Genomic DNA, 72,089 nt, shown 5'->3' with positions numbered 1-72,089 from the left:
CCAAAATAAAGTTTAAGAATTTTAGTTGATTCAAAACAACTTTTGCTTGATTTGAATTACATGAGGTTGTGGCTCGAATCATGTTTAAATTTTTATTCAAATCAGATCGTCCAAATCCAAATACCATCTTCCACACATCTCGTGATTCGAATCATGTTCATTTCTTAATTTGAATCAAATAACTGAAAACCCAGATTTAAGTGCTTTAACTTATAATTTAAGCTACACATGATGAATTGATAAGGTAGAAACTATATAGACTAAAAAAGACATACTTACCAGGGACAAATACTCTTAAATTGAGTAAGGATGGTTCTTATTGGTACAACAACACAATAGTCGAAGTAATTACAAATGAAGTACGAAATGAATATAGTACAAGCACATGATAATATAATCAAATTAAAAATATGCAACTACTGAGAGTATATATATCAAATTGACAAAAACATCAAAACACATAAATGATACAACACGATGTCATGACTGCACTTTCAATTACACCATTATAAACCAAATTTTTTCATAGAATTTTAGAGAAGGATGAATGAATATGGATGCTTATTACCTTAAAGTGTGGATATCCCCATAGTAATTTCTAACTTTTTTTGTCATGCAAAAAACAACAATGTCTCCATAGAAGATTGGAATTTGAGTACACCTTCGAATCAACGCTTCCAAAAACTCTTCCCTTTTTCTATGGATGAACAACGCCCATAACTCATTTTTTCCTTCAATTCAATAATGGATTTTATTGATTTAAGTTATGGCGATGACAGCTATGGAGGTTTGTACCCTAAATTAATCTAGGGTTCATATGTGAGCAGAAGTGAGCAAAAAACTCAGAGAAAGCGAAGATGGTGATGACAAGATGCTAACTGGGATGCCATACATGTAAAAAAAGTAGACTATGTTTGTGGGAAATAGACAGAAAGGAAATATATATATATGACATTGTTTGAGGAAATAAGGGATCAAATTGGTCTTTTTAAAAGTTAAGGAATAAAGATAGACCCCGAGGTAAAGATAATGGGAGAAGAGGGTATTTAGCCTAGGCTAAATAATAAGCCTTGCCATTTTATCTATAAGGTACTTGAGAGACCACTACGCCGACAAATACTTCTAATAGTTTACTAGTTGTTTTGCAACTTTGTTAGAGGTTTGGGATCAAGAGTTTTGATTCCTCCATAATTTGTTTAATTACAATTTGGTAAGCACTCAATACTTTAATATGTTCATGGTATGTGACTAGGGGTGGGAATAGGCTAGGCTAGGCTAGGCTTTATAAGGTCTGAGCCTGGCCTACGATAAACTTACAAGGCCTGAGCCTGGCCTATGGCCTACTATAGGCTCGTTTTTTCAGCCTGGCCTGGCCTTTTTAAAAGCCTAGCCTGACCTGAAAGCCTATTTAAAAGCCTATTTTTTATTAATGTTTTCAATTAATTTATATTACTTAAGAAGCCTTATAGGTCGCATATATATGAACATTTAGACCGACCTATTCAGCATTTTTCTAATATATATGCATATATAGACTAATCTATTTAACATTTTTTCTAATATATATGCATATATAGGCCAACCTATTTAGACTAATTTTAATATATATGAAAATATAGGCCGGCCTACAAGGCTTTATAGGCTTTTTTAATAGCCTGGGCCTGACCTATTTTATTAAATAGGCTTTTAAAAAAGCTCAAGCCTGGCCTTTTTATCAAATAGGCCTGGCCTGACCTTAAGTAGGCTAGGCTATAGGCCCCTGTAGGCCGGCCTGGCCTATTCCCACCCCTATATGTGACCATGCTCGTCAATATCCAAAGTCTCAGTATCATCATCTCATATTCGACTTGATACTTGAAAACTTGTAGTCTAGCCAGAATTTGAATATCCAAACTCTCCCTTTTGATTTAATGATGATTACAATACTTTAAATCCATTTTGAATTTATATATGTGTCATACCCCAAAATTTGCCTTACATAGTGCAGTCATAATTATTCAAAAGCTCAGGAGATTCATCAAATCATTCTCTTGAGCAAAGGTCCCTAAAAGCCAGGGTTTGAGATTCTCTTAGGAGAATCAAGAAGATAAGGTTCTTAATTAAGGGCATATGGTTCATAGTGACCTAATGCAACTCCATGGAAAAAGTCAAGGCACAATTCCAAAGGTTACCTGCTCAAACAATCCCAAGATCCATAGTCAACAGATTCAAACCTAAAAAAAAAAAAGTCAACTATAACCAGGCATGATCCAAACTTCAAACCATTGGTCACACAACAAGTATGGGGATGTATATCCATCATTTGATCAAAGCTTGATCATGATTCCATCAACAGAAACTCAGAGATGAACAAATACAAAAAGGTTCAAATTAGGGTTTCTTTAGGAGAAAGTCAACCCAACTTTGACTGGGCATAACTTTCACCTGGAACATCAAAAATTCCCCACTCAAAGCCTATTTGGAAGGAAATTGGATTCTCTACAACTTTGTCTCTCACAAGCTAGGGCTAGAAATGCTTCAATTGAGAGGTACAGTACAAAAGATTACAGGTCATTTTTCAGGCATTCTTCAAAAGCAGTTTTTTTCCAAAGAGGATATGCTCAAGATAAAAGCTCCAAATGAAAAATATGTTCGAAAGTGACTTGTAGAGGACACTTTGAGGTTTCCGAAAAGTATTAGAACTCCCTCATAGCTTACAAATTGAGTGAGATATGCTTGATCAAAGTCGGGTGATTTTGGAGGACCAAATGTGAAATAAGAAGGTTCAAATTGGATTTGTTGCAAATAGGCCCATACTTTTATGACTTAAACTTGGCCCACAAGTTATTCTAAACTTATGCCACAGATTATATCATTTTTATTTGATTTTACATAATTTTTATTTCATTTAAAATTGATTTTTAATGATTTAATTAAGTGAAAATCAAATATTTTGGTAGAAAATATGTTTTGATTGTTTTCAATCAACATTTATGACTAAATACAATCACATTTTCGTGCATAATTAAATAAGGAAAGATTGATATAAAATAGGCTAGATATGGTAACTTATGAATCAAGAATAAATCAAATTTCCAAGATTGGCAAAAGAGATTCTATGGATCCATGGGCCTCCAATTCGTGACCTAATGGGAGTCTATAAGTAAGTGAAGCTATGCACATGAATAGGGGTTGGTTTTTCTGGGCAGAGCAAAAGGATTCAAGAGACAAAAATTCTCTAAAAACTCAGAATCGGTTTGAGAGATCAAAGAGTTTTCAGAGGAGTCTAAGCATTGCAACGTGTTCGTGGGATCACTCTGAAGCTACCTGGATCATCACGCTTCATCAGCACCCCCAGAATTACCTCGTATTTGCCCAGGTAAGTCGTTCTGAAAATCCTTTCGATCTGAACAATATATGCATCCTCATTGAAATATACTTGTGTATTCTTGTTTAGTTCAATGCATTGATCGTTTATGGACTGTTTTGTGGAGTTTGCATACCTTAATCATGTTCTGCCATTGATGTCCGGTTGTAGCTTTAGGGTTTAATTTGGGGCTTTGCGATAGGAGTAAAATTAGGTCGAATTAAGGGTATAGGTGTGTTCGTAAGGTTGATACAAACATATCTGAAGAGGTGCGAAACATTTGAAGGATAGAAAAACACTTAGAAAGGGGGGGGGGGGGGTTTGAATAAGTGTAGCTTTAAATACTTGACAGATAAAAATAAATTGCACAGTTATTTTTATCCTGGTTCGTTGTTAACTAAACTACTTCAGTCCACCCCCGCAGAGATGATTTACCTCAACTGAGGATTTAATCCACTAATCGCACGGATTACAATGGTTCTCCACTTAGTCAGCAACTAAGTCTTCCAGAGTCTACTGATCACACACTGATCACTCCAGGAACAACTGCTTAGATACCCTCTAAGACTTTTCTAGAGTCTACTGATCCACACGATCACTCTAGTTACAACTGCTTAGTTCACTCCTAAGACTTCCTAGAGTATTCTGATCCACACGATCACTCTAGTTCCTTACAACTTAATGTAATTCTAAGAGTATTACAAATGCTTCTTAAAAGCGATAATCACAACTGTGATATTTCTCTTAATCGTTTAAGCTTAATCTCACTAATATATTACAACAGCAATGTAGTGAGCTTTGATGAAGATGAAGATTCTGAGTTTAGATTTGAACAGCGTTTCAGCAAGATTGATATAAGTTGTTTTGGTGCAGAATCGTTAACCTTGCTTCTCATCAGAACTTCATATTTATAGGCGTTGGAGAAGATGACCGTTGAATGCATTTAATGCTTTGTGTGTTCCGTACAGCATCGCATTTAATGTTATACGCTTTTGTCAACTACCTCGAGCCTTGTTCACGCTGTGTCTACTGACGTAGCCTTTAATAGCTTTTAACGTTCCTTTTGTCAGTCAGCGTAGCCTGCCACTTGTACTTCCTTCTGATCTGATGTTTGTGAATACAACGTTTGAATATCATCAGAGTCAAACAGCTTGGTGCATAGCATCTTCTGATCTTCTGACCTTGAAGTGCTTCTGAGCGTGATACCATCAGAACTTCAGTGCTTCTGTTCTCTAGTTCTTCTGATGCTTCCATAGACCCATGTTCTGATTCTGCTTCGACCATCTTCTGATGTCTTGCCAGACCATGTTCTGATGTTGCATGCTGAACCATTTGAGACAAAGCTTCTGAGCGCTGAATTATGCGTACTCTTTATATATTTCCTGAAAGGGAAATTGCATTGGATTAGAGTACCATATTATCTTAAGCAAAATTCATATTATTGTTATCATCAAAACTAAGATAATTGATCAGAACAAATCTTGTTCTAACAATCTCCCCCTTTTTGATGATGACAAAAACATATATAAATGATATGAATTTGCGATCAGAAAGAACAGACGGCAAAAGACAAATTACACAGCTATAGCATAAGCATATGATTATGTCTCCCCCTGAGATTAACAATCTCCCCCTGAGATAAATAATCTCCCCCTGAAATAAATACTCGAAGAACTTTAATAAAAGACTTCCCTGATTATTTCGGTAGAGACGATCATATAAGCTTCTGTCTTCAGAGAATTCATAGCTTCTGACTTCTGCTTCCATAGGACAGCTTCAGAACTAGAATTTCTTTAGATCCCTAGAACACTCACAGCTTCTGATTCCTGCTTCCATCTAGGACAGCTTCAGAACTTGAATTTCTTTGATCTTCTGAACATTCACAGCTTCTGATTTCTGCTTCCATTCAGGACAGCTTCAGAACTTGAGTTTTCTGGATCTTTAGAACATTCACAGCTTTGAATTTCTGCTTCCCTCGGATAGCTTCAGAGCTTTGAATTTCTACCAACATCACTTCATGCTAGATTTGTATCAGAACATTGTTGAATGTACCAGAGCATCATCTGAGCATCTCTACATCCTGAAATGTTACAGAACAAAAACTAAACGACAAAAGTCAGCATGAACGAGTTAGAACATAAAATATATGTTTGAACACATTATATGTATCAGAGCCATAACATTATATGTATCAGAGCAAATAATATATCAGAGCAAATAGAATTTTGTCAAATCAAGTAGACAAATATGGATCAAGTTCTATTATCAGTGCTTCTGATTCATTCTTCTTTCTTGCTTCTGATTTCTGAAGCTTGACAGCACTCAGCTTGCTTCAGTTTCCATGGTTTTGCTTCTTGTGTTTGCTTTGAAGATTCTCTTCACTTCTTTATACCTGCAAAACACTTAAACCATATAGAACTTGCAGTTCTTGTTAGTGAGAGCAACTGATTAAATCAAATCATTTATCATTTATCTTTCTCCCCCTTTTTGTCATATCATCAAAAAGCAAAAAAGATTCAGAGACAAACAAAACGAAACACACGGAGGAAGAAGTTGATTTCATTGAAGGTTCAAACAGCAGGTACAGAAGTACATGAAGATAAGAAAGATCAGATGCACAAAGACAGATGCAACGAAAAGAAAGAAACAACACAGACTCAATCTAAGATGGCCCTAGTCTTGACAAGATCTTGGTCAGCATCTCTTGAACCATATTGTTGTGTCCTTCTTGCCTCACCATGAAAGCACTATACTGATCATTGAGTGAGCTTTGCTCATCCTGTCTCTTCTGAATTTCTTCTAGAGTCCTTGCAAGACGAGAAGATTCATCAGAAGAAGCTTCACCGCTTTCAACCACAGGAATAGCATGTTGATCTGCAGCTTCCATAGATAGATCATTTGCAGGGATTTCCTCAACAGGAACAGTTTTAGCAACATGATCTTCAGCATCTGCTTCTTGCATAGAAGCATCTCCATATTCTGCAGCAGGAATTTCCGAGTCTCCATTCTCAAGTGCCTGAAGAATGGCAGCTAGATTCCTGGGAGCAGAAGGACCTTCAACTACTGGTGGGTCAACAACTTCTGGAATGACCAAGCTTGGGTCTTTTTCAGACGGGTTTTCCCTCAGATAGTCAAAGAGAGTCTTGAAATCTCCTAGCAGAACAGGATATTGAGGAATCCAGACCACAATCTCCCTGCAGGGATTGGCTTCCAATGCAGCAGCCAGTCTTAATACTTCCAATTCATCCACAAAGGGCTTCTCCTCAGCAGCAACACAATTTCTGAGAGGATGGTAGTATATACCATTATCTTCCTCCAGAAGGTAACCAGGGTAACCAGGGGCAGCAGCCACTAGTCTTTTCTGTACTCCCATTGCTTCTACTTGAAAGTCCTTGCGAAATCTTCTCCAGAGATTTCTTGTAGAAACATCATCCAGACCATTTAGGAATGCATCCTTCAGAAGGTCTAGACTGCTAATCACCTCATGTCTGAAAAGTTCCAGGAAGGTATAGGGTTCAGGTTCAGGCGGATTGAAGGTGAATTTGTAGTCAGGGTAGAGAAGACAGTAAGGTTTGGATTTTCTGGTAGGTAAGGGATGGGATATAGAAGGTGGAGGTACGGTGGATGAGGAAGAAGGGATATATGAGAGAATGATTGATGAGGATGGAATATCAGAAATGGTAGATTGAGACGAGGATGGAGTGTTTGTAAAGGGAATTGGTGAGAAAGATTTATCAGAAGGAGTTGGGGGAAGAATACTTAAAGGTGTGGGGTTTAGAATGGGAGAGGAGAAGGATGATGGAGAAGGATTTGGTAAGGTGAAGTTTACTTTTGGTTCAGATGGAGGTGATTGGAAAGATGGTTTAGGGACGGAAGGAGGTGGAGTAAAGACCTTTCTGGAGAATTGTACAGAAGAAGAAGAAGAACTGGTTCTGCGAAAGGAATCTCTGATCCTTTTATCTCTTCGTTCTTTAGAGTCCACCTTGTCAGGATCATAGGTGACCCTCAACTTCCTGGCTCTCTCAGCCTCATCTTCTTGTGCTTTTCTTTTTAGCCTTGCCTGTCGTTCCTTCTTATCCTTCTTCAGAATATCATCTTTGGATGGGAGTACTCTGCCACGGATCCAAGCAGGATCAACGTCTGATTGCTTCCTAACACAATCTTCCAAGTAAAGCTTGATAACATGATCAAGTTCTTTATGAAACAAGGAGATGAATCCTTCAACAGCAATTCTTCTTGACAGAATGTCAGGAAAGCTTGTGCACACGAAAGGTACATTCTTAATGAGTTCCAGTCTGAACAAATCAACACCATTGAAGATGGGACCTTGAATTACTCCAAGAGAATGCGATGCATTGCGATTTCTGATAGAGTCCACAACTTTGCTTTCAATCAGAATGTCTGAAATCATTCTTCCGAAAGGAATGGTTGTTCTTGGAATATGAGGGTACTTAGCCCTTTCATCTTCTCTTGATTCAAAGATAGATGTTTTCAGATTCTCAAACAGAATATGAGAGATGTTGATCTCTATCTTTTTGCCAATGCAGAAAAGAGTGTACTTGTGAGTCGGACTGATGTAGGAGGAGAAGAGCATCCTTTTTCTATGGTGAAGAGAACCCAGAATAATCTCAGCCCATACTTTATAGAAAGGCCTTAAGGTGCCTGTGTTATGAGAATCAATTCCAAAAACCGTAGAGATTAGTTTTTCAACTGGAGTCCAGTCAACTGTATTGGGTTGAAGACCAGACCAACCTTCTTCATCATCAAGATTGTACAGCTTCCTGATGAGCTTCTCAGTGATAACCACTTCATGCCCTAGCACAAATGAAATGATGGCAGTTGGTGTAACCGTTGCGTGTACCCAAAAATCCTTCACAAGTTCAGGATAAATTGGACCAACCAATCTATCAAGATAATTAGACCATCCTTGCTCAAAGATTCTTGCATCACACTGAAAGCCATTAGCTTTAAGGTTGTTGATGTCCACAGCAGTTTCACATAAAACCTCCAAGTCCTTCGTGGGTATCAAGCAAGTTTTCAAAGGAGCATCTTTATAACTTCGTAGACGGATTTGTGAAGAAGTAGGTCTCTCTTTTGAGGAAGATGAACAAGAGGAAGAGTTCATGATGATAATGCTTTGAGATCAAATCAGAGAACTAGGGTTTGAAGAGAGATGCAACGAATTGAATGCACAAAATAGAGAGAAAGAGAGAAAAAAGAGGGAATGAAGATGAAGCGGGTTATTTAAAAGATTTAAAAAAGAAATCATTATGCATTTAATAAGAAATGACATTAGGAGAGAGAACACAGTAAATGAAATGATTTAATACAGTTACCTAGGTCGGCGTCTTTTCAACTGCACGCTTTGTACTAACCGTACAGACACGTGTTCACCATCAGATAATAGATGACAGCTGTAAATTTCAGAATAGACTTTACGCCTTCAGATTCTGATCACTGCTTCTGATCTGATCAAGTTTCTCTTCTGGAAACACTCCTTCTGAAGTGTGCTGATATAAATCTGAATGATCTTCTGATCCATTACTTCTGATACACACAGCTTCTGGAGGTTCACTTCTTTGTTCTGCATCTTCTGATAAGACAAAACTGTTTCTGCGGAAATTCTTAAGCTCTTTGTTTCATCAGAAACAAGTTTATCATCAAACCAGATGTTTATTGATTCGTCCACAATCAATATTTCAATATTGTATATTCTGTACCATTTAGAGCATTCAGAATAAACAAGAACGAAACATCAATGCTTTAGAGACAAACAAAACAGATGGTTCCAAGACTGATAAGCTTCTTTTCTGAATTCCTATAAACATAGTTTCTCCAACAGATTTAAGAACCAGAACTTGGAAGACAATCTTTCTTCCCTTCAAGTGTTGAGATCAACTTGAGTCCAGGAGACATGTCATGTTGACTTTTATCTTCTTTGTCACCAAGAGAATCTGCAAAAGAAATAGTCTTTTTCTTTGGTACCCACATTTTCTTGGGTCCTTTCTTGTTAGTTCTCCTCAAGTTCTGATTGAACTTAGGTTTAACATTGTAAGTAATAGGAGGAACAGCATGATAATTCTTAATGTGAGTTTCATGATATTTCCTAGGTTGTGTCACATGCTTTTTGGTGTGTGTAATGCGAAAGCTTTGAGCATGTGAAGTGTGCCTAATATCATGAGAGTGGCCATACTTGAACTGATCATACAATGGCTTGTATGTGAGTTTCATTTCATCAACAGGTTCAAGTTTGTATGGGGTTTCACCCTCAAAACCAATGCCAACTCTTTTGTTTCCAGACACAGCATATATCATAGAAGCTAGCTGACTTCTGCCAATACTTCTAGATAAGAACTTCCTGAAACTTAAATCATATTCTTTCAGAATATGGTTTAGACTAGGAGTGGATTGTTCTGAATCAGAAGGAGATCCAACATTATTGGATAATTTTAAAAGTTTTTCTTTTAATTCAGAATTCTCCAACTCAAGCTTCTTTGTTTCAAATTCAAATAGCTTTTTCAGCTTTTTGTATTTGAGACTAATCTGAGACTTGAGTTCCAGAAGTTCAGTTAGACCGGAAACTAACTCATCTCTAGTAAGTTCAGAAAATACCTCTTCAGAATCTGATTCTGATGTAGATTCTGATCCGTCATCTTCTGTCGCCATCAGCGCACAGTTGGCCTGCTCATCTTCTGAATCATCTTCTGACTCATCCCAGGTTGCCATAAGACCTTTCTTCTTATGAAACTTTTTCTTGGGACTTTCCTTCTGAAGATTTGGACATTCGTTCTTGTAGTGTCCAGGCTCATTGCATTCATAGCACATGACCTTCTTCTTGTCAAATCTTCTGTCATCAGAAGATTCTCCACGTTCAAATTTCTTTGAACTTCTGAAGCTTCTGAACTTCCTTTGCTTGGTCTTCCAGAGTTGATTTAGCCTTCTGGAGATCAGGGACAGTTCATCTTCTTCTTCAGATTCTGATTCTTCAGGATCTTCTTCTCTAGCCTGAAAAGCGTTAGTGCATTTCTTGATATTGGATTTTAATGCAATAGACTTACCTTTCTTTTGAGGCTCATTTGCGTCCAGCTCTATTTCATGACTTCTCAAGGCACTGATAAGCTCTTCCAGAGAAACTTCATTCAGATTCTTTGCAATCTTGAATGCAGTCACCATAGGACCCCATCTTCTGGGTAAGCTTCTGATGATCTTCTTTACGTGATCAGCCTTGGTGTATCCCTTGTCAAGAACTCTCAATCCAGCAGTAAGAGTTTGAAATCTTGAAAACATCTTTTCAATGTCTTCATCATCCTCCATCTTGAAGGCTTCATACTTCTGGATTAAAGCTAGAGCTTTAGTCTCCTTGACTTGAGCATTTCCTTCATGAGTCATTTTCAAGGACTCATATATGTCATAGGCCGTTTCCCTGTTAGATATCTTCTCATACTCAGCATGAGAGATAGCATTCAGCAAAACAGTTCTGCATTTATGATGATTCCTGAAAAGCTTCTTCTGATCATCATTCATTTCTTGCCTTGTCAGCTTTACGCCACTGGCATTTACTGGATGTTTGTAACCATCCATCAGAAGATCCCATAGATCACCATCTAGACCAAGAAAGTAACTTTCCAGTTTATCTTTCCAGTATTCAAAGTTTTCACCATCAAATACCGGCGGTCTAGTATAACCATTGTTACCGTTGTATTGCTCAGCAGAGCCAGATGTAGATGCAGGTGTAGGTGTAGACTTTTCACTTTCATCAACCATCTTTTACTGAAGCGTTTTTCTCTTCCTGAATCTTTTCTAAACACGGTTAAGTGCTTGCATCTTAGAACCGGCGCTCTGATGCCAATTGAAGGATAGAAAAACACTTAGAAAGGGGGGGGGGGGGGGTTGAATAAGTGTAGCTTTAAATACTTGACAGATAAAAATAAATTGCACAGTTATTTTTATCCTGGTTCTTTGTTAACTAAACTACTCCAGTCCACCCCCGCAGAGATGATTTACCTCAACTGAGGATTTAATCCACTAATCACACGGATTACAATGGTTCTCCACTTAGTCAGCAACTAAGTCTTCCAGAGTCTACTGATCACACACTGATCACTCCAGGAACAACTGCTTAGATACCCTCTAAGACTTTTCTAGAGTCTACTGATCCACACGATCACTCTAGTTACAACTGCTTAGTCGACTCCTAAGACTTCCTAGAGTATTCTGATCCACACGATCACTCTAGTTCCTTACAACTTAATGTAATTCTAAGAGTATTACAAATGCTTCTTAAAAGCGATAATCACAACTGTGATATTTCTCTTAATCGTTTAAGCTTAATCTCACTAATATATTACAACAGCAATGTAGTGAGCTTTGATGAAGATGAAGATTCTGAGTTTAGATTTGAACAGCGTTTCAGCAAGATTGATATAAGTTGTTTTGGTGCAGAATCGTTAACCTTGCTTCTCATCAGAACTTCATATTTATAGGCGTTGGAGAAGATGACCGTTGAATGCATTTAATGCTTTGCGTGTTCCGTACAGCATCGCATTTAATGTTATACGCTTTTGTCAACTACCTTGAGCCTTGTTCACGCTGTGTCTACTGACGTAGCCTTTAATAGCTTTTAACGTTCCTTTTGTCAGTCAGCGTAGCCTGCCACTTGTACTTCCTTCTGATCTGATGTTTGTGAATACAACGTTTGAATATCATCAGAGTCAAACAGCTTGGTGCATAGCATCTTCTGATCTTCTGACCTTGAAGTGCTTCTGAGCGTGATACCATCAGAACTTCAGTGCTTCTGTTCTCTAGTTCTTCTGATGCTTCCATAGACCCATGTTCTGATTCTGCTTCGACCATCTTCTGATGTCTTGCCAGACCATGTTCTGATGTTGCATGCTGAACCATTTGAGACAAAGCTTCTGAGCGCTGAATTATGCGTACTCTTTATATATTTCCTGAAAGGGAAATTGCATTGGATTAGAGTACCATATTATCTTAAGCAAAATTCATATTATTGTTATCATCAAAACTAAGATAATTGATCAGAACAAATCTTGTTCTAACAACATTTATATTTGACAGGGGCCTAATCGCTGTTTTTAAAGTCTAATGGCTACGAATAGATCTGCAGCAAATTCGTAGCAAAATTCATTGGTTTTTTTGCAGGTCTGGGGTGGAAGACGATGGCGTGTCAACGCCTGGTTCGTCAATTTAAAATCGCGCGCGTTTTTTTCATTTAGGGTTACTTTTTTTATATATTGTTAGGGGTGCGCGTATATTTCAGATGGACTCTTTGGTTGAGTTGGTAACCAAAAGGCGTGATTGAGAGAAGGGACGAGGGTTCGATCCTTCGCTCCCATATTTTTTTATTTGAATTACTTGTTCAGGAATCCAGTGCGTGTACCTAGCATCAGACCACCATAGTCCCTCAAGATCTCACTATTGATTATTCATCCAGCCAGATCTAGCGCCCCAGATTTAATCCATATGACATGAACCCTAATAACAACCTCATTGAATCAAAACCCTAAATAACTAAATAAAATTTTAATTAACATACTTTTTTAATTAAACCTTTTAATATAATTAATTATGTATAGTAATTATTTTTCTAAATAAATTAATATATAATATTTGTATTAAATTATAATTTGTTGTTCGTTCCGATTAAATCGATTAATCGCTATGGTCAACAATAATTTTAATTAAAATGCTATTTAATTAAAATAAAACTAATTTCTATTTGGTTAAATGGTTGCAATTATTTTATTAGTTGTGATGATTAACCGTTCTTCCTCTCCCGCCTTAATTTGCTATTATTTTTAATCGAATCAATCGATTACGAGGGGTAACAATGCATATAAAAATTCTATAAAATTATTAAAAAAATACCTTAATTCATTATTAGTGATAATCGAATCAATCGATTAAAATTGGTAGTGATGCAATTTCAAATCTTTTAACTATGGTGATCAAATCTATTGATCATTGCGGTTAATAGTGCAAATTAAATCAGGGTTGTACGCCCACTCTTAAAACACTTCCCAAACTTTCCAAAACTTCCAGTATCAAATTACACATTATCATAGGCTATTTCAAAAGCCTTTGAGGCAAATTCCCAACCCTATCAAATTCAAATTCTAAGGGCGTACAACCCTTCCCCGAACTACGTAGACTCTGATCCTCCCTAAGGAGGTACGTAGGCACTTGGCAACAAGGCGAGTCCCCCCTCTTCCAAACTCTAATCATGTTCAAATAATTAGCCTTTAACTCTATTTACTGTCTGTCATCTTTCTTTATCTTTTGCCACAAACCTTCATCTTTGCAATGTTAACCTTTAGGAAAGGGTTTTGGGTGCCTAACACCTTCCCTTAACCCGAATATAGTATCTTACCCTAAATCTCTTAACTACGTAGGTTTCCTATTCGCCTTGGTAGAATAGGTGGCGACTCTAATCTTTAATTTTTAAGGCAGGTTGCTATAATATGTCAAAAATTAAGACTTGGGGCTTGATAGTGACATCAAGAGTTGGCTCGACTCTTGGTTTTTAAATTTCTACATAATTGTAATACCTTTAAAATTTTATAAAAGGTCATAATACTTTTACATAGTCTTTAAAAAAATTATTTAGAAATTCTATCAATTAGTTAATTGTGTGTATGTGTTATAAGAAGGGAGGGAGACATATATTATGGCATCACAATTAAGGGCATAACTTTGAAATAGTATGACATGGTGAAAAAAATTATGATAGGAGTAGATTAATCTTATAGATGTAACACTAACTCATATGAAAAACTAAAGCCAACATTTTTTTCCTATTTTCAGAAAATAAGGATAGAATAGGGAGATCAAGGTTTTGTTGTAAGTGTGGAATTTTTCCCATTAATCTAATTACGGGAAAAAAAAAACAGTTTCAGTATACTCACACTCATTAAAGTTATATATTACTTGAGAATCAACATTAATGGTCGCTTATATACAACATTCACACTCCATAACTCAATGAGACACCTTTTTCAAAAGTGAAACTTGTGACGAGCTTCCACACTCAAAGTAGACAATACCTTGTAGACACAGTGGTCAACTGACCAAAGGTCGGTCAGAACATTGACGCTAGAAATAATGGTCTAACCTACATGCTCGAAGTTCAGACTCTTAGCCTAAACTAAAGGGAAATTGTTCTTATTCTTATGTGAAATAGAAAATTAGTGATGTGTTGGTGAAGTTCATTGTGGAATTCCTCTGATGCGACATGGGAGTCTTTAATAAATAGAGGGTTATATTTATAAAGTCAGCACTCAAACGCTCATGTAAATGAAGACAGAGAGATACAACTTTGTAAGAGTATAATGAAGTGTACCTTAGTTTGGCATTAAAACACATTTATATATGGACAACAGTGAGAGCTTCACTCAGTGAATGCGGTGTCAAATATTAGAGAAAATGGTTGTGATGAATGTAATACATGAACATGACTCCAATGCACACATGTTTAGTTAGGGCCTATCAATTCATTAGACTAGGCCGCCAAAACTATAAATTAGACCTTCGAAGTAGACCAATCTTATTGAGTCGATACCTTTTCAAAAATATTTTTATTAGCATAAAAAATATGATTTTGTAGAGCACTTACCCATCTTTATGCAATTAGTATTAATATTGTAAAAATACATATCATTTGAGAAAAAGTTAAATGTTTAGACTATTAAAAAATTATTTTAATTCACACAAATCCCAATCTCATCGAATCAAATTTATTCAACTATTTTTTAATTATTTTAATTTCTCTTTTTAAGAAAAATAGAAATCGTACTACATCCTTAAAGACCAACCCAAGTCCCAAACAACTAACTTCCAATTACTCATTTCATACACACACATTAATAACTATAACCATTAACTAAAATCCAATAATTTCTACACCTAGATCCTAAACAATCCACCGGTATACACCATTAACTAACCCACAACCTAAACGTTCCACTTCCATTGGAAGCAACAAATCGAAACGCAATGGCTATCCAACCCTCCCTCCCCGTAATATTCGTCTTTCATCGGTTCATCACAACATAACCCCACCGGGTATCCAGGGTTTCCCGCGAAAATGTCCGGTTTCACTCCACTCTCAAATCAATAACTAACCAAATCTTCACTTGCGGTTATCATCATAATTCATAAATCATCGTAATCATAATCATAATCATAATCTAACTAACATTTTCGCAGCAATTTTAATTTTTAACACCTCGTTAAATTCATCAACCTTTTTTTCTCTCTTCTTTCTCTTCTATTCAAGAAATTCAATTTACTTGTAGCAGGTGTAAATTCAGATTTAAAAAAAATTAGGTACATATTTATTTGTCTTTTTCTACAATATTTTAGTGGATTTAATTTAATAATATTGAATGTGATTTTCATTTTCATTTTCGTTCATTATTAGGTCATGTGATTTTCATTTTCATTTGTCCTTTTCACCTCTCTCTCTTTCTCTTCCCATAAATATGTATTGTTTACATAACCAAATGTGTTAGATTCAAATAGTTGTTGTTATGTTTTGCAGAGGATGAGTTTGTTTTTGTTCATGCGAAAACTCGGAGGAATATTCTTCTGTGAATTTAAGAAAGAGTTGAAGCAAGAGATGTTTTGGGATTGAAGACAAGACAGAACAAAAAATGACAGTTGAAAAGAGGTTTGTTTTGGTTGGGATTAGAATTGATAGTCAAAGCAGACAGCTTTTAAATTGGGCTCTTGTTAAAGTTGCTGAGCCTGGTGATTGTGTTGTTGCTGTTCATGTAGTTAAAACCAAAAGTTCAGGTAATCGTATCGAGTTCGGACTTTTATCGATTAAATATTAGTAGTGGAACTGAAAGAAGTTGATTCTTCAATGCAGATGATGTTTTGAAAATCAAGAGTATCATAGATGGGTATTTAGAAGTTTATGAAGGCTTGTGTGATGTCAAGAAGGTAAATAAATAGATAATTGTTTTGTTTATGTCTTGTTGTTTTATTCGATTACGGGTTGTGAATGGGAAGTTTATGTTGTTTGTTTTGATTTCAGGTTGGTCTTTCGGCGAAAATCTTAACGGGAAGATCGATTCGAAACATTCTTGTTAGAGAAGCAAAAGACCATGGTGCTTTGGCTCTAGTGGTAGGGTATGTGTTTAGGTTTTTTGGTTTGTTTTTTTATAAGTTGGTTAGTTTAAAGGACTTAAACATGTTTAATTCAGGGGTAAGTCTGCCACGGCTAAGTATTGCGCCAAACAACTTCCACTAACCATCAATGTTCTGGCCGTCCAAGATTCAAGGATTGTCTTCGGGAGGTGTAACAATAAACTACCACGAGGTTCGTATTTGTTTCCTTAATTAGGCCAAGGTTATGTTTGGATAAACAACTTAATTATGCTTATCATATAAGTCTTTACATCAAAAGAGAAAATAAAGTTTAAGTGTTTTTGTATAAGTTTTAAGCTGCTTTGTTAAGTTATCCTGTAGAGCTTATGAAAATAAGCAGAAAACAACTTATGGCTGTGTCTGAAACTATTTTCATAAGCTTTTCCGAACATGTTGACAAGTGTTTATGCTAGTAGATCAATTCAAATAAGCTCCATGTATCGGTCTTTTAGAGAAATCAAATCACTAATGAGTCGGTGACAAAAAAAGTTTAGTAAGTTTTGTTTTCATTTGTGACAGGTAGTTTTATATTGGATCCAAGACCAAGCATAGATTACCCGGGTGACGGAATAATCCAATCTGAAAAGCACAAGTCACGGTCGATATCCATGTTTGCAGGTGATCCTTCTGAGCAAAAGCTTGGATGGCCTCTACTTTGCAGAACGCATTCAGAAATCTCACAAAGCTGTCATGAAAGGGACATGTCAGTAGTACAATGGGTAATGACTTTACCAGATCGTTCATCGGAAAATAGTCCTCAATCAACTTCCAGCGACGAAAATCCTTTCGAAAGGAGCACCAGCGACATTCTTGAGGATGAGAGCATAAAAAATTATTTATCTCCATCTGTTGTGCTACCAAAAGGCCTAGAGGAGATATTAAATGTAAATTCACTCAATTGCAAGTGGTTCTCCCTTGAGGCTCTTAAGTATTGCACTAGCCAATTCTCTTCAGGTTGGAACACTGCTTCTTATTATGATCTTCCTCAATTTTTAAATACTTACATATCCAGCTCGAGCTCAGCACAGGCAAGAAAAAACAAGCTGATAAGAAAAGTGTGTTTCGTTAATATTATAATATGGTATAATCTTGTATTCCCTTGCAGAAAATTTGATTGGGAAAGGCGGGAGCAACCGTGTGTACAAAGGAGTTCTCTCCGATGGAAAACCAATTGCAATTAAAGTATTGCGACAATCAAAAGAAGCCTGGAAAGATTTTGCCTTTGAGATGGAAATTATATCCCCGTTGAAGCACAAAAACATTTCTCAACTACTTGGAATTTGCATAGAGGATAATAATACGTTAATATCCGTTTATGATTATTACCCCAAAGGCAGCTTAGAGGAAAATCTACATGGTAAAGCTTAAATTGATTTTCTGTTTTCACATTTCCACCGTCATAAATTGCCTTAAATGGAAAGGATGCTCATATGAATTTATAAATGGATGTAGGAAAGAACAAAGATGGATCCATTTTGTCATGGGAAGTGAGGTTCAATGTAGCGGTTGGAATAGCTGAGGCCCTTGATTACCTACACACAGAAACCTTGAAGCCTGTTATACATAGAGATGTCAAGTCTTCAAACATTCTTCTTTCCCAAGACTTCGAACCACAAGTAATTAAACAGTTTGACATCTTTAGCATTGAAATGAGTATTTTTTAAAAAGAAATTATCATTGCAAAACCGTATTTAGCAACAAATTTTTAAGTGATTTATGCAGGTCATCTAGCAGTAATTACATTCAATAGATAGTTAATGGATATATTAGATGTGAAAACTCATCAACCACCAACACTTCGTTAACCAAATACTTGGACATTTAGGTGTTCGACTAGATGTAGATTTGAACACATACAAATTGCGGATAGCCACGTCCAAATTTGTGGTTAATGAGTTTTAACATCTGATATATCCATTAAGTATCAAACTGTAATTAACCACTCAAATTAACCACTTAAAAAGTTGTTGCGAAAATTGACTAAATTTGGTTGACACAACACATTATGAATGAAATTGATCGTGTCACTAATGAATCATGATCGTTGTTTTGTTGCAGTTGTCTGATTTTGGACTTGCAATATGGGGACCAACAAAAACACCTTTTTTGACACAAGAAGATGTAGTAGGAACATTTGGTTATCTTGCTCCTGAATACTTCATGTATGGAAAAGTCAGTGACAAGATAGATGTTTATGCTTTTGGTGTAGTACTACTTGAACTAATATCAGGTAGGGAACCAATCAGTTCTGAACCTTGCAAAGGACAAGAGAGCTTAGTAGTCTGGGTAAGAGCTAACTCCAAAATGAATAAATTTTAGCGTAAATATCAATGTTAAAAATAGGACTGCGATTTAAGAAATGGTTTCATTTTCAGGCAAAACCATTAATAGAGAATGGGGATGTTAAAGGTTTGCTGGACCCGAAATTAGAAGGGAAGTGTGATGAAACACAATTGCAAAGAATGGTTTTAGCGGCATCTTTATGCATCACACAAGCAGCTAGACTTCGTCCTAAATTTAATCAGGTAACAAATAATAAAATTTAATTGATATACACTTACAAATGACACACGAAGTTGTTAAATTCTCAAAATGAAGTCACATTCCTAAAGTTTATGATTCCTATGTACAGATACTGAAGATCCTAAAAGAGGGCGATGAAGTCGAACATTGCTTCAACGAGCAATCAGAAAATGAAGAAAACATCGATGACGAGGTGTATCCACATTCAAGTGCAGAGTTACACCTAACACTTGCATTACTTGGTGTTGATGAAGACAGTACATCATCATGTAGTAGTACAGACCACAGGTATAGTGAGAATTTGAAAGACCAATGGAGCAGGTCTTCAAGTTTTAACTAGTTTTGTTTTCAGTTCTAAAACCTGTTTAGTTTGTTGTGCATGTACAGTTACATTAAGAAAGGAAATAAAAAAGTGTTACACCCATTGATGAGGAGTTTTGTAGATTTATGCATTTAACATCTTTTGCAAGTGGGCTACTACACCAAAATGAAAAAGGTAATGAAGATTCTGCATTATATGCAGAAAATGATATCATGACAAGAAGCAGGTTATTCACCTTTTTGAATAAAGAAATAGTATCAGCAATCAATTTGTTGAGATCACTCAACAATTCATCACTTTATTCTCCACCTTCATTTCCAATACCATACCTCAGCCTTTCATTATCATATATAAAAAAACAAGTAGCTGATCATCCAATAAAAACCTCCTTTTCCATTTTCCCAGTTGACATTAATATAAAAAAGCTCAGGTTTAATTTTTTTTTATATAATTGCAGGGTATTAAAATATAATAAAGGATTATACAAAAATAAAAATAGAAGAGGGTAATAAAACCGCGTTGCATTTTTTTAATGATAAAATCGATTTTTTTTAAAAACTATATTTATTCATTGTTAGGCAACACAATAATGGTAGACATGAATATTGTACATGAGTTTATAAACTCTATTATTGTTGTGATGCTCGGAAACTAAACATGTTTCTCTCCTACCAAATTGTACAACTGAACATCTATTAACATAAGTGTCTATCTCCTTTCATGTAATGTTCTGATGCTCGGAAACTAAACATGTTTCTCTCCTACCAAATTGTACAACTGAACATCTATTAGCATAACTGTCTGTCTCCTTTCATGTAAGGCAGTCAAAAAATTCACATGCGCTTATTTTTCAGAAATACTTCGATCCGTTGAAATATATCAAATACGACATCTTACACAAAGTCGTGTCGATATTTGAAGCCTAAAAACTTCTTACAATAAATCGCGTGTTTTTCAAATGTATTCAGGCACGTCTTGCGACAAACAAGACAAATTTGATTAATAAGAAATAAGAGAATCATAAGGCAATATCTAAGAATAATATTATACTCTATCGATATACCGTTGATATGTATGGGCTTAACTCATCAATAAAAATAGTAAAGAGAAAATTTTGAACATGTGATGCTTGCAAATAAACAAAAAAACAAATAATTGAGAGGTTGTGAAACATGAATGGAGAAATAATTAAGAGCTTGTGTATCAGAAATGGAGAAATAATTTGGGTATAAATAATTGTGTATTAACAATTTGAGTATATTAATAGTATATTAAAAGAAAAATGATATGCTTACACTACTTTGTAACACCCACACCATATTTCTATACATAAAACATACAATTTTTATTTTTTAATAATTGATTTGCTTTGATTTGTGTGGAAGATAATTTTTCTTTGGTGGCAATTACTGTGTAGAAGTACGGTGTATATAAGAGAGATGTAAGCATTGTAAAGCTCATATTAAAAATGAATATAGAGGATTTTGAAATTGCGTAAAGAGATTGAAAAGAAAGTTGACACATAAGATTTTTTTGCCAATATAACAATCTTGTTGACATATAAAAAAAATTTGAAATCTATTTTAATATATATAATATTTTAATCTATATAATAGATTGTTTTCTATTTTATATCAAATTATATATTATATATAATGAACACTTTTATTAAAAAATAGCATAGGAAAAAGAAATACAAATATATTTTGTGGAAAGAAAAACTGTCTTTCTAATAAGGTGCTAGAATCATCCAAAACTTCTTAGAAACTAGAGTCTAAACGCTCAAAATTGAGCCACACAAAAGTAGGACGCAATCTCTAACAACTCAATTTTTTTAATAGAAGCAACTCAAGCTTTTTAGATCCAAGTCTTCAACTTTTCTAAAATAAACATCTCATCTAACCCAAGGTATTTTATTCCCATCGCCACACCCAGACCGAAGAATTCGAACAAAATAGATTCTTTCCGCTGTACACCCGTCAATTGTATATTTAAAAATACAGTAGCCCCATTATTTTTTATCATCTTAAAACACAAAGAAAAAGTTAAACAGTAAAGTTCTACATATTCAGAATCATTTCCCCTATATAAGATTCCTTCTGTTTTTCAGTGTTTAGTGTTGATATAAAATTGTTAGAGTGACGTTCATAACTATTTTATTTTTAGAACAATTGTTTTATCAATTTTATAAATTAATATTTTATTTAATTAAACTCACAAAAACCCAAAAATTAGTTTTATTTTACTCCGTACCTAAGCTTAGTCTTTCGGCGTGTAATGTGACTCTGGTGCCACGAGACTGGGACCCAAGAAAACTATCAAATGATAATATGATATATTAAATTTAAAATACGTATAAATTGGAAAAACGGTTGCGAGAGATAGCAAACAAAAAAAAATTGTGGAATCTCTGAATTATCGCTTGAACCTGGTACGTCCATTTTTTTCTCCTTTCTCAGTGTTACTCTCTTCTTTTTAGGGTTTCACCTTTCATTTTCAATTTTTTCTTTTTCAATTTTCCGTCAATTGTGTTCTACTTCTCAATTTCATCAATCGTAATAACAATTCCAATATCATCGGTTCTGTTTAATATTTTACTAGCTCCACTTCGAATTCGAATTCACCGATTTGGAATTCTCATTTGCATGATTATGTTTTTTTGAGCAGGTTTAGCGGTTGATTTTAGGGTTTGTTTGAAAATGGAGGACGGTGAACTCGATTTCTCGAATCAGGACGTTTTTCCGAATCCAACCATGCCTGAATTTCCGAGTAGTGGTTCGATGGACAGTTTCTTCGATGAACTGTTGAAAGACACACACGCTTGTACTCACACCCACACGTGTAATCCACCTGGTCCCGATTCTTCGCATACTCATACTTGTTATCATGTTCATACCCAAATTGTGCCTGCTTCTGAAGAGGATCAGGTTGGGACTGATGATACTGCTGAGTCGGCTGAGAAGAAGTCGAAGAAGCGTCCGGTGGGGAATAAAGAAGCTGTTCGGAAGTATCGTGAGAAGAAGAAGGCTAGGGCTGCGTCGTTGGAGGATGAGGTTACGAAATTGAGGGCTTTGAATCAGCATTTGATGAGGAAGTTGCAGGGACAGGCTGCTTTGGAGGCGGAAGTGGCGAGATTGAAGTGTTTGTTGGTTGATATTAGGGGGAGGATTGAGGGGGAAATTGGATCGTTTCCGTATCAGAAACCAACTAATGTTAACCCACCGATTCCGAATTTGCCTGGTTCTTATGTCATGAACCCTTGTAATGTGCAGTGTGATGATCGAGTATATTGTCATGGTACTGGAGCAGATGGGAGGTTTGCTGCAGAAGGAGTGTCACCAAATGAGGAAGGATTTGATGGTTGTGAGTTTGAAAGTCTTCAGTGTCTCGGAGGCCAGAATTTGGGGCTTAAAGATCTTCATGGTTGTGGAGTTGGACCGACAATGTCCAATGTTAATTCTCAGTCCTCCAATAAAAGAAAAGGTGATGCCTGACTATGCATACTCTCTAAAAGAAAGTGTTAAATATTTGAATTTCTTCGAAGTTAGTTTATACTTATAATTGACTTATTTAATTGCTGCTCCATGTTGTGGTTTTCCTATATATCTTGTCATTATTTGGGTTATAGTGATAATTGTTTGTTTTGTAAGCATGCAGTATAAAAGGCACAGAGAATCTTAGGAGAAAGAAAAAGAGTTTCAGAAATGAAGCATCGCTTTTAATGACACTTATTTGTTTTTGCATTATGTTTAATTACCATAATTGGTCCATGTAGCTAGCTCTTCCATATGAGGAAGATGAGCTTTTGTTGTTGTCGTTTGTATGTGTAACTGCTAAAAATACATAATTGTCCTTATCTCTAGTGAGAATAGATCCTCTACACTATCTATATTTGCAGAATGCTCTCAAATTGGTCCCATAGTGTATAAATATTTCAAAAAGTCCTTAACTCTATTAAAGTGTCAAGTGGTACTTGTATTTAACCAATTACTATCAATTAAGTTCTTATGTGGTAACTACTTACTATCAATCCGGTCCTTGTATTTAGCCAGTTACTATCAATTTAGTCCATAACATCAATATCAAAGGATTAATATGACAAATTCAATTTGGCGGAGTAGGAAAACTTTTTGAAATATTTATACACTCGGGGACCTATTTGAGAGCATCTTACAAAGCCAAGGACTAACTTGAAGGTTTACTCAAGAAAAAAAAAATTGAAGCGAGGGAATGAGAATTTTTGAGAGGTAGAGTGTAGAGGATCCTAATCTGTCTATGGTGCTTAAGTCTGATTGTTAGGTTTTGTACATGATGATTTTACACTCTAATAATGCCTGATTTTTTTAAAGTGTAGTAGTACTACTACTAGTACTTATTACTAGTTAGTAGTACTAGTATTGCAGGGTTCTTGTTGCTTTGTAAGAAACTAGATGCTCTATATTTGAATAAGTTAACAAATGCTGCCAAATTATGACAAGATCCTCCAGTAGATTTGAACATGAAATTTAAAAATGTTTGAATTACTTAAACAATTGTAGTGATCATTTTTTTCTACTGTACCAAAAAGTTTGAGACTATTTTCTTTATGAAAAACTTGTAATATAGTTTCTTGTCCCCATTTACAAAGCAATTGGGATAGACTCTTGTATTATGATTTTAGAGCATGGAAGTTGCATATTCTTGCTTCTCATCTTCTAAAATTATCTAAAAGATCTTTATTTTACAGGAGGATCTCGTGCGGCAAAAGCTGGATGAAGAATAAATAAGTTGGTGGTTTTCGACCTTTTGTTGTTGCCATGGTAATATATCCTGCCAAGAACTTGTTACCAGCTGCAGCATCAGTTATCTATCGAGTAACTGTTGAAGATCATTGTCTCTTTTTGACCCCTGCTGTGCACTATCTTGGTTTTGATGGCTATTCTACCATGGAATATAAGTAGTTGATAAATGTTTATTATGCAGAAACAGTAATCGACCTGTAGTCAGCATATCTTTTTTGCTGAGACACAGATTAATGCTTTCCTATGCAATAAGTTTCTCAATGTTTTTGTTGTGCGTGAACTAGTAAAACTGGCATGGTAAATGTTCTTATGCTAACTCAGTTTCAAATGTGCAAAACATCTGAATAGTTTTTTGCTTTGTTTAATGAGAAGATGTTAGTGGTGATTCAAGTATTCTATATTCGAAATTCTACATTTCTGTATTACAGAACTAGGGGAAGATGAGGGTGCGTTTTCATCTCTCAGTACTTTGTTCTTGTGAACAGGTGAGGCACCAATGTCATTTTGTATAATATATAAATTCATGAGTGAAAACAATAAAATTGTCCTGTGTGGTTGAAGGCGTTTTGTTTCATTTATTTTTATATAAGCTTTTCTGAGAAGTATTATAGGTTTACTTTTCTGTCTCTTTAGCATGTTGGTGGACAGAGATTGGCTAGTTTATTTCCAGAGGGGTTTGTTGTTCTCTAACTGAAGATTGTCCATAAGGGTTTTTGTCTTCATCTAGTTAAGACAAACAAGTGACTTGTTTTCTGTTTGAGAATACTAGTAATTGTTTTGGCTGACAATGGAACCTTGCCACAGTTAAAGTGAGATGTGGAGATGGGAAGCATATCTGCTTGTCTGCTCTTAGAGAAACAAACCAGAATGGTTTCGGTAACTAAAAAGCCTCTTGTTGAACTTTTGGAATGCCTTTCCCATTGTATATTGAGAAGATTCAGAAGAATAGCCAAGCGCTCACACATAATGGAGAAGTGGTTAACACAAGCAACGTATTTGTTAAGAAATGAATTTGTTTGATTTGAATAGTTGAAAGAGAAAGACTAGCTATATGTTTTCACCTGAATAGAGAATAAGACTGGCTTCATGACTCTAATCGCGGTCCTCGTCTACAAACGTAGTATTGCTTAACTAGTACTACACATCTACTTATCACCTGTATTAAAAAAAATCTCTTTTTTCCTGTTCGCCAACAAATAGAATATTTTAAAACGGATGGAACAAATAGAATGTTTTATGATGATATGAAATAAAATTGTTCTTTTGGACCAAATTAAAAAGTACAAAAAAAATAAATCGGTGGTTGAATGAGATTTAATATTCTATTTCATGATTTCATCCTCTTTTTATAAATTCATACCATTGAAACATAAATTTATTTTATCTCATTTTATTTTATTATTTTTATTTTTCTGTGACAATTTTAGTCTTTTTTTCTATTTACTAATTTTTTTGTGTTTTGTTTGATTTTTGAGTTAGTCTTAAAGTCTATTTGATAAGACTAAAATAAAAACACTTTTAATTTTTCAACTTACATTAAAGAAAAAATCTTTTAACTTTTCACTTATAAATTTTTTTACTAGCTTTTATTTTTTTTCTCAAAAGTTACTTCAAGTAGCTTTTGAGCTTATAGCTTCTAATTTGTGACTTTTTTTCTTAACACATACAATTTTGAGCTTTTAACTTGTGATTTTATCTTCTTAAAATGCACGCGCGGGTTTATACACACACACATACATATGAGGCCACAAAGAACAAGGTAAATTTTCATCAAACTTGCATATTGCAAGCTATTATCTGATATTGGAGTTAGTGTTGAGTGTGAACTCATTCATTTTACTTGGTTAGTTGATGTTAAGCTAATCAGTTATGATCGAAGAGCTTAAATCAATTTTAAAAGAATCACTTCGGAGAATTGGTTTATTTACCAAAAATAAAGAAAATCACTTATGTGAAGTGGATCTTTAAGGTTAACATGAATCTATATGGTACGATCTCAAAACATAAGACAATGTTAGTGGATAGAGGCTTTTGCGAAGATATGGCATCGACTATAATGAAGTGTCTGCTATTGTGGCAAGACTAGAGACGATGAGGCTAGTTGTGACTTCTAGTAGCAGAAACCGGACTCTCAATCTCTTAGATGTCAAATCTGCCTTCCTAAATGGTTCTTTTGAAGAAATAATGTTTGTCACCCAACCACTTAGATTTGAAGTGAAAGGAAAGAAGTACAAGGTGTACAAGTTGTAAAAAGCTTTATATGGATTAAAGAAAGTCCCTGGAGCATGGAACAATATAATCGGCCAATTTTTTTATCCAACTTGAATTCAAAAAATGCACAATTGAGTATGATGTCTATATGCAAAGTTCCAACAACTCAAGCATCATTATGATATGTTTGTATGCGGTTGATTTACTTATCATTTGTAGCCGTTTATCCGAGATTTAGAATCTAAAAGAAAAAAACAAGATTGGATTTGTATTGCAAGTGTTTGCGAAGAAGAAGAACAGTGCATAGCCATGTTGGCGGCAACAGAAAGTTTGAAATAGAAACTGAATGAATATTATTGGTGTGGGTTACAACTAAATGGGCTCTATATAAAGGAACATTGTAAGGTTCAATATACATCCTAAATCCCAATAAGCAGAGAAGTATAAAAGGCCCATATAACTCTAATACCCCTCCTTAAACTTGGGGTATATGGAGTATAAGCCAAGTTTAGAAACGTTTTCAGAAAAAAGCTTAAAGTCCAACGGTTTAGTGAATACATCAGCAAGTTATTGAGTCGAAGATATAGGAAGGAGACGGAACAGTTGTTGATGCAACTTTTCTCGGACGAGGTGGCACTCTAGATCAATGTGTTTAGTACGTTCGTGGAAGGATGAGTTATTTGCTATATGAATAGCAGATGCATTATCTCAATAGAGAATAGCGGGTTTGATGAAGGGTATGCGTAATTCGGTGAGAAGGTTGTTGAGCTATTGTAGTTCACATACGGTAGAGACAGTGGGTTATTTCTTGGATTTCCAGGAAATGAGAGAGTCACCTAAGTAAATGCAGTAGCCGGTCACAGATTTTCTTGTTTCAGGACATGTTGCCCAATCTGAGTCTGAAAAAGCTTTGAGTTGAAGGATGGATTTGTTGGGAAAGAACAGGCCTTGGGCAGGAGAAGTTTTAAGATAACGAAGAACACGCAGAGCCGCAGAGTGATGAAGATCAGTTGGAGAGTTCATATGTTGACTTAATTGTTGGACAGCATATGAAATGTCTGGTCTTGTGTTCAGAAGATAAATCAGTTGACCAATCAAGCGCCTATATGGTTTGGGGTCTTCTAATGGAGTGCCATCTGTGGATTTGAGTCTTGTGTCACGAGCCATAGGTGTGAAGGAAGGCTTACATCCTAGCAGACCAGCAATGTCCAGCAGATCCAAAGTATATTTTCTCTGACATATGTTGATGCCTTCATTGTTGCGAGCAAGCTCAAGTCACAGGAAATACTTCATATGTCCCAGGTCTTTTATATCTAGGAACTGCTCCTTTAATGAAGACATTTTCCCTTACGCACCTCACCCTAATAATTTTTGTAACACTACCTCACCTCTTGATAATCATACTTCCACCATTCCATTTCTGTTTGACCATATTTCTCAACAAACCCAACCTCCACTACTTCGTGACACTACACAAAGATCTTCTTCTGGTAATGCATCTCCTGAACCTAACCATTCACCCAACCCCACTGATACCATATTGCAAGTGTTTGCGAAGAAGAGGAAGAAGAATAGTGCAAAGCCATGTTGGCAGCAACAGAAAGTTTGAAACATAAACTGAATGAATATTATTGATGTGGGTTACAACTAAATGGGCTCTATATAAAGGAACAGTGTAAGGTCCAATATGCATCCTAAAGCCCAATAAGCGGAGAAGTACAAAGGCCCATATAACTCTAATAATTTGATATGACTAATTTAGTTAAGCTCTCACACTTTATCGGCATGAAATTTGTGAAAATTAAAAAAAGACAGAGTGACACATTAGCGACAGTATGCAATGGAGCTACTAGATAGACTTGAAATGACTTATTGCACCACAATCACATATCTATTAGAAACAACTGCAAAGTTTGATGAATGTTGTGTTGAGAAAAGAGTATAGATAATCATGTTCAAACAAATTGTAGGTTTGTTAAGATAATTATGCAATAGCATACATGACATCTACTTTAAACATAATAAGTAGATCCATGAATGAAAAAAAAACTCTCATTTGATAGTTGCAAAGAGGATACTCACACTCACGCATTTCAAAAAAAAACTATGAAGTTTGATTTGCTATTTCCAACCATGATAAAAGAGAAGAAAGTAAAGTTAATATTCCCTCCGTCTCACAAAGAGTTATTCAGTTGTTGACAATTTTCACATACTAAAAAAAGTGTATAAAAAAAAAAGAATAATATTTTTATTATAGTATTCCTTATCATGTATTGAAAATGATGAAATTTTTATTAATTAGAATATAAAATTGAAAAAAAAATGTATTCGAAATTAAAATAGATCATTCATTTTAAGACGCTTATTTTAAATGTGTCACTTATTATGGGACAAAAGAAATAGGATATTCAATTTTTGAATGGTGTGGAGTGACAATTGTTATAAGGAGCACTTCAGAGTAGAGCTGTCAATATGGGCTACCTGACCCTAAACGGGTCAGCCCTAGCGGGCCCTGGCCTTTTCAAGGCTGGGCCAAAAAGGCCTGTATAATATAGGCTCGAGATTTACTACCCGAGCCCGGCCCTATATGGGCTTCGGGCTACCCGACCCTAAATGGGCTTTTTTATTTAAAAAAATTAAAATAAAAACTTCATAATATTTATTATAAATAAAATTAAAATTTATGTTATTTTAAACATAATACATTTTTAAGTACTATATTATCTCTTATAAATACTATAATGTGTTTCTAAATACAATATATGTCTAAATTGTATAAAATAATACTTGAATATTTATTATACCAGAAAAACTAATATAATACGATGAAAAAATGTTGATTATATTAATGTATTAATTTAAAAGAGAAAGATTGAATAAAATAGAAATAAAATTTAATGAAGTGAGAAAAATCAATACTCTATTTTAGAGTAAGATAATATAAATATAAATATATATTTTTTAAATTTATAATTATACGGGCCTGATGGGCTACCCACGGCCCATATGGGCTAGCCCTAATCGGTAGCGAGCTTTTCAGGGCTAGGTTAAAAAGGCCCTGAAAAATATGAGCTCTAATTTTAAGACGCAAACCCTATGATTGTTCGGGCCTGGCGGGCCGGCCCATATGAACTACCCATTTTGACAGCTTTACTTCAGAGTATGTGTTAAAACATAATTATGGAGTCATCTCTTGGTGTACTAAGAAAAGTGTACTAAGAAGCAACCTGACAGTGTTTTGTGTTTGAGTAAAATCAAATACGAAGCCATTGAAGCTCGTCATTGACAATTGATCAGCCAAAAAACCAGTAACTTCATTTCATTAGGGAATAAGTCATGATTGAAATGCTTTTGAAGTTACCTATTATCCAATTAAAGTGCACTACAACTTGCAGTTGATTTTACAAAGGCATTAAAGATCAACAAATTCATATTTTAAGGGAACAATTGGGAATGATATATGCTGAGAGCTATGTATTAATCAGGATGTGTTAGTTAGTTAATCCATATGTTGTAACCTCTTTTGATAATCATTAACCATATCAGTTATAGCATCATCTTCCTATCATTTCTATACTAAATCCATTGTGTTCATTAGATTGTTTAGAGGCAAGTAAGTCAAGGCTGCACTACCATGTTGAATGTCTGCAAAGTTGGAAAATTATGAATTTTGTCAGCTGCAGGAAGCTGTAATTTGGTTGCTAGTTGGTTACTCCTTTACTGTATCAGGAGTTGTAGAGTTTGGGGAATGCAAGCTCATAAAGGAAATGCAAATTCAACAAAGTCTGTCAAAAAGGCTGCAACTTGACCAAAACCAGATCACCCTCTAAGTTAACATACTTGTCACAATACATTCTGATTATAAAAGCTTGTTGCCATGATACTATGATGCCCACCATTGTTTTAACAATCACAATACATTCATATAACAACTGGTAATAGTCAAATGGTCACAAAAAATACAACAAAACAACAAAGCAGTGGCTGTAAAAGCATTGTTGCCTCTGATCCTTCTTATACTACTTCTACTTAGTGCTGATCGATACCCATCCAACTGTTATCGTCATCAACATCTCCGTCATTGTAAATGCTTTCAGCCATTTGCCAGACATGGAAAGAATTATCCTCAGCTACACTTGAGATTACCCATGGCTGGTGTTGGTTCCATGAAAAATCTGATATTTTTCCTTTATGACCCCCATGAGAGAAGAGTAGTTCAGGAGGACCACCCTCTTCGTCTCCCTCTATCATCTCATCGCCAATTCTGAGTCATTAACATTAAAAGGCAGATTTATATTTTGTTCACCATTGTGTGAAAAAGAAAAGAACAAAGAATTATGGAAAACCAGAAATGTCTTCTTACCTGTTAAGATCCCAAACCATCAGCCTTCTGTCAGAACTAGAAGATGCCAATATGCCATCGTGGTTAGGATCCCACTCTACTTGAAACACTTCATCGCTACACATGAAAAGTAAACCAAATTAGTAAGTAGAAGAAGGTGCTGAAATTTCCACAACTAAAGAAATTGGATCTAAAGGGTTAACAAGTATAACTATTTGATCCATCAACTACAGGGTAATAACATTAACAAAAAACACACAATATGAAATTGTGATAGATGAAGGACGTACGTGTGGCTACTTAAAAAATGCAATGGCGCCTCAAGCTTCCTTATATCAAAGAGACCAACAGTGGTGTCTGAAGATGCTGTAGCCAAAATCCATTCGTTATAGGGATTAAAAGAAACAAAGTTCACCTGTTCGAAACAAAAAAAAGAGGAGTCAACATAACACTGTGAGTGACAACTAATGTTCAGGCAAAAATATCAACAGACATACAGTAACAGGAGCATATTTCAGCAAAAAAAAAAAAAAAAAAGGAGAAAACAGTGAAATCTACAAACATTGAAAACATAATAAAACACCATGTTTAAGACCAACATGGTCAAAATTAATTGTAACCTTTAGCAAAATCATAACATATAAAACCCAAAATGGACTGATTCTAGGAATCTCATGCAGTAAAAATAAGCATTTTTCCTCATAAATAAAGGAAATTCTACGTGATAAACAGCATGTCATTCTACCATATTACATGCTTGATGAAGAATAGCCTAGCCTAGCCTACACGAAGATTATGAAGTAACATCATTACCTCTCTTTCATGGGGCTTGAGTGATTGTTGCGCTTTGTTTGTCCTCAAATCCCAAATTATTAACTTGCAGTCATCTCCACCTGACCCAAACAAATTCTCATCCTTTGTGTGCCAAGACACATCTTCAACAATACTTTCATGGCCCTAACATACACAAAATCAAAACTTCAATAATTCCATCATCAAAATAACAATTAATCTCACAACAAAACCAATATATAACACACCAAACATGCATTACCTCATAAACATGAACAGCATCAAGCACATTGTTTTGAGATTCAGAAAACACATCCCACAAACAAATCTTATGGTCATTAGAACCACTCAAAAGGTACCCTTTCTTAAAAGGACTCCAAGACAAACCATAACCTTCTTCATCATGACCCTTCAACCTGAAATCAGGATCATTACTATCTCCTCGTTTCTTAGCAAAATCAAACACATAAACCTCTGAATTACAAGTCTTTGCAGCAACAATGCTAGGGTTCTGCGGCATAGAACGCGCCCGATTCACCTCACCATCAACAAGAACCTTTTGAGTAATCTCCACCTGCAAAACAAACAAGAAATATCATTTAGGAATTTCATCGAACAGTTGGTACCCATAAAATAAAATCAAGCAAAAGAAAAACATGAATGAAAAAATGAAAACCTTGGGAAGAAAGGGGCTTTCCGGATCCTCAGAAAAGATGGGTTGGGATGGGTTTACGGGGAGTGTTGAATCTGCAAACATGAGGTAGTTGGATTCTTCGTTGGAAGTGTGAGTGGCTATGAGGAGTTTGTGGGTGTTGAAGGAAGGGTGAGAGTGGGGTTGAGGAGAAGCGGGAACCCACTGAACAGTGAGGGAAGGCCATGAGAGAGGATGGGAAATGAACAAATCGTATAGAAGAGGAGTGTTCCTCTTCCAAACAGAGAACTCTTCTTCAAGCTCGGTCTCGGTCTCAGTCTCCATTTCGTGTTCTTCCGCCATTTTTGTTTGCTTGAAATTTCTATGCCCTCGCTCGCGCCAATGCCTCTCTCAAAATGAAACACCGGTTTTTATAGTGAAAGAAAACACACACAATTCTGCTGGATTGGGCCTTTTGGGTTGCAATTCTTCTACAAATTCTTAAAGCCCGTTATCATTATCTTTGGGGATTGCTTTTGAGAATTTGTTCTGGCACCCTTCCAATTAAAATTAGCACCCCGATTTCTCTTATTGATCAAAATGCTACTTTTATTATTTACCCCCTCTCATTTTGATATTTAGCTACAAAAATCTCATGATTAAAAAACACAAAAAAAAATTGTTAGTGTGTATTTAAAAAAACTGATATAGTTTTTTTACTGAGACAATCAAAATCTTTGCATTTTTATTGGATTTTTAAAAAATCGGTATGTGAGATTTTACTGGATTTTTAAAAATCTCATATTTTTTCTCAAAATTTTTGGAAAATTCGGTAAAGCGCATATTGCTCGGACATTTGTAAATTATCAGTGAAAATTTTGAACGACTTTTGGTATCTCTAGTATGAACCATACCTTCATTATATGTTTTAATTAACAAGTATTTCCCTCTCGAACCGACGTATTATCATGGGCATAGTCTATTGGGAGATAACATAGTATTATTATTGTTACTGCTCATTCTAATATAGCAAATGGACAAAAAGGAAGGAAAGACAAATTGATTATGAGTTATAAGAGAGGAGGAAACTAGAAGAACTAGAAATCGCCTTAAGGAGCTTTTAGTAGAAAAGTTAAATGTCTATTTATGTTCATATCAGTGTCAAGCGGTGGTGGTTGGAAGGTAACTATTAGATGTGGTGTTCACAATCATCAATTGGCTAAAGATTTAGTGGTTCATGATATATTAAATAGTATGAAATCTGAAGAATGATTGTTCCTGAATGATATGACAAAATACCACACGAAGTTGAGGTACATAGTGGCTCGCTTTGAAAGATAGAAATCATGATAACATGATGAGTGTTATGCAAATCTATAAGGCAAGATCTATATACCACACGAATAAGATAGGCTCATTGACAGAAATGCAATATCTACTGAAATTAATTCATGATGGGAAATACATTTACTAGACTAAAAACAAGGAGGAATCAAATGTTATTGTTGATATAATTTTGACACATCTTGATTCAGTGAGGCTATTGAACATGTTTCATTTGGTGCTGATTTTTTACTTTACATAAAAAACAAACTAAAATCGGCTTCCTTTAATTTTACTAATCTTATTGCTTTTGTGAAGGTGATGAACATATTATGTTGATTGTATGTACAAACCAAATATGTATTGTCTCCCACTACTTGAAATCGTTGGCGTTATGCCAACGAAATTGACATTTTTTAGTTGGATTTGTTTGTTTGGAACATGAAACGAAGAAAAACTTCAAACGGGCACTGGAGAAACTGGGGGAGTTGCTTACATTAGAGAAAAGGTTTCCCAAGGTCATGTTGACGGATCGAGAACTTTACCTGATGAATGCCATGAAGTTGTGTTCTCATCCTTAATTCATTTGTTGTGTGTGTTTCATTTTTCATAAAATGTTAGTATGAAATTCAAGGAGTATGTCAAATCTAATAGTCAATAGCATGTTATGGATCTATGGAACAAAATTATGTATTCAAATAGTGCATATGAGTTTCAGCAACAATTGAAACATTTTCACGTAGTATGTGCCAAAAAAATTGTTGGTTTTGACATATTTGAATGTGGTTGCTTCATTAGGACAACACATGTTGTGTGTGTGTGTGAACTTTCATGTCTTCAAATACATGGTTACCTGGTTCCATTAGTTTATATGTTTCAGGAACTAACATATCCAAGCACAACTTCCATGTGTCGACCACTAGTGAAGCACAAGCCCCAAAGAGGATTTAAGAAAATTAAGAAAGGACAAGGGAGTAATGTGCATTATGGTCCTTCGCGGTGGGAGTACATTGAGGTTTCACGAGAAAGACAAATAATAAAGATTCCATCTACTAAAGCTTTATCAAGTCAACCGTGTAGCAAGTATTGCAGACATATTTACTTATCTCAGATTCCTTTTTCTTTACATGACTATGTTGAAGATATTATATATGTGAAGCCTGATAGAAATTGTAATTTTCATGCTACTCCAACTTTACTTGAATGGGGTGCAGAGTCATGGTCCTTGGTTAGGACGCACTTAGATAGTGAAGTTTATCTAAATAATGAGATGTATTTCAAGGTGTTCCATGACATGGTCTCTGAAGTTAAGAATTTGTTGTGAGTATCTAGCTTGAGTGTTCAAGATCGTGAGAAGTGGATGATGATTTTTGATATGGGTTATCCTATTGCTTATGGATACGATATGATATTGGTCTCGTTGTTCAGTAACCTTAACATCACTTTTTCCCACTTGTGGTATCTCCATATACAGAGACGGACCCAGAAGTTTTAGACTGTGGGGGGGAATTTTATATATAAATTTTTGATATTAAAAACATAATATATCATTTATGAGAAAAAGAAATATGCACTGATAGTGTAAAATATTTTTACATTTTCAACCAATAAGAGATATATATTCAATTAAAACTAGGGGTGGCAAACGGACATGCCCGCCCCGTTTAGGCCCGCCCCGCAAAAGTCCGCGAAAAAACGAGGCGGGCATATTTGATTGTGCGGGCCTAAAACCTTGTCCCGCCCCGCAAAAAAAGTGAGAGCGGGGCGGGGAAAGCCCGCGGGAATTGAACCTTTTAGGCCTGAAAATAGTAAAATTGTATGAAAAAGCTAATGCCCGCAAAAGCCCACAAAAAAATGGGGTGGGGCGGGGCGGACACATTAAAGAGAGTGGGCCTAAAACCTTACCTCGCCCCGCATAAAAGTGCGGGTAAAACGGGCTTTCCCCGCGGGTCGGACCCGTTTTGCCACCCCTAATTAAAACATAATTTTATTTTAAAAATACTAATATGACATGACAAATTTAAGGATTTTGATTGGTTGTACTTGTAATATTCGTTTATATTGTCTATGCAATACCTTAAAATTAATCATTTATAAATAAATAAATATAATAATGATTTTTAAAGTTTCTAATATAATTATTATTACTTTATAGGTTATTAATTCTTTTTTAATTGAAAAAATGCACTATCATAATTTCCTAAAGATCATATAAACATCTTTCAAGCATGTCGCATGTCTTTATTATGTAATAGATAATATATCACTAGACATTAAAATACAAACTAATAGAATACTAATTAACATTAAAATACAAACTAATAGAATACTAATTAACTAATACATTAGTGGATACTTAGGTCTTTATTGCATTAATAAAAATGTTTCAAAATTATAGTGGGGGCTTACGCCTACCGTCTTTGACACCTAGGTCCGTCGCTGTCCATATATGTTTGTGAGTATACATGAATGTATTGTAGTTGGTTTGTTAACAACAATCATTGGGTTCATGTAAAGTTGAAACTTGATTGTACATTGCCTTATATCACTGATCGATGGAGACTAAATTGTACTGAAGGTTCAAAAGCATGAGAAACAACATACGTGAGACGTATAAGGTACTAGCAAGAATAATTAACGAAGTTAACATAATTAATTTGTTTTGAATTAATATTGTCTAATCTTAATTAACGAAGGTATTGGATTAATTTGTTCTTAATAAAAAAATCATGTGCGTAAAAAATAAGATATGACTACGGTGGATAAATGGTTGTGGTAATATAGTATTATCGTAGGTGTATTTTGTTGTAGTGCAACTTGTTACCTTGGTGGGGCGAGCTACATTTTTATTCCCAATTTCACTTGGCGGGCTTGCCCTCCCCGTCCCTTTTGTGGTGAGCTTAAGGCAGGGCGGGCGACCCATTTTGACATCCTTAAGTTTGGGGTTGCTCTTGGAAGTTAGCAACATTAAATTTTGGGGTTGGGGTACAAGAGAAGAATGAGAATAATGGCAAAAAGAAAACAAAGAAGTTAAAATGACTTCTTAAAAAAAATTGATGCAAAACGAATGAAAAAAACCAACAAGTTGCCTTCTCTAGTACCAATTAATCATGTAAAATTTTGTGATGAAAGGAACAAGGTAACATAAGGAGAACTATGTACCTAACTCTTAGGTTTAAGCCTATTATCCAAAATTATCCTACCCATGCATAAGTCACGTTACAACTTTGAAAAGTCATCGAAAGTTTGTGTTTAGATACGACTCTGATTGAACGTAATAGAAACTTTGTAAACTTATGGTTAAATGCGTTTGTACATTGATTATGTGATAACCTTATCATTTTGAGTGAACAAAGATGAGAAGAGAGACAAGTTGAATGCTTGTGATGTTGGAAGAACTTTTCGAAATTATCAGGATTGAAGCAGGGGATAAGTGTGTTGATAAAAAATAAGAATGGTGATGTTCATTGGTAAGGGTAATCATTTTATATCTGCTGAATTTTTCAATTTACAGACAAGTTACTCGAGGAGAAGCAACATAGTAAGTTTGGGGTTGTGATGAAACTATGTTATTATGTAATATTTGCGAGTATTTTTTACGGAATTGGTAGAATTATGAGAAAAAGCCAAGTAAATATAAAGAAGAATTGAGCAAAATTGCAAACGAGAAATAAAATGGGACTCAGAAAATTTTAAAAGAAGAAAAAAAAGAAAACAAGTGTTTTTCACCTTGGATTTCTCGCAAACGCAATGGCTTCATCGTGGACGATGATAAAGTAGCGCGATCGCGATATTGAGCAATGCAATCGCAAAATTGCTTTCTTCTGACACGCTTTTTGCACTTTAAATAGAAAAATATGGACTTTTGGGGGTGACAAATTCTAGGCTGAAAATTGACGACAATGAACTTTTGACACAATTTTGGAGAACATTGAAGTCATTGGCTGAAAATTGATGGTAATGAACTTTTTACACAATTCTTCTTTTCAACTCATGGTAATTGTTAATTTCACAATGAGTAACTAAGCTATTTTTTATTAGGTTTTAGAGATGAACCTAATTGTACTCTGTTGGATCATATGAATGTTTGAGATTATTTGAATGTTTTTATGCTATAATTATTATTCAATTGTTCTTGTTCTTATTGTTCTCTGTGTGTTGACAAGCGTGCAAAATAACTTTACATGAGTATGGATTATTGACTGTAAGTCTACCGATCTAAATTAGGGCAATTGTTGAAATAATTAAATAGAAATAGGTAATAATAAGTTGTGGCTTTAGAATTAACGAACTTAGAAACGCCTAGGTATACTTTGAATTCACCTAAAGAATTAGGGAATTATTGTCTAAATTAGCGAGTTGTTCACCAAAGAATTGAGTGCAGTGGTTTTGTTAATTCGCTTTATGATTATAGTGTAATTGTTATTCATGTAATACACATTCATTAACATATATAATTAAGGGATTCTAAATAAAGATCTAAGCGCTCTTCTTTATCGAAACTTTACTCTGAATTTCTTCTCGTGCTTATTTTTCGTACCTATCATATTTGAAAACCCTCATTTTATTTATTTTAAGTCACATTATTATTATGTTGTTTATATTCGCAATTTCTGTAGAGACGAATTATTTTATTACTTCGGCCGTGTTAGTACACTTGCTAAGAAAGTCATTAGAAAGATGTTAGAGACATTGATACATCATCAAGTATGATGGTCATTTCATCGATTATAAAATGACAATGTCTGCACATGCCATCTCTCAACAAACCCAGACAATAAACCATGGTTATAATATAGCCATATTCAGTCCTGCAGAAATCATCCAGTCTATATAGCTATAAGACGCCCTGAAATTGTAGTTCATCTGACTGCGACAACTTTGCTACCTTTACACCATGGTTTATACATTTCGACGTCTCACATTACTGCAAAAATAAATACATAATCGTCAAACAACTCAATTATTATAATGCAAATTTTTAAGAGAGTAATTAAATATTCTTGTTACCTCTCTCTTCCACATGTGCCTAGAAGTATGGTGTACATATAGAGGAAGTAGTGAAAGGTCTGAGGGACCTCCCAATAAACTATTATAAACGACATCATCAAGTTCAACATCAAGTACAACAACATGTACTAGAGTAGCGGGGGATTCATAATGAGTCGAAGATACTTGAATTCGGGAAGATGATGCTTTAGCAACAAATGACGATTTTACAATTGTGGGTCGCGGGTTTCTAGCTTTCTCCTTGCGCACTGAAGCATGTTGGATCATTCTATCATGTATAAATATTTGTAGGTCATCGGCCATTTTTCCTATAATCGAACAAGAAAATGTATATCATAATCAAAGAAGAGGAAACAATGTATTAGCGAATCGAACTAAATACAAAATGCAAAATATCTAAAATCCAGATTTTGTTATCTAGATTAAGGGTCTAGATTTCAAAATTTGGATTGCACGAACCCATAACAGAAACAGAAACAAAGCATTACGAACCCTATTCATCAAATGTTCAAAATTTTCTACCGAATCTAATTAGGACAAAATAGACATGACTCTATTACATGTAACAAAATGTAGCATAACTATAACCTATCTAGAAAATACATGCATCACAAATTAAAAAAAAAAGTTAGGAAATAAGAAACTTATCAAATGTGATAGATTGATGATCTTGGCTTGAATGTAGTTGAGTAAATATTCAGAGATGTGTTAAACTTGAATGTAGTGGAGTAGAAGTTGTGAAAAAATTGAAAAATGTTGGAACAGGAGTAGGCACTAGTGAGCTCTATTTTCACTTGTGTGCAAATTTGAAGAAATGAAAGGGAAGGAAGAATAAAATGTCAGGGTGTTAATATTTAAAAGTAAGCGTTCAGACTTTGAGATTTGGACAAACCCTTTTAATTTTGATTTTGCGTGATTCTAAAGTTGAGTTTGGTGTGATGTGTTATGCGCCAAATTTTAATATTCGTAATCTGAAATTCAAAATTCAGACTTTTTTCTACCTTGAATTTGACTTATTTATGAAAAAATTTGTTGTGTATTTAGGGTGTCCGAACTTAGAAATTTGAATTTTAAAATTTCTTCATATTTATAAAATGTAATGAATAATATACTAAAATTTTAGGTATATGTACTTCCGAGTCATACGCATTAGCTACTACCGTATTTTTTTGGACTAATATTGACCCATAAATAAAAGAAAAAATTGATATCATTATTGAGTTTACAACTGTGCAAACCTTAATGGTTACAATTACCTAAGAAACATAATAATAATAATCACATAATGGACCTGAGTGAACACTAATCATGAACTCTTATCATATTAAAATATTTTTATTTAAACTTGAAATGTGGAGGAAGGCCCACATATTAACAGTGCTTTAAAAAAGGAAACAAGGAGGACAATAAAAGCAAACGTAGAGAGAGGAGAGAGAGTGAGCAGCGCACCCGGCGATTGGGGGGTTTCGTTTCTTCCTTATATGTTCCATCTTCTTCCCTTTGTTTTTCTTGGCTGGCCCTGAGTAGATCTTCGGTTGGCTTCAAGCATTGGTTACGATATCTCGTCAATTTCGATTTCAACTCAAGATCTTAGGGTCAGGGATCTTGTTGCTGAGATGGATTGTAACGGGTGCTTTCTAGGGTTGACTGAGGATTTCGATCTTTCATCAGGGTTGGTTTCCGCTCCTTCATCGGGGTTTGTTGGTCTCGTGTCGGCTAGTTATGCAGAAGGGAGGGTGGACAAAAGTAACTTGTTTGAAGCGTGTCGTGGCACGGTGGGATATCTTTCTGTATGGGTGGAGGAACAGGAACTCATTTTCAGTGGGTAAAGAGGTGACATCCATGTATGTTTCCGAGTTCCCTGAGGTTTACTCGGCTAGGGAACTTTTTGAGTTATTCGGTTGTTCTGGGCAAGTGGTTGAGGTTGCAATTTCACCCAGAAGAAACAAGTTTGGTAAGCGGTTCGGTTTTGCTTTGTTTATCGGCGTTGTAGATGGCAGGTTGTTAGCAGTTCGTTTGGACAATATTATTATCGATGGCAGGAAAATTCACGTTAATTTACCGAGATTTATGAGGGCTCCACCTGGATCTGGAGGAAGGCGGGACGGTGCAGCGAAGGAGACGCAGACGTAAACGCAGGGAAGGACGTCTTGGCTTAAGGTGGAGGAGGTAAAGGTTAGTTTTCGGGCTGAATCTAGTAGAAATTCTCCTTTTTCCTATCCTAAGGCTGTGGCGAATGACAATATCGGCAAGGTCATGAAGGAGGGTGCGACTATTCTACTAAATTTTAAATCTGATGTGGTTCAAAGAAGTAGGATGGAGAAGGCATATGTGGGCAAGGTGTGCATCCCGGGGTTAGCTTATACCGTTCAAACTCACATGGAGAGGGATGAGGTATTCGAGATTAAAGTAACACCTTTAGGCGGTAATTGTTGTTTGCTCGAAGAGAATGAAGAGGGTTTCATTGAAGACTTGATTAGTGAAGGCGAGAATTGGTGGAAGTCTTGGTTTGTCGAAGTCAAGAAGTAGGAGGCAGGTATGATAGACGACGGAAAAGACGCGTGGTTTCGAATTTATGGCATTCCGGCTCATGTGTGGAGTTCTGAGTTTTTTGTCGCGTTGGCTGAAACATGGGGAAGGTTCATATGTCTCGATGAGCACACTGCTAGTGGGGAGGTTTTCGATGTCGCAAGAGTCATGGTGAATATTCCTATATCTCTTGTGATTCCTGATTCTGTTTCGGTGAATATCGACGGTATAAGGGTGGAATTATTCGTTAGGGAAGACGCGGCGGGAATGTTTCGTTCGTCGGTTCGTAAACAGATTTATGTGTCTTTAGGAAGCGATCAATTTGAATCTGCAGATGATTGGAATGCTGTTTCAGTGGATTCGGAGGAAGCGGTGGGGTCGAATAGTTCAGGAGACAGTATTGAATAGTTTATTTCCGAAACCGGGAAGAGCCACAAAGACACGCAGAGATTGGAGTGAAAAATACATACAGAGAAGGAAATTTTGTTTAACAAAATTTCAAATGCACTGAACGACATAGGGGATAGGAGTGAGGGATCTGTGGGCTTAAAAGTGGGTGGCGGTATGTTTGACCTCTCATTGGCTAACATCCGTAATGCAGTAGAGGGAGGTTCCACTGGACACGGCATTAAATGATATTTATCAAATGGAAATTCAATTGACAATTATGATTCTCGACCTATTTATTCTTCTGGAAATGTAAAGCAAGGTGTTACCACCAAAGCAACAGGTGCTAGCAGTATGGTAGCGGAAACACAAGTCAGTGGACAGAATTTAGATCTTCCTAGTCCGGAAATGTTTAAATGCACATCAGAATTATGTGGGGGGAGGTCCGGAGGGAAGATACTGAAAGTAAAATATTTAAATGACTTGAACATAGGTGGCTGTAGAGTTTCGACAGGGGTGAAAAATCGGAAATGTTCGGGGTCTGTTTGGGAGACAAAACAGGCTGACAGCAAGGTGATTAAAAGAAATGGTAAAGGAAGTTTGCGTTTGATCAAAATGGCAGAGGGTGGAAGCTTGCTTAGTGGGAGGTCGAAGGAATATTATGGGGATCACATGGAAGAATTCGATATTCAAAGAAACAATGGGAGGCAATGGGAATTTGTGAACCGAGATGTGAGGGATAAATTATGGGCGGCCATCGTTGCTTTGGGTGTTGTTGACGTGGAGGGGCAGAACAAGTTAGTGAGTAGGATTGTAGACTTGGAAAAATGGAGAGAAACCGAAGAGGAAGGAAGGAAGGTGTTACATAATGTTGATCAATGATTATTCGATCATTAAACATTAGAGGGGGAGTGAACGCACTCAAAAGAAGGAGAATTAGTTCCATCATTATTAAAAGTAAAGCGGACATTTTTATTATCCAAGAAAAGAAGGTGACTAGTATGAATGAGAGTATTGCTAATAGTTTTTGGAAATCTATGAACATTGGTTTCTCTTTCTTGAATTTGGTAGGAAGATCGGGTGGTTTGATTACCTTGTGGAAGAATGATAGTATGTCGGTATTGAATAGTTTTAAAGGCGATGGCTTTTTGGGAATCAAAGTGAATTGGAAGGATAATCTTTATTATGTGGTGAATGTTTATTCTTCGTGCGATATTAATAAGAAGAAATCTATGTGGGAAGAGTTGATTGAATTGAAGAAGATTTTCGTTGATGGTGAATGGATCTTGGGTGGTGATTTCAACGCTATCAAAAATTGTGGAGAGAGGAGAGGTAGGGGGTTTTGGTTAATAAGAAAGAAGCGGAGTTATTTTCGGAATTTATTATCAAGAGCGACTTGGTGGATGTTCCTTGTAAAGGAAAAAAATTCTCTTGGTAAAGTGGGGATGGTAAATCGAAAAGTAGGATTGATCAGTTTCTTTTATCGAGTGTCGTGGTCAATAGATGGCAAGTGATCGATCAATTGATTGGTGATAGAGACGTTTCAGATCATTGCCCTATTTGGATTATGGTGGATAATCAAAATTGGGGTCCTAAATCATTCAAATTCAACAACGAATGGTTCTCGCTTGATTCTTTCATTCCTTTTGTTGAAAAAGAGTGGAAAAGTTTAAAGGTGGAAGGAAGATGAGACTTTATCCTTAAGGAAAAGCTTAGGATTTTAAAAGATAAACTCAAAAAGTGGAGTAGGGAGGTGTTCGGGATGATAGATTTGGAGATTGAAGAAGGAGTTCATGACATCAATATTGTCGACGAAAGGTTAGATTCTAATTCCTTAGACTCTTTTGGTAGTAATTTGGTGTGTAGAAAGGAAGCGTCGAGTAGATTTTAGAGGAATTTGAGGATAAAAGAAAATATGCTCCTTCAAAATTCTAATTTTTCTTGGCTTAAGGAGGGGGATTCGAATAGTAGTTTTTTCCACAAAGGGATGAAACAAAGAAGAAGACTCAACCATTTAGGCCCTATTCTTTCTTCGAGTGGCTTAGTGGAATCGGTGGAAGATGGTAGGGAGGAGGTTTTTAAACACTTTGGGAATAAATTCATAGAACCGGAAGAGGTGAGACCTTTATTGGATGGCATTAATTTTAGTACTATTAGTTCCGAGGAGGCGGAGGGGCTTGAAAAACCATTCACCGAGGTAGAAATCAAGAAGTCGGTGTGGGATTATGGCGGGAATAAAAGTCCGGGTCCTGACGGTTACTCTTTTCTTTTTTTAAAGAATTGTTGGCATATTATCAAAGAAGACTTTATCATCTTTTTCAACTATTTCTTTGAAGGTGGCTCTATCTCTAAAGTTATAACTTCTTCTTTTTTTTACGCTAATTCTGAAATCCAAGAATCCGATTGGTTTGGACGACTATAGACCCATTTGCTTGGTGGGATGTTTGTACAAGGTGGTGGCTAAACTTTTGGCGGGGAGATTGAAACTTGTTCTCAACCTATTATTTCTCCTTCTCAAAGTGCTTTTGTTCCCGGTAGGAAAATGCTAGACGGTGTGGTTGTGGCGAATGAAGTGGTGGATTATGCTAGGAAAGAAGGTAGTAATTGCATGCTTTTTAAAGTGGATTTTGAAAAAGCATATGATAAGGTTAGTTGGAGCTTCCTTCGTTATATGTTGAATAGAATGGGCTTCGGGGAAAAGTGGAAGAAGTGGATGGAACTTTTGGTGTTTTCTAGTAACATGTCGGTGCTAGTTAACGGTAGTCCCACTAAGGAATTTAAAGTTTTTAGAGGTTTGAGACAAGGAGATCCTCTCTCTCTCCTTTCCTTTTTGTTTTGGTGGCGGAAGGTCTTACGGGGCTAATTAGAAATTTGATTGAAGTGGGAGAATTTCAAAGTTTCTCTATAAAAGGGGCTTGTAAGATGGATATTCTTCAATTTGCGGATGACACCTTAATTGTGGGGGATGGCAATTGGAAACATGCGTGGGCGGTTAGAGCGGTTCTTAGAGCTTTTGAAGTGGTGTCGGGGCTTGGCATTAATTATCAAAAAAGTAAGTTGATTGGAGTTAATACTAATTCTCATTTTTTAGAAGCGGTCTCCCATTTTCTTTCTTGTAAATTGGAAGATAATAGCTTTTATTTTCTCGGAATTCCAATTGGGTTCAGTCCAATGAAGGAAGCCACTTGGAATCCTCTTTTGGCAAAAATGAAGAATCGGTTGGAAGGTTGGATGAATTGTTTTTTGAATTTGGGTGGTAGAATTACTCTTCTCAAGTCCGTGCTTAGTTCGTTGTGTATCTTCACTATGTCTTTTTTAAAGATGTCGGCAAAGGTGGTGAGAAAATTTACTAGCATTCAAAGTAGGTTTTTATGGGGTGGAGTGGAAGATAGAAGATGTATTCATTGGCTAAAGTGGGGGAATGTCACTCTTCCTTTGCATAAAGGAGGTTTAGGTGTGAAGAACTTGGCGACGTTTAATATGGCTCTTCTTAATAAGTGGAGATGGCGGATACTTCAAGGGCAAGATTCTTTGTGGTACAATGTTTTAAAGGCACGATACGGAGACTTATCTTCAAAGGTTTTTGGATTGGAAAGAGATTCAAAAGTAGCTTCCTCTTGTTCATTATGGTGGAAGGATATTTTAAAGATTTTTTCCTCTTCTTTAATTGACCCCATTGTTGCTTGTGGTAGATTTATAATTCATGACGGATTTAATACTCCTTTTTGGGAAGCATATTGGTTGGAAGACAAAGTTTTAAAAGAGGTCTACCCGAATTTATTTCTTGCATCTCGCTTAAAGCATGTGTTGGTGGCCGCGATGGGTGGACGGGTGAATGGTTCGTGGCAATGGAGGGATTTTGGGATTCCCGGCCACTTAGCGGGGAATACCGTTCTTGACGCGGATATCATGTCCATGAGGGGGTGCTTGGCGGAGTTCGAAGGGTGGAAGGAAGGAAAAGATAAAGTTGTGTGGTTGGGAAATCCGGAAAAGGAATTTTCGGTAGCTTCTTGTTATGAATTTTATGAGAAATTACGCATACCGTACGGTCCTTCAATTAAGCATGAGGAAGCGTTTGACATTTTGTGGAAGATGGAAGTGCCTTTCAAGATAAAGTCTTTTGGGTGGAGACTACTTCATAATAGGCTTCCAATGAAGACCTTTTGGTGATTAGAGGTATGTCTTTTCCTTTGAACGATTTAAAGTGTACATTTTGTGGATATTGTTCGGAAAGTAGGAATCACTTATTTTTTGGATGTTGGGTGGTAAAGTATATTTGGGGAGAAATAGTTTTTTGGGTGGGTAAAGAGGACAATTTTGATGATGAGTGTTTGTCGAATTTTATGGAATGACACTCTTTTTTTTATAGTAAAAATGTGAAGGTTAGAAAATTGGATGTTGTTTGGATGGCTACAACATGGATTCTTTGGTCGGTTAGGAATGGTTGGTGCTTCCGTAAGGAGACTTGGAATGTGAATAATACTGTTTGGGACATCAAGTTGTTGGTATGGAAGTGGTCGTTTTGCGGGAAAATTACACATCTCAATTACTCTTTTTACAAATTTTGTATGGATCCTTTGTATTTTCTCTCATAAACGTAATTGGTTTGTATTTTTTTTTCTGTCGGAGTTTTCCGATTTTCTTTGTAATCGGGTTGGAGAACCCTTAGTTTTGTCATCAATATAATCTCTTGCTTTCTAAAAAAAAATAAAAAATGCTTTTATCTTTTTCAAAAGATTTACTGTATATTATTAATGATGAAATCTGGATAAGTTTTATATGAGAAATGATGGAAATGAAATACCATACGGCAGTTGCTGCTACTGGTTACTGAAAATTCATTCTACATTCCTTCCTTCCAGTTTCCTCCTCCAGTAACATCAAAATATGTCACACCATATCCTTACTAAATCCTTCTTTCCCATTATCTATATTTGACTAACAACCCTCATAATACGTGCCGGCAGTTTGAAAACATCACATAAAAACAAAAACAACCACCGACCATATTTCCGCTAATGAAATCTTAACCATACACACCGAATAATAAACAGACACATGGACGAGTCAGATTTATAATCCTTAATTACTATCTGATACTTTAGTTTACTATTATGGCTTTTTAGTCCACTCAATCATCTCTATAAATATTTGAAGTCATAAGTAGAACTTGTAACACAACAACATTATCAAACGCTTATACAACATGGGTGTTCTCGATCACATCTCCGACCTCTTTGACTGCACTTACCGAAGAAGCTCCAAATACAAGAAAAAACGCAAGCAGTTCCAAACGGTGGAGGTGAAAGTGAAGATGGACTGCGAAGGATGTGAGAGAAAAGTGAAGAGATCAGTTGAAGGGATGAAAGGGGTGACACAAGTGGAAGTTGAACGGAAAGCAAACAAAGTAACCGTTACAGGGTACGTGGAGCCTTCAAAGGTGGTGAATCGTATTACTTATCGAACAGGGAAAAGGGCTGAGCTATGGCCTTATGTTCCATACGACGTGGTTGCGCACCCTTATGCTCCTGGTATTTACGACAAAAAAGCACCTTCAGGTTACGTTAGAAACGCTTATGATCCGAATGTTTCGAACCTCGCGCGGGCTAGTTCGGCTGAAGTTAGGTATACTACTGCTTTCAGTGATGAGAACCCCGCCGCGTGTGCCGTCATGTGATGTGATCCCATAGCGGCTTATCAACAGTATATAACATAGTCTGTCTGTATTTTTGTCTTCTTTAATTTCCTTTTAGTTTAGTTTGCCTTTTCTATTATTGTACTGTATATTCCGAAGAAAACAAGCATAATTTTAAATTGCTGTTTAGAATTGTAACTGTGGCTTCAATATTGTATATTCTAACTTTTGTAAACACGGCATAATTTTGGTGTAATTTAAAATCAAACTGGATTCCTAATTGAAACCACATTAATTAATTTTTTTTTATCAATTAATCATTTTTTAAAAATTTTAATCCAAACTAACTAATCTTTCACCATATTTTTCAAACTAACCATATTTCAAACAAAATAAATAAATTAAAGAGGAGGCGCCACTTGTAATATCACCTCGAATATTTTTTTAGTGTTACTTGCGGATTTATCTACGAAATATTTTAATATTTTTGTATGCAGATAAATCTACAAGTAAAATCAAATCCACATATAACTAGAAAAATTAAAAAAAAAATGTCACGTCTCGTCTTTAATCCATTTTTTTTGAAACAGGTTTAGTTTGAAAAATATAGTAAAAAGTTGGTTTATTTGGTATTAAAATTCAAAAAGTGATTAATTGACAAAAAAATTCAATTAATTTCATTCATATTTACTTAATTATTTTCATAAAAACAATTAACAGAATTAAAAACCAATATTTTAAAACCTATTCCTATTCTTATGTAATAAAAAAATCGTAATAGATATTTTTTTAACCATAACAACCTCCTAATTCAGATTTACAATCCAATTAAAATTTACGATGCAATGCAACGTGAGTCGCAACAATGATCACAAGAACCCCCAACCATAACTTAAAACTTGTAACGTGAGTCGCAACAATGATCACAAGAACCCCAACCATAACTTAAAATTTGATAGAAAATAAATTCTTTTATTTTTTATATTAACTAGTAAGATATTCGTGCGTTCACTCGGATAAATTTGTTTGGTACGGTATAAAATTTATTTAGATATCAATTTAAATTTATGATTAATTATTTAATTAAAAATAAATAATAGTCCTATAAATTTAATTGTACTAAATAATAATAAAAAAAAATCTGTGAGAAGAAGAAAAATAAACTATAACGATAATTGTTGATTAAAATAAAATACATATTGTGTTGATAGCGACAAATTAAATAAAAAATTAATTGTATGTAGGACTATTAAATATTATATAATTTAATAAAATAAATTATTAATTCAAATTTTAGATTATAACTTGTAAATAAAATTGATTAAATATGTCATATATATCTGAATATAACTTATTGCATCCGAGTAATAGGTAATCTAGCTACAAGCAATTATTATAGTCAATTTAATTAATACTACTGAAATAATTAAAAGTAATAATTATATATCATATAAAAATGTATGATTAAATATATGCATCACATTAATTTATTTGAGAAAAGGATTCTGATATCTTCTTATTAGAATTCATAGATAAGCATTGTGCATAATGCAAGAAGTCAAAACTGATACAAATTTAGTACAAATTTTAACTCTAACTATAACCATGTTAAGGAAACAGCAAAGAAAATATGGTTATTCTACAAAGCTGATGTACTGTGCCATGCTACAAATACTATAGACACAGGAAAATAGGGCCTTTTTTCACTAAAGTTTCTCATTACTTTTTCCCCCTTTCAACTCTTACACAACATATTCTTGTAGGTAGTTCTGAGTAATTTATTAGTACAAGAGTAACTAAATAGTTTCCTCCCTATAAAACATGTGTGATGGGAGTTTCAAAGGGAATCAATTCAAATACATTCTATAAATGAAATATAGGTCTAGCCAAAGAAGTTATCATGCTTGAAAGTTGAAACAAATAAATTTTAAATGGTATTCCTCTACCAATTGAAAGTAAAGTACTTATAATTTGAATAAATAGAATAAATAAAATCAAAGTAAATTCAATAAAATATAATGGAAACGTAAGTATGAAATGTGTTGTAAAAAGCGATGTCAGGAATAAAATATAATAGGAATTAGGGAAGATAAGAAGAACATAAGAATTGGTTATAACTGTTATTCTTTCACTTTCTCTTAGAATACAAGGTTACAAGTTTACAAGAATAACAAATAACCTCTCTCACCCTAAATTAGGATTTGCAGCTTAGCAATGATGAGAGACTAGTATGTTATTTATAATAAAACCTAACATACTAATGGGCTTTTTCCACAAGGCCCATTACACAAGCCAACTTAATAAACAAGCTAACTTAACAAATTAGGGTTTAAACACTAAAACCTAATTTAACATGCTAACAACCCTAGCATCTTCGACACAAGCATATGAACAACCTTCGACTTCATGCTTAATCCTGTCGAACCAAGAAGCTACCCTTAGGTCATACTAGAGTTCGATCCAATATCTCACAAAATGAGCCAGACAAAATTAACTTATTAAAAGTGTGAATTACAAATTCAAAAACCTTTTTACTCAGTTTTTAAAATTTGCAGTTGATCAAAATTGGAGCTCAATATCTTATCCGTCATGCATCACATCACAAGATGAGAGCCCAAAAATAATGTAGCAAATTTCTCAAAATAAACTCCCAAATCACTTTAAGATGCATTGCACTCGGTCTTCATTTTTCATTCCCACCAAACAATCGCTTAACTCCACTAGAACTCTCCCTCCGATTAGTTGCAGCATGCTCCATCTCTTGATCAAAAGCAAACTTCTTTTGCCAAAGAGCTTGTACCTGATCTTCCACAGACTGCACTCATTCAAGTAACTCTTAGAGTTCTGTAATTTTAGCCTGGAAACAGAGATTACCTATGTATTAAAATCCTACGCACCAATAATGTACCTTCACGGGGAAATTGTAATACATACTTTGGATAATTTAGCATGAGTACTATTTATTTCATTTATCTCAACTCCAGCCTTGGAATTTTCGACCCTGTAGAACATTTAATTAAACGATATCAAACACCAATAAACCATAGAACATAAATTATCTTAGTTTTCTTTAAATTGTCATCTACATCCAAATTTTCAGTATTGTCAAATGACTCATTTAACTTCATGTACAAATCCACAACATATCTATATTCTAATTTAACAAAAGCATCACAGAAAAATTGACTCCTATACTATTCAACTTGTCTAAGATATAACTAAAACATCCTCAAACTGAACTCATAAATAATTTTGACCCAACTCCCACATATTAGCTAGCTCCAACCATAATACCAACATAAAGCCAAATAGTACATTATTGTCAAGTGAATAGAACACAAAGGATGAATTGAGAATTTTGTTAACAGAACACACTCGTGATATAAATGAGTACATATTCTATTAAGTGAATGTTCATTCTCTTTTTCAACTCAAATTATTTTAAAAAATTAATGAGATAATACAAGTCAATGAACCAAAACACAAACATGATGAAGAATATAACTGATATACTAGAGATTCTTTAGCCCGTGTTCACTGCATGAGAAGCTTCTTGCCATAAAATAAGTAGAAATTTTAAATAAATAAATTTGTGGAAAAATTGAAGAAAGATTTTTCCCCTTGAAAGCAAATATTTTGAAATCTTTAATTTCTTAAACAAAAGTACATATGCAAATTTATTACTTATAAGCTAAAAATCAAAATATATTGAACCAATAAGGCAACATGGTACAAAGAATGCTCATGAAACTCAACAGAATGTTGGTAAGGTATGCACCTTCTCGGTATGTTGGTAAGAATTAACAACATAGAACATAGACAAAGGTGATTAAGAAAGAATTAGCAACATAGAACATACTGGTGACGTTTAGAGCGACTTCGTGCGATGCATTTAGAGAAAAAACGCCAATCTTCTGTCCTCTCAGTGAAATTGTGTACACAATTTCATTTTCCATAATCTGACAGATGAGAACAACAAACACAAAAAAAATCTCAAACTTGCAAAATCATGGTAAATCCACTCATATCAGAATATGAATTTTCCTGAAACATTTTGAGCGAATAACACATAACCCTACACTATCAAGTATTGTAAATAGAATTATAAGTTGTAAGAATAATATGAAACTAATTTGCTTATCAGAATGCAAAAACAATTATAAGAGCATAACAAATCTTGTCAATGACGGTTTAATATTTAATTACGGTAGAAAAGTGAGCTCTCAACTAAATTTATACAAATTAGTTTTATTTTGAATAGCACCATTTCCCGCACAAACTACCAGTCGACCCATCGATGGAAACTGCTTAAGCTCTTCAGTCTGCAGTATTTGACATGTAAAACATAAGTATAACCTATAGTTTAATTCATGAGAGATTATTGATGTATATGAGCATCTTTATCCTTAAATTAAGTGAGAATAAAAACATGTCAGCTCAACAAATTAGAAGAAATTTGTTAGAGAGGAAGGGATAGAATCACACTGTTTTGATGCATAAATCAAACACAGTGAGTATATAAACATGAAGTTATACCGTGTTCAGATATTTCTCTAACAAATGACAAGTTGAAAATAGCTTATGGATATGTTATAAGTTGTTTCTATAAGTTTTCTCAAACAGTCTCACAAATATTTATATTATTAGATAAACACATGTGAGTAAATCCAAATAAACCCTAAATGAAACTAACATAATGAATTACCTTAGAGTCACTGATGCATGCTTCGTCACTCTCTTTGAAGGATTTTGCAACTGATGCACCACCTATAGCTTCTTCCACCAAATCATCGCTAAAAATAAAGTACATAATCAACAAGTTTAGATACAAATTGAAAGCTATCTCATTCCTAAAATAAATCCCTTTACCAAAGAATAAATAGGTACATGTCAAAATAATAATATCGCAATACATCATCTAGGAGTTTTCTTAGATTGGTTTTAAGACAACTTTTCATACCTTCATCAAATAAATCAGTTAGAGCCACAATAAGCTAGAAACGCTAAAAGCCGTTGTTTGTGTGTTAAAAGCTATTCTTACCAACCAAAAATATGGAACATGGCTTTCAACTCAGGGGATACATATGATGCTTTAAAGAGGGCAACAATTGTGAAGTAGAAAGAAAGCATTTTGTAGATATCGATATGTTATTTTCCCTTTAAAGAGGGCAATCTGGTATAAACCAACATCCCATCCTTTTCCAATGAAAGGATCTTTCGCATCTAATTCCCAAATCTCTGTATACTTTCAATGGACAGAAAAAGAAAATCAAAATGTTTCCCAATACAGTTGGTTTTAATGAATAACTTCATTTAACAACTTAATAACATTTTCTGATTCTAGAATTCATATTACATATTGCATCAACATAAAATAAAAATAAAAAACAGAATTCATGATTAAACAAAATCAAACAAAATGAAACAAAATCACCTTTATGTTTCTATAAAAAACCACCTTCAAAATCAAACAAAATCACTTACTTTCATGTAGAAAAACCACCTTTGTCATGTAAAACTAACTTCCAGATGGTCTAAGCCTAAATTTAGAAGACCGTACTAAATTTCATAAACAACTTCATACTTAGGTAAAAAAAGAGCGGTAAATCAGGAAAAGAGCATTAAATTAGCAGAAAGTCAGTAAATCAAAGAAGATACCTTAACTTTGAAATGGTCGGAGATGGAGATCGATAAAGTTGCTCCAAAATAAAAGATTATTGGTTCTTTAAAGAGATCTTGAGGAGAAGAGAAAGAAAAATGTTTTCTTTTTCCATTTCGAGCTGTGACGGTCGGAGAATGAGAAGCGGTGGTCGACGACAAGGTTCGCCCAAACAAAAATCTACCCGGTTCATTAGGAAGGTTGTGAGATGGTGATAACAAAAATGAGATTGATTTCTCAATTGTATATATAGGGTGGAAACAGTGGCTGCGGCGGGCAAAAGCGTAGAAATTGAGAGAGTGGGTTTTAGAAACCCTATTGAATGAGAGAGAAAGTAAGAGACAATGAGTGTGTTAGGGTTTTGCAGAAACCCTGGTAAAACTACGGTCCTGGGCATTTTAGTATGGAAAAAGGATTTTAATTGCCAAGTGTCAAATAGTTATTAGAAAGTAGAAAAGTTGTAGTGTTAATTTGTTAGTTACTAAAATAGCATTTTCGTAGTGTGAATTTTTTTGTTGAGGAAAGGGCATTATCGGTAGTTTGGTCAATTGATTAGTAATGCGTAGATTAGAGGATTTTAGGGCGTACGATTAAATCATAAGGACTGGTTTGATTTTAGGTGCGTCTGGAGATGCATCTCCACGCACCAATAAGGGCATTTTTGGGTTTTCAAATGTGTTGGGCGTACCTTATAGGGTGGAAAGGGCATTTCTCAAATTTTATTTCTCAAATTTTGACCTAAATACTCCATAATAAATACTTCTAATTTGGAAAATTGTGATTTCCCCTATTTCTATTTTCAATACATTGGTTAATATAGAAGAAGTGGAGAGAGTTTGGGAAAATTTGTGTACCGAAAATCTTAGAGAAAAGTTATGTGATCCATTAGTACTCTTGGAAGTCTTTCCTTCAAGTTATTTGATCCACAAAAAAACACCTGGAAGTCTTGCTTGCAAGTAGGGGTGAGAATAGACTGGGCCGAGCTAGGCTTTGCCAAACTTGAGTCTGGCCTGCTAAAAAATTCAAAGCCTAAGTCTGGTCTGTAGCCTATCATATGCTTATTTTTTGGCATGAGCCTGACCTTTTTGAAGGCCTAATTGGCCTATTAGCCTACTTAAAAGCCTATTTCATTTGAACATTTGTAAATAAGTCATTCAACTCAAATTTATATAAACTAACAAATTAAAAGATCAGTGAGATTAAATGTTTGTTTGCATTGACTTATTTGAGTTTACCTGGTAGCATAAATTTTGTGATACTATTTGTTTGAGAGAACTTATAGAAGCAACTGACATTGTTCATAAGATTTTTTTCATCTTATTTTCATAATTTCTTCAAGATAACCAAGATTTATTTTTATATTTTAATTCAAAGTACAAAATACAATATAATAATAATAAAATTATTCATATTTATTTAAATAGGCCGGACTCATAGGCTTAATAGACTTTTTATATAGCCTGTGTCCTAATCTTTTAAGCTAAATAGGCTTATAAAAAAGCCTAGACCTTTTCTATTTATATAAAATGTATGGTCTGGCCTAGGCCTATGTAGGTTGGGGCTTAGACTACTGTTAGTCGTCCTGGCCTATTCCCTCCTTACCTGTAAGTTATCTGATCTGATCCACATAAAAACACCTGGAGGTCTTCCACTCAAGTCATATGATCCATGCAAATACATCTGGAGGATTTACAAGTACGTAATTTGGTCTTATTCCCATAACTTTAACCAATCGAAGAACCTGAACATAAGACATCCGGTTCATAGATTTTCCTTCACCAGATGTCTTTGGGTCATATTGTCCGAGATTTTTTTTCAAAGTTGTTTAATTTTTTTTTGGACTAGTCTTGATTCGGCGAGGATGTTATTGTAAAATTATTCCCCGTGGAGGTGTAGGACAATGAGCTCAAGTGGAAACTAATGTACAGGAAGAGTAAGTTCACATGTGGAGCAACCTATTTAGTTTCCTGAAGGGTTGTATGAAACCTCTCTTCTCGTACGATATGAGTAACATGTTATTTGTCATTTATGGTACGAAGAGGTAAGTAAATCTCAAGAAATTTATTTTGAATAATGTTTAATTTTAATTATTATTTATAACTATTTAGATTTTATATTTTAAATTGTTTTCACGATAGATGTCTGAAGAAAGAACTAAATGTTACGGGACATGAAAGTTGTAACACACCATTTTATCTGGTGAATATTATTAAAATCAGAGTTACAAAATTTCAACACATAAATAGGATGCTACATTTACTTCTCAAAACCAACGACATTTAATCGCATGTAAAACATATACATAACACTTAAACTCGGATGAACCGATAACAACATGATTTAATCTTCAAAGTTAAAACAACTTTCAAAATTAAGCAGCAGAATCACAATTTCAACTATATGAGGTAACATCTTTATCCAACTGAAAACAACTTCCAAACAAAAAAGTGTTGAATAAAAATCAATTTAAAATGCAACAACAATAATAAAGCAACAATCGTTCATCCCCCGAGTGTTACGTATTAGGGGTAACATTCAAACAGACGAGGTGATTATGCATCTATAAAAACCTTTGGCTCTCTAGTTTTTGCTTGCAGCAAACCTATTGCTAGAACTAAACTTGACTCTAGGTCAAGAAAATGCATATTCTTTGGTTTTAAACATGGATTTAAAGGTTGCATATTATATGACATACTGCATAAAAATATCTTTATATCTCGTGATGTGGTTCACTTTGAGACTATATTTCCCCTTGCCACCTACCTCAAAGATTATCACTGCTCCCTCCTAACAGGTAACACTAACCACCATATACTCTCAACAACAGGTAAAAATCTTTACCCTATCTCAGATTTCATTAATTATGATAATTTATCTTCTGCTCACAAAATTTTCAATTTAAACATCACTACTGTTAAGGAACCAACCACTTATTCTGCTTCTATCCTAGATCCCAACTGGAAACAAGCCATAACAGCAGAACTAGAGTCCCTTAAAAACACAAACACATGGGTCCTCACTTCACTACCCCACAACAAAACAGCCATAGGCTGCAAATGGATATTTAAACACAAATACAACCCCGATGGCACAATCCACAGGTACAAAGCCCGCCTTGTGGCCAAAGGCTTCAACCAAACACAAGGCCTCGACTATTTAGAAACTTTCAGTCCCGTTATCAAAATGACCACCATTAGATTGCTTCTTTCCATTGCTGCCTCACTTAATTGGCATGTCCACAGTTGGACATCAACACTGCTTTCCTACACGGAGATCTCGACGAAGAAGTATACATGAAATGTCCCCTGGTTTGACAACCTCAAAAAATATGGTCTGCAAACTTACAAAGTCCATATATGGACTCAAACAAGCCAGCCGTCAGTGGAACTTTAAGCTCACCACCACTCTGACTCAGCTTGGCTTTATACAATCCAAATCCAATTACTCTTTATTTACTAACAAATCTGACATTGGTTTTACTGCTGTTTTAGTCTATGTCGATGATTTGATTCTTGCAGGTACCGATATCAAAAAGATTGAACATATCAAGCAGGTTTTGGACACCAAATTCAACATAAAAGACTTAGGTCACATACGCTATTTCCTTGGTTTCGAACTTGCTCGATCATCAAAAGGCATCACACTATGCCAAAGAAAGTACTGCTTAGATTTGTTAGAAAACACTGGTCTACTGGGAGCCAAACCGGCCAGCACACCAATGGATCCCTCCCACAAACTCGACAACACTGACGACCCTCCTTTAACAGATCCAACACAGTACAGAATAATCATCGGTAAGCTGCTCTATTTAACACATTCTCGCCCTGACATTGTCTACTCTGTTTGCAGTCTCAGCCAATACATGTCCACCCCAACACAAACGCATTTGCAGGCAGCACACCGCATCATCAGATACCTCAAAACAGCACCATCCATGGGACTTTTCTTTCGCACAGCCTCACCTCTCGTCCTCACAGGCTTCACCAACTCTGACTGGGGAGCTTGCCCCGTTACAAGACGCTCCACCACTGGATTCTCATTCTTCCTAGGTGACAACCTAGTCAGCTGGAAATCAAAGAAACAGTCCGTCGTGTCTCGCTCATCTTCAGAAGCGGAATACCGCGCCCTCGCTAACACTTCTTGTGAGGCTCAATGGCTGCTATATTTACTTCAAGACTTCAACATAAACCATCCAACACCGGTCAACATCTACTGCGACAATCAAAGCGCTATTCACATCGCAACCAATCCTATCTTTCACGAAAGAACAAAGCATATCGAAATGGAATGTCACCTAGTTCGCGACAAAATCCAGTCCAAGACAATACATCTAATGCCGATCAACTCCAACAACCAATTTGCTGACTTATTTACTAAATCTCTACACTTTGGCCCATTTCAATCCTTGTTTTCAAAACTGGGAATGCTCAACATCCATTCCAGTTTTAGGGGGGGTGTTAAAACATAAGCCCACTTAGTTTTAGGCCCATTTAATTATACCATTGTGTTATGGCTCAATTCTGTTTTGTATCAATCCTATATATTGACACATGTACTCCTTTATCACTTAATGGAAAATATCTTGGATTTTTCACATTCAATTTTGGCTTTAATGCTTCCGCTGACATTTGTCAACAATATCAAACTATATAATCAGATGTATGATAAATACTATATTAGAATCAATTCGTACAAAATCACCGCTTCACAATTTTTAAACAACATTTATCACAACAAAAATCATCAACATAATATAACAATTATTTCACCATCACCGCAACTCAACATAAAAGTGCAACATTAAATGCGACTCGTTATAATGTACATGCATGTGGTACCAACAGGGCATAAGCCCCCAACTTATTATTGCCAATTAATAGAGGCATCAACAATGCATAAGCCTTCAACTTTAAACTTTTGCCAATCTAGGCCAACTTACAGAGCATAAGATCCCAACTTTTATGCTATGTATGCGACAACATTATGAATGCAACAATAACAACGACAATAATTCAACACTGTCATAAGCCTACAACAAACAACAACAACAACAAATATTCAACGTTGACATAAGCCTACAACAAACAACAACAACATCAACTATTCAACACTGGCATAAGCCTACAACAAACAACAACAACAATAGCAACAAATGACATAAGCCTACAACTTGATTTCGCCAATTATTAGAGGCACACAACAAAATTCGTCACTACCTACAAATTCACAACTTTATTATTTACATCACAATAACTTATACAATCCACCGTCTCAACCGAAATATTTTACAACCATTCCGCATAATTATTCGGACAATTCAACTATTTTCCCCTAAATAATTTTTCTGCTAAAGTCACGAATATTTTCTGCTCTGTTATCTAAGTTAATACTAGTGTCAACAAATTCATACCAGTACTGGTATTATTCTACTGCCAGATAGTTTCCATAATTTCTGCAATTTATTTGGAGACTTTGACTTTCACTACTAGTTACTATATTATTCTTCTGCTAATAACTACGACTAATATTTTTCTGTTAACACTAACCCTCTGTTAAGGTTACTACATATATTCAACTGATTAATTTTGTTTTTCCTTAATTAACAAGTGCATCCAATTACTAAGTATCACTTTAATTAATTATGAAAATGAATTACACTAAATTACATGCACATGAATTATGGTTAAGGGATAAGGCACTAAAATTTATGAGAGGCACCCACCATTTGGTGAGGCTAGCCCCTCTCTTGCTACTTCTTTGAGGCTTGCGCCTCTTTCCACTAATATATGAGAGGCAGGAGCCTCTCATCTTCTCTCTCACGAGGCAAGTGCCTCTTTCCCTTAATAAGTGTGGAGGCAGACGCCTCTCACACTATTTTCCCTTTTTCTTTTTTTTTTCTTTTTCCTTACTTGAGGCAGTCGCCTCCCACAATTTGCCTTCAATATTCTTTTCCAAATTTTCCATAATTCCTTCGGTTCTCGGTTTCTCACTCGGTTACCAATTTCAGACTGAACAACATATAATCACAACACTGGGTTAACTATAATTTTCTTGACATAATTTCCATCAGCCAATTTATTCTCGGTTTATCAATTGGAATACTGCAACGGTATCACAAATTTATGACAGGCAACACCAATTTATTCCAGAACAACAACTTCACAACACAATACAATCAGATAGGGAAACAACAAGGACTCGATATATTCTACAACGAAAATTACACACAACAACAATGTTATACAGACCTAATCCCTACATAATATTCATCATAAACCCCATTATATAGTCAGAACCCCACCCTTAACTTGGATTGAAGGTTGCTCTATAACTCTTCTATGAATCCTAGCTTTTTTCCTCTTTCCTCTCCTCTGCAACTTCTCACGAACCCTTTCTCCAGTTCTTTCTCCTTTTCCAATTTCTAATTAACCTAATTTTTATTTAACCTAACCTCACCATTTTAATATTCTCATTGGTCCTAACCCTCACACCCTCATCTTTGCTACATACAACCATATAAACAAGCCCATATAATTTGTCTTGTATTATTCTAATATTATTACTAATATTAATCAACTAATAATAATATAGCAACTTATATCAACATATCACAACATTTCACAATTTCAACAAATAATTTGAAAGCATTTAACTAAATAATTAATTAAATTAGCGGGCATTACAAAAGTAACCTCTTAGAGTGGGTTTCACTAAATCTCTCATATGTGATTCAGGGTTGGTTGAATGACTTTGCTCTATCTTCACTCCAGACAACCAATTTGAGTGTGATTGACCAAAGCCTAATATCATCATTCACTGAGAGATGACATTCAAAGGCATTGTCCTTTCATACATCACTGCTCAATAAATAATTTATTTAGCTTAACCAATACCCAACAAAAAGTTCTCCATATGCTCAGATTCCATATAGACAAATGCAAGAGCAAATGTCAATTGAGTTGCTGTCATACCAACTATTTCAAACATAGGTTGTCTATATTTGCTTATATTTACTATCTTGTAATAATAAGCATAATCGAAACATATTCAACAACTTAATTAAAATAGGATGAACCTAAAAAATATAACTCACAACATTTGAGTCATCTCTTGTTCTTTTCTAGTAAACATAACATGCATCCTATATCAGTTTAAACAATAATTGTATCTTAGTTCTAGGACTTCTTATCTATTTTTATAACTTACTTTTATGCTTATATATTTGCGTGATCCGAGTAACATTCTCTGAATCTCGCTCTTGCAAGGATAATGATACGTGTCTTAAAGGAACATCATGCTTTGTCAAATCAACATGTTGTCGCTCATCTGCATTTAGTCTATTAGAAAACGAATGACCTTCTAATTTATCAGATAAACCATGGTTGTGAAGTCCATATTTTACATTAATCTTCCATCGAGATTGATATTTCGACGATGTTGACTTAATTTTGAATGAACAACTATATTTCTTAGTAGCACTTTGTGTTGCACTATTTGCTTCCTTTTATTTTCCATCTTTATCACAACCAAATATCTTTTTGTTGTTTCTCCCTCTCTTGTCTATTTTGGTATTTGGATGAGGTATGATAACAGTCACTTTATGTTAGATTACAATCTCCTTAATCCACTTTATCACCTCTTCTCTTGTATCAAATTTATGTGTAGTTGATAAGACATAAGTAGTATCCACGTATATTTTATTTTTATCGCATATCATCAAAGGGATCTCCATATATGTAAAACATAAGAAAATTTAATTTTAAAAAAAAAACATACTAGGTTACTTAGATCCAAGTTATATGGTGCATAAAATAACACGTATCAGAAAAACTTATAGCCAAGTTATTCGATATAAATTATACCACTGGATAACTAAGTTATATGTTACCCAATTAACTAAAATTTAGATCAGAAAACATGACATCAACTTATCCCTGGTAAGAGAAAGAGATGCACTATATATCTTCTTTCAAAGTTATATGGTAAATTAGTTTGGGGTGAAAATTCACCAATTTTGGAAAACTAAAATCAGACATTAAAAATGAAATGATAAATTAGTTGAAATGTACATAAAAAAAATAATTAGTTGAAATGTACATAAAAAAAAATAATTAGTTGAAATGTAAAAAAGATAAAATGAGAATATTTTGAAAATTGTATGAATGGGGGAATAAATGTAGGGATATGTGGTCAAGTTTTCTTAAATTTGTTTGTATCAAAATTTGTTTACTCTGTTTCAATGTACTATTTTTTATATAATTCAACAATTGTAACACTTCCAATTAACAGTTCTATGTTTAATGGGCGTGTATTTTCAATTCTTTATTGTTTTTTTGAAAGCCAAATAAATAATATATTAAAGAAATATCTCACCCAAACAGAAGACATGTAGGGGAGAGGAAAAATCAGTTCAAATACATGATATACAATAGACATAAACCAAAACAACTAAGGTACAAAAGGCACCTAAACATAATACAATCACCAACCCTAAAAACAAGCAGAGCCAATAAACACTCCCACTACAAGGAAATCTAAGCTCAAAGACATCAAGAGAATTCAACTTAGAGCAAAAGCATAACAAATTCAGCCATCAAGAAACACTCCAATCACTCTAAAATCTACCAAATTATGAGAAATATAAATGACAAGTACATCTAGACTAAAACCATCAAATCAAGGATACTATAGCACCAATTATGAACAACTCCAGATATAGCAGAAAAACAGAGTAGAGGAATCACAAGTAACAATTTCATCCTCTAATGACTAGATCCAAAAGAATCACCGCACATTATACTTAACCGCAAAACCAAAAAAACACTAAAAGACCAACTATAGCACCAATTATGAACAACTCCAGATATAGCAGAAAAACAGAGTAGAGGAATCACAAGTAACAATTTCATCCTCTAATGACTAGATCCAAAAGAATCACCGCACATTATACTTAACCGCAAAACCAAAAAAAACACTAAAAGACCAACTATAGCAGAGCCAAAAAAAAATCAAAGTCAGACAAAGTTGAAGCCAACAACTCCCTAAGCACAAATGAAAATTAAACACATGGTTGTGTCTATTGGATTTGAAATGAAATATCTAACTAAGAAACATGCTAGTACTCATTAAACAACCAGAGGTCGGAAAATTATGCACTCCAAAGGTTTGACCAACCAAGCGCCTAACGAGTGGTTGAAACATTTAGCTTTATGTTTTAACCACTACCACGACAAAATTTTAATCTCCTCCAAAAAAGATTCCCGATGTAGGTCTTTGTTGATAAATATTTTATTATTTATAGTCTTCCAATTCTTCCAAGTAGTCGGCAACCAGATGCAAGCGAGTTTCTTAGTAAGTGCTAACCAGAACCAAGAAACCCTGTAAAATTATTGAAAAAAGCGAGAATTTGCTTGGGAGTTATCAATAAAGTTGATCCACTGTATAAAGTAGGACCAAGTAGGTTTAATGTGGCTACAACAACAAAATATATGATTGGTATATTCGATTTTGAGTCACCCAAAAGCACAATTCAAACTATCTTCCCTTAACACACTCCTCATATAGAGCTTTTATTTAGATTTGAGATTATTTTGAAGAAGCATTCACATGAAAATATACATGTTTGTAGGAAGTAAACCACTCCAAACTAGACTAGACAGAGAAAGTTTCCAATGAGTTGTCCTTAATGATGATTTGGTATGCCCCCTTAACTAAGTAACTAGAAGACTTGGAATTGGGCCAACACAAATCTGCGCTACTAAAACACTCAATTCTATTAGAAACCCTCTCGCCCTCATCCTCCAATATCTAGTAGTTGGACATCTTTCCACCAAATTAAACCGCTAAGAGATCGGATAAGGTGAGGCTCAGAAAAATTCCCATATTTATATTCTAACATCTTACGTCACAAACTACTTAATTCTGATTTAAAATGCCAAAGTCATTTCCCGACTAAAGATGCATTAAACACACTCAACTTTTTCAACCCTAAACCTCCCTTATCTAAACCTTAACAAACATAATCCAAAATCACCCGTTTATCTTTTTATCTGTCTCACTCCCATCTCAAAAAAAAATTGAAAATAGATTCAAGATTAGAGATAATAGTTAATGGAGCGTTAAAGAATGAAAGAAAAAATATATGAAGGATGAACAAGACTGATTTAATAAGAAACACTTTATCTCTGATTTATTGTTATAAGTTTTGCCATGAATGTGGTAGGTGCGTAAAATAATGGAACGTAGATAAAAGTATCTCTATTAATGTATGATATTTAAATCTTCAAGATAGATTATCAACCTTGGGTTTTAGATGAAGGATAGAAAAACACTTAGAAAGGGGGGGGGGGGGTTTGAATAAGCGTAGTCTTAAAAACTTGAACGATAAAAACAATATGCACAGTTATTTTTATCCTGGTTCGTTGTTAACTAAACTACTCCAGTCCACCCCCACAGAGTAATTTACCTCACCTGAGGATTTAATCCACTAATCGCAACAGATTACAATGGTTTTCCACTTAGTCCGCGACTAAGTCTTCTAGAGTATCCTGATCACAACCTGATCACTCTAGGAACAAATGCTTAGACACAAGCTAAGACTTTCTTAGAGTATCCTGACCACCACGTGATCACTCTAATTACAACTGCTTAGACACAAGCTAAGACTTCCTAGAGTATCCTGATCAACACTTGATCACTCTAGTTACTTACAAATTAATGTAATCAAATAAGAGTTTTACAATGCTTCTCAAAAGCTATAATCACAACAGTGATATTTCTCTTAACGTTTAAGCTTAATCTCACTAATATATTACAACAGCAATGTAGTGAGCTTTGATGAAGATGAAGTTTCTGAGCTTTGAGTTTGAGCAGCGTTTCAGCAAGTTAATTGTTAGCGAATCGTCAACCTTGCTTCTCATCAGAACTTCATATTTATAGGCGTTTGAGAAGATGACCGTTGAGCGCATTTAATGCTTTGCGTATTCCGTACAGCTTTGCATTTAATGTTTCACGCTTTTGTCAACTACCTCGAGCCTTGTTCACGCTGTGTCTACTGACGTTGCCTTTAATAGCTTCCAACGTTCCTTTTGTCAGTCAGCGTAGCCTGCCACCTGTACTTTCTTCTGATCTGATGTTTGAATATAATATTTGAATATCATCAGAGTCAAAACAGCTTGGTGAATAGCATCTTCTTGTCTTCTGACCTTGAAGTGCTTCTGAGCGTGATACCATCAGAACTTCAGTGCTTCTGCTTCTGACCTCAAGTTCTTCTGATGCTTCCATAGACCCATGTTCTGATTCTGCCTTGACCATCTTCTGATGTCTTGCCAGACCATGTTCTGATGTTGCATGCTGAACCTTCTGAGACAAAGCTTCTGAGCGCTGATTTGTGCATACTCTTTATATATTTCCTGAAATGGAAATTGCAAAGTATTAGAGTACCACATTATCTCACACAAAATTCATATCCTTGTTATCATCAAAACTAAGAATATTGATCAGAACAAATCCTGTTCTAACAATCTCCCCCTTTTTGATGATGACAAAAACATATATAAATGATATGAATTTGCGATCAGAAAGAGCAGACGGCTAAAGACAAATTACACAGCTATATCATAAGCATGTGAATATGTCTCCCCCTGAGATTAACAATCTCCCCCTGAGATGAATAATCTCCCCCTGAAATAAATACTCGAAGAACTTTTTATAATAAAAGACTTCCCTGATTATTTCGGTAGAGACGATCACATAAGCTTCTTGCGTCTGATAATTCATAGCTTCTGACTTCTGCTTCCATTGGACAGCTTCAGAACTTGAATTTCTTTAGATCCCTAGAACACTCACAGCTTCTGATTCCTGCTTCCATTTAGGACAGCTTCAGAACTTGAATTTCTTTGATCTTCAGAACATTCACAGCTTCTGATTCCTGCTTCCATTTAGGACAGCTTCAGAACTTGAATTTCTTTGATCTTCAGAACATTCACAGCTTCTGATTCCTGCTTCCATTTAGGACAGCTTCAGAACTTGAATTTCTTTGATCTTCAGAACATTCATAGCTTTTGATTCATGCTTCCATTTAGGACAGCTTCAGAACTTGAGTTTTCTGGATCTTTAGAACTTTCACAGCTTCTGATTTCTGCTTCCCTCGGATAGCTTCAGAGCTTTGAATTTCTTCTTACATCACATCATGCTAGATTGTATCAGAACATTGTTGAATGTACCAGAGCATCATCAGAGCATCTCTACATCCTGAAATGTTACAGAACAAAACTAAACGACAAAAGTCAGCATGAATGAGTTAGAACATAAGATGTGTATCAGAACACAAAATATGTATCAGAGCCATATAAGCCACATAGAATATATCAGATCCAATAGACAATGTATCAGAGCAAATAGACAATGATTTGGATCATATTCTATTATCAGAATTTCTGATCATTCTTCCTTCTTGCTTCTGATTCTGAAGCTTCTTAGCACTCAGCTTGCTTCAAGAATCCAAGAGCTTGATTCATCATCTTGTTGCTTCTCATGTTGGTCTTGAATCTTTGATTCCTGCAACAACACAACTTAAAAACATATGAAGCTTGCAGCTTCTGTTAGTAAAGCAACTGATTAAATCAAATCATTTATCACATATTTCTCCCCCTTTTTGTCATATCATCAAAAAACAGAAAAGATTCAGATACAAACAAAAAGAAACACACGGAGGAAAAAGGATGATTTCATTGAAGTTCAAACAGCAGGTACAAAAGTACACGCAGAGAAGGAAGACAAGATGCACAAAAACAGATGCAGCAAAAGCAAAAACAAAACAACACAGACTCAATCTAAGACGACCCTAGCCGTGACAAGATCTTGGCCAGCATCTCTTGAACCCCATTGTTGTATCCTTCTTGCCTTTCCATGAAAGCTCTAAACTCATCCTGTTTCTTCTGAATATCTTCCAGAGTTCTTGCAAGACGAGAAGATTCATCAGAAGAAGCTTCACTGCTTCTAACCACAGGAATAGCATTGTGATCTGTAGCTTCCATAGATAGAACATTTGCAGGGATTTCCTCAACAAGAACTGATTCAGCAACATGATCTTCTACATCTGCTTCTTGCATAGACGCATCTCCATATTCTGCAGCTGGAATCTCAGAATCTCCATTCTCAAGTGCCTGAAGAATGGCAGCAAGATTCCTGGGAGCAGAAGGACCTTTAACTTCTGGTGGGTCAACAACTTCTGGAATGACCAAGCTTGGGTCTTTATCAGAAGGGTTTTCCCTCAGAAAGTCACAGAGGGTCTTGAAATCCCCGAGCAGAACTGGATATAGAGGTATCCAGACCACAATCTCCCTGCAAGGGTTAGCTTCCATTGCAGCAGCAAGTCTTGCTTCTTCCATCTCATCCACAAACTGCTTCTCCTCAGCAGCAACACAATTTCTAAGAGGATGGTAGTATATACCATTATCATCCTCCAGAAGGTAACCAGGGTAACCAGGAGCAGCAGCCACTAGTCTTTTCTGTACTCCCATTGCTTCTACTTGAAAATCCTTGCGAAATCTTCTCCAGAGATTTCTTGTAGAAACATCATCCAGACCATTTAGAAATGCATCCTTCAGAAGGTCTAGACTGCTAATCACCTCATGTCTGAAAAGTTCCAGGTAGGTATAGGGTTCAGGTTCAGGCGGATTGAAGGTGAATTTGTAGTCAGGGTAGAGAAGACAGTAAGGTTTGGATTTTCTGGTAGGTAAGGGATGGGATATAGAAGGTGGAGGTGCGGTGGATGAGGAAGAAGGGATATCTGAGAGAATGATTGATGAAGAAGGAACATCAGAAATGATAGATTGAGAAGAGGATGGAGTATTTGTAAAGGGAATTGGTGAGAAAGATTTATCAGAAGGAGTTGGGGGAAGAATACTTAAAGGTGTGGGGTTTAGAATGGGAGAGGAGAAGGATGATGGAGAAGGATTAGGTAAGGTGAAGTTTACTTTTGGTTCAGATGGAGGTGATTGGAAAGATGGTTTAGGGACAGAAGGAGGTGGAGTAAAAACCTGCCTGGAGGTTTGTACAGAAGAAGAAGATCTGGTTCTGCGAAAGGAATCTCTGATCCTTTTATCTCTTCGTTCTTCAGAGTCCACCTTGTCAGGATCATAGGTGACTCTCAACTTCTTGGCTTTCTTAGCCTCATCTTCTTGGGCTTTTCTTTTTAGCCTAGCCTTTAGTTCCTTCTGATCCTTCTTCAGAAGATCAGCCTTGGACGGAAGTACTCTGCCACGGATCCAAGCAGGATCAATATCTGATTGCTTCCTAACACAATCTTCCAGGTAAAGCTTGACAACCTGATGCATTTCTTTTTGAAACAAAGATGCAAAACCTTCAACAGCAACTCTTCTTGACAGAATGTCAGGAAAGCTTGTGCACACAGAAGGTACATTTTGAATGAGTTCCAGTTTGAACAAATCCACGCCATTGAAAATGGGACCTTGAACTACTCCAAGAAAATGGGACGCATTGAGTTTTCTGATGGAGTCCAGCACTTTGCTTTCAATCAGAATGTTTGAAATCATTCTTCCAAAAGGAATAGTCGTTCTTGAAATATGAGGGTACTTCGCCCTTTCGTCTTCTCTTGACTCAAAGATAGAAGTCTTCAGATTCTCAAACAAAATATGGGAGATGTTGATCTCAGTCTTTTTGCCAATGCAGAAAAGAGTATACTTGTGATCTGGACTGATGTAGGAGGAGGAGAGCATCCTCTTTCTATGGTGAAGGGAACCCAGAATAATCTCAGCCCATACTTTATAAAACGGCCTTAAGGTGCCTGTGTTATTAGAGTCAATTCCAAAAGTCTGAGAGATTTGTTGTTCAACTTTAGACCAAATAACTGATGCATGTCGAAAACCAGTCCAGCCTTCTTCATCATTCAGATTATACAGCTTTCTGATGAGCTTTTCAGTGATAACCACTTCATGCCCTAGCACGAATGAAATGATGGCAGTTGGGGTAACCGTTGCATGTACCCAGAAATCCTTCACAAGTTCAGGATAAATTGGACCAACCAATCTATCAAGATACTTAGACCATCCTTGCTCAAAGATTCTTGCATCACACTTAAAGCCATTTGCTTTTAGGTTGTTGATGTCCACAGCAGATTCACATAGAACTTCCAGTTCTTTCGTGGGTATTAAGCATGTTTTCAATGGAGCATACTCATATTTGCTTAGAAGGATCTGTGTAGAGGTGAGCTTTTCTTTTGAGTTCGATGAACAGGGAGATGAGTTCATGATGATGATGCTTTGAGATCAAATCAAAAACTAGGGTTTGAAAAAAAATGCAACGAAGGGGATGCACAAGAGAGAGAGAGAAAAAGAGAAAAAGAGGGAATGAAGATGAAGCGGGTTATTTAAAAGATTTGAAAATAAAGAAATCAATATGCATTTAATGAGAAATGACATTAGGAGAGAGAACATGGTAAATGAAATGATTTAACACAGTTACCTAGGTCGGCGTCTTTTCAACTGCACGCTTTGTACTAACTGCACGGACACGTGTTCACCATCAGATAATGGATGACAACTGTAGAATATGAATAGACTTTACGCCTTCTGATTCTGATCACTGCTTCTGATAGTCATTTTTAAGAAATGATCTGGTTCTGATAGGATCATCTTTCTTCCCAAGGATCACATCTTCTGAATGAGCTGAAGCAAGTCTAGGTGATCTTCTGATAGTTGGTTCTTCAGAAATTCTCAGATTCTCTAAAGATGCAGCAACTTGATCTTCTGATCCATTGCTTCTGAGACTGCCAGCTTCTGCAGCTTTGCTTCTTGGTTCTACTGCTTCTGATATATCAATATCAAAATCTGCAAAATTCTCAAACTGCTTTGGTTTTTCAAGACCAAGCTTATCATCAAACCTGATATTGATTGATTCTTCTACAATCAATGTTTCAGTATTGTATACTCTGTAGCCTCTAGAGCGTTCAGAATATCCAAGAAGGAAACACTTTTGTGCTTTAGAATCAAACTTACCAAGATGATCTTTAGTATTCAGAATAAAACATACACATCCAAAAGGATGGAAATATGAAATGTTGGGCTTTCTGTTCTTCCACAATTCATAAGGAGTCTTATTTAGAATAGGTCTGATAGAGATTCTATTTTGAATATAACATGCAGTGTTTATTGCTTCTGCCCAGAAATGCTTAACCATATTGGTTTCATTGATCATGGTTCTGGCCATTTCTTGTAGAGTCCTATTCTTTCGCTCTACAACTCCATTTTGCTGTGGAGTTCTAGGATAAGAGAAATCATGGGCAATACCATTTTCTTTGAAGAACTCCTCAAAGAATTTGTTCTCAAATCCACCACCATGATCACTTCTGACCTTTATGATTTTGCACTCCTTCTCAGATTGGATCTGAGTGCAGAATTCAAAGAACACTGAATGAGACTCATCCTTGTGTTTCAAGAACTTTACCCATGTCCAGCGGCTATAATCATCAACGATGACTAATCCATATTTCTTCCCTCTGACAGATGCTGTTTTGACTGGGCCAAACAGATCAATGTGCAAGAGTTCTAACGGCCTTGAGGTAGAAACAACATTCTTAGACTTGAATGCAGGTCTGGAGAACTTGCCCTTCTGACATGCTTCACAAAGAGCATCTGATTTGTATTTCAGATTTGGGAGTCCTCTGACTAGATTTAGTTTTTTAATCTGAGAAATCTTTCTCAAACTAGCATGTCCTAATCTTCTGTGCCAGACCCATTGCTCTTCAGAAACAGACATAAGACAAGTCACCTTGTGCTTCTCAAGATCAGAAAGATCAATCTTATAAATGTTGTTCTTCCTCTTGCCTGTAAATAGGATTGAGCCATCCTTCTGACTTACAGCCTTGCAAGACTTTTGATTGAAGATTATATCATAACCATTGTCACTTAATTGACTTATGGACAATAAGTTATGCGTTAATCCTTCTACAAGAAGTACATTAGTTATGGAAGGAGAGTTACCAAGACTTATGGTTCCAGAGCCAATGATTTTGCCCTTCTGATCTCCTCCAAACTTGACTTCTCCACCTGGTTTAAGCACCAGGTCTTGGAATGTAGACCTTCTTCCCGTCATGTGTCGCGAGCACCCAGAGTCCAGGTACCATGACATTTTGCTTTCTGTCCTCTTTACCGCCAAGGATATCTGCAACAGAAATTATCTTCTCCTTAGGTACCCACAATTTCTTGGGTCCTTTCTTATTAGTTCTCCTCAAGTTCTGATTGAACTTGGGTTTAGCAAAATATTTAGCAGGAGGAACAGTATGATATTTCTTATTCTGAGTTCCATGATATTTCTTAGGTTGTGTCACATGCTTCTTGGTGTGTGTTAAGTGAAAACTTTGTGCATGTGATGTGTGCTTAATATCATGGGAGTGGCCAAATTTAAATTGGTTATACAGAGGCTTGTATGATATTTTCATATCATCCACAGATTCAAGCTTGTATGGGATTTCACCCTCATAACCAATGCCAACTCTCTTGTTTCCAGACACAGCATATATCATAGAAGCTAGCTGACTTCTGCCAATACTTCTAGATAAGAACTTCCTGAAACTTAAATCATATTCTTTCAGAATATGATTCAGACTGGGAGTGGATTTTTCTGAATCAGAAGGAGATCCAACATTATTGGATAATTTTAAAACTTTTTCTTTTAATTCAGAATTTTCCAACTCAAGCTTCTTGGTTTCAAATTCAAATTGCTTTTTCAGCTTTTTGTATTTGATACTAAGATGAGCTTTTAATTCAAGAAGCTCTGTTAGACTGGAAACTAACTCTTCTCTAGATAGTTCAGAAAATACCTCTTTTCAGAATCTGATTCTGATGTAGATTCTGATCCATCATCTTCTGTCGCCATCAGCGTAAAGTTTGCCTGCTCTCCTTCAGAGTCTGATCCTGATTCTGATTCAGAATCATCTCATGTTGCCATAAGACCTTTCTTCTTATGAAACTTCTTCTTGGGATTCTCCTTCTGAAGTTTCGGACACTCATTCTTGTAATGTCCAGGCTCATTGCACTCATAGCAGACAACCTTCTTCTTGTCAGATCTTCTGTCACCAGAAGATTCTCCTCGTTCAAATTTCTTTGAACTTCTGAAGCCTCTGAACTTCATTTGCTTGCTTTTCCAGAGTTGGTTCACCCTTCTGGAGATCATGGACAGTTCATCTTCTTCTTCAGATTCTGATACTTCAGGATCTTCTTCTCTAGCCTGAAAAGCATTAGTGCATTTTTTAATATTAGATTTTAATGCAATAGACTTACCTTTCTTCTGAGGCTCGTTTGCGTCCAACTCAATTTCATGGCTTCTCAAGGCACTGATAAGCTCTTCCAAAGAAACTTCATTCAGATTCTTGGCAATCTTGAATGCAGTCACCATTGGACCCCATCTTCTGGGCAAACTTCTGATGATCTTCTTTACATGATCAGCCTTGGTGTAGCCTTTGTCAAGAACTCTCAATCCAGCAGTCAGAGTTTGAAATCTTGAAAACATCTTTTCAATGTCTTCATCATCCTCCATCTTGAAGGCTCCATACTTCTGGATTAGTGCAAGAGCTTTGGTCTCCTTGACTTGAGCATTTCCTTCATGAGTCATCTTCAAGGACTCATATATGTCATGGGCCGTTTCCCTGTTAGATATCTTCTCATACTCAGCATGAGAGATAGCATTCAGCAAAACAGTCCTGCATTTGTGATGATTTTTGAAGTCTTTCTTTTGATCATCAGTCATTTCGCTTCTCGTGAGCCTTACACCAGTAGCTTTAACAGGATGTTTGTAACCATCCAACAGAAGATCCCATAGATCAGCATCTAGACCAAGAAAGTAACTTTCCAGTTTATCTTTCCAGTATTCAAAGTTTTCACCATCAAATACTGGTGGTCTAGTATAACCATTGTTACCATTGTATTGCTCAGCAGAGCCAGATGTAGATGCAGCTGGATTTGTTGGAATTTCACCAGCCATCTTTTACTGAAGCGTTTTTCTCTTCCTAAATCTTTTCTAAACACGGTTAAGTGCTTGCACCTTAGAACCGGCGCTCTGATACCAATTGAAGGATAGAAAAACACTTAGAAAGGGGGGGTTTGAATAAGTGTAGTCTTAAAAACTTGAACGATAAAAACAATATGCACAGTTATTTTTATCCTGGTTCGTTGTTAACTAAACTACTCCAGTCCACCCCCACGGAGTGATTTACCTCACCTGAGGATTTAATCCACTAATCGCAACAGATTACAATGGTTTTCCACTTAGTCCGCGACTAAGTCTTCTAGAGTATCCTGATCACAACCTGATCACTCCAAGAATAAATGCTTAGACACAAGCTAAGACTTTCTTAGAGTATCCTGACCACCACGTGATCACTCTAATTACAACTGCTTAGACACAAGC

General features: G+C 35.4%; 5 protein-coding genes across 6 annotated transcripts; 3 read left to right on the top strand and 2 right to left on the bottom strand.

The window, feature by feature from the left end:
* Window positions 1-15,211: 15,211 nt before the first annotated feature.
* LOC131632381 (protein kinase STUNTED-like) lies at window positions 15,212-19,574 on the top strand. 2 transcript variants are annotated; one of them, XM_058903133.1, is made up of 11 exons: window positions 15,212-15,451; window positions 15,906-16,159; window positions 16,236-16,309; window positions 16,404-16,498; window positions 16,573-16,688; window positions 17,036-17,470; window positions 17,622-17,873; window positions 17,969-18,132; window positions 18,575-18,802; window positions 18,892-19,041; window positions 19,149-19,574. In XM_058903133.1, the coding sequence occupies exons 2-11, from the start codon at window positions 16,018-16,020 to the stop codon at window positions 19,377-19,379; spliced, it is 1,887 nt and encodes a 628-aa protein (XP_058759116.1). In that variant the 5' UTR covers window positions 15,212-15,451; window positions 15,906-16,017; the 3' UTR covers window positions 19,380-19,574. The 2 variants fall into 2 exon arrangements, with proteins under 2 accessions (XP_058759116.1, XP_058759115.1); XM_058903132.1 differs by having other exon boundaries at window positions 15,212-15,691.
* A 2,064-nt stretch (window positions 19,575-21,638) lies between these two features.
* On the top strand, window positions 21,639-24,702 carry LOC131632353 (basic leucine zipper 19-like). Its single transcript, XM_058903108.1, has 3 exons — window positions 21,639-21,792; window positions 22,029-22,844; window positions 24,088-24,702. Exons 2-3 carry the CDS (start codon window positions 22,061-22,063, stop codon window positions 24,114-24,116), a joined length of 813 nt encoding a protein of 270 aa, XP_058759091.1. The 5' UTR covers window positions 21,639-21,792; window positions 22,029-22,060; the 3' UTR covers window positions 24,117-24,702.
* A 5,504-nt stretch (window positions 24,703-30,206) lies between these two features.
* Window positions 30,207-32,535, bottom strand: LOC131632354 (WD-40 repeat-containing protein MSI3-like). The gene is made up of 6 exons (XM_058903109.1): window positions 32,164-32,535; window positions 31,750-32,061; window positions 31,509-31,652; window positions 30,986-31,110; window positions 30,717-30,812; window positions 30,207-30,617 (listed from the first exon to the last, which is right to left on the bottom strand). Exons 1-6 carry the CDS (start codon window positions 32,479-32,481, stop codon window positions 30,383-30,385), a joined length of 1,230 nt encoding a protein of 409 aa, XP_058759092.1. The 5' UTR covers window positions 32,482-32,535; the 3' UTR covers window positions 30,207-30,382.
* A 13,998-nt stretch (window positions 32,536-46,533) lies between these two features.
* Window positions 46,534-47,304, top strand: LOC131632366 (heavy metal-associated isoprenylated plant protein 26-like). Its single transcript, XM_058903120.1, has one exon. It carries the CDS (start codon window positions 46,574-46,576, stop codon window positions 47,042-47,044), a length of 471 nt encoding a protein of 156 aa, XP_058759103.1. The 5' UTR covers window positions 46,534-46,573; the 3' UTR covers window positions 47,045-47,304.
* Window positions 47,305-49,685: 2,381 nt separating this feature from the next.
* LOC131632358 (probable inactive shikimate kinase like 1, chloroplastic) lies at window positions 49,686-52,514 on the bottom strand. The gene is made up of 8 exons (XM_058903112.1): window positions 52,487-52,514; window positions 51,890-51,962; window positions 51,708-51,795; window positions 51,286-51,324; window positions 50,862-50,961; window positions 50,045-50,156; window positions 49,937-50,003; window positions 49,686-49,817 (listed from the first exon to the last, which is right to left on the bottom strand). Exons 1-8 carry the CDS (start codon window positions 52,512-52,514, stop codon window positions 49,686-49,688), a joined length of 639 nt encoding a protein of 212 aa, XP_058759095.1.
* Window positions 52,515-72,089: the final 19,575 nt, after the last annotated feature.

The sequence above is a fragment of the Vicia villosa genome, unplaced genomic scaffold, assembly GCF_029867415.1.
Source record: "Vicia villosa cultivar HV-30 ecotype Madison, WI unplaced genomic scaffold, Vvil1.0 ctg.000938F_1_1, whole genome shotgun sequence".
NCBI lineage: Eukaryota > Viridiplantae > Streptophyta > Magnoliopsida > Fabales > Fabaceae > Vicia > Vicia villosa.
The sequence above is the reverse complement of the archived record's forward strand: the minus strand, read 5'-3'. Positions and strand labels throughout refer to the sequence as shown.

What these genes read in the sequence shown, in the direction of transcription:
- LOC131632381 (XM_058903133.1), top strand. Translation starts at nt 16,018, where the DNA reads ATGACAGTTGAAAAGAGGTTTGTTTTGGTTGGGATTAGAATTGATAGT. An exon ending in AGTTAAAACCAAAAGTTCAG is followed by an intron (nt 16,160 to 16,235) that starts GTAATCGTATCG and finishes TCTTCAATGCAG; the next exon opens with ATGATGTTTTGAAAATCAAG. An exon ending in GCTTTGGCTCTAGTGGTAGG is followed by an intron (nt 16,499 to 16,572) that starts GTATGTGTTTAG and finishes TGTTTAATTCAG; the next exon opens with GGGTAAGTCTGCCACGGCTA.
- LOC131632353 (XM_058903108.1), top strand. Translation starts at nt 22,061, where the DNA reads ATGGAGGACGGTGAACTCGATTTCTCGAATCAGGACGTTTTTCCGAAT. An exon ending in GTCCTCCAATAAAAGAAAAG is followed by an intron (nt 22,845 to 24,087) that starts GTGATGCCTGAC and finishes TTTATTTTACAG; the next exon opens with GAGGATCTCGTGCGGCAAAA.
- LOC131632366 (XM_058903120.1), top strand. Translation starts at nt 46,574, where the DNA reads ATGGGTGTTCTCGATCACATCTCCGACCTCTTTGACTGCACTTACCGA.
- LOC131632358 (XM_058903112.1), bottom strand. Translation starts at nt 52,514, where the DNA reads ATGACAAAGGTGGTTTTTCTACATGAAA. An exon ending in CGATATTATTATTTTGACAT is followed by an intron (nt 51,796 to 51,889) that starts GTACCTATTTAT and finishes CTTTATTTTTAG; the next exon opens with CGATGATTTGGTGGAAGAAG. An exon ending in AGTCGCTCTAAACGTCACCA is followed by an intron (nt 50,157 to 50,861) that starts GTATGTTCTATG and finishes TTGTTAAATTAG; the next exon opens with AATATAGATATGTTGTGGAT.
- LOC131632354 (XM_058903109.1), bottom strand. Translation starts at nt 32,481, where the DNA reads ATGGCGGAAGAACACGAAATGGAGACTGAGACCGAGACCGAGCTTGAA. An exon ending in CATTTTTTAAGTAGCCACAC is followed by an intron (nt 30,813 to 30,985) that starts GTACGTCCTTCA and finishes TTTCATGTGTAG; the next exon opens with CGATGAAGTGTTTCAAGTAG. An exon ending in ATGGTTTGGGATCTTAACAG is followed by an intron (nt 30,618 to 30,716) that starts GTAAGAAGACAT and finishes TTAATGACTCAG; the next exon opens with AATTGGCGATGAGATGATAG.